This window comes from Lolium rigidum, chromosome 7, assembly GCF_022539505.1.
Source record: "Lolium rigidum isolate FL_2022 chromosome 7, APGP_CSIRO_Lrig_0.1, whole genome shotgun sequence".
Lineage (NCBI taxonomy): Eukaryota > Viridiplantae > Streptophyta > Magnoliopsida > Poales > Poaceae > Lolium > Lolium rigidum.
The window spans coordinates 322207849-322279937 of record NC_061514.1 but is presented as its reverse complement, the minus strand read 5'-3'; the positions used below and the strand labels follow the sequence as shown (position 1 = coordinate 322279937).

The 72089-nt window shown below is 43.3% G+C and overlaps 3 protein-coding genes across 3 annotated transcripts; 2 read left to right on the top strand and 1 right to left on the bottom strand.

Annotated features, from left to right (window-relative positions):
- Positions 1-48632: 48632 nt before the first annotated feature.
- Positions 48633-56407, bottom strand: LOC124675622 (tRNA (adenine(58)-N(1))-methyltransferase non-catalytic subunit trm6-like). Its single transcript, XM_047211688.1, has 13 exons — positions 56286-56407; positions 56067-56188; positions 55876-55984; positions 55705-55786; positions 55547-55617; positions 54502-54543; positions 54224-54348; positions 53716-53809; positions 53065-53318; positions 52883-52988; positions 52702-52807; positions 49732-49818; positions 48633-49605 (listed from the first exon to the last, which is right to left on the bottom strand). The coding sequence occupies exons 1-13, from the start codon at positions 56405-56407 to the stop codon at positions 49501-49503; spliced, it is 1425 nt and encodes a 474-aa protein (XP_047067644.1). The 3' UTR covers positions 48633-49500.
- Positions 56408-56606: 199 nt separating this feature from the next.
- Positions 56607-61836, top strand: LOC124676987 (G patch domain-containing protein 8-like). Its single transcript, XM_047212996.1, has 7 exons — positions 56607-56644; positions 56720-56921; positions 58259-58413; positions 58637-58780; positions 58932-59041; positions 59157-59301; positions 61565-61836. The coding sequence occupies exons 1-7, from the start codon at positions 56642-56644 to the stop codon at positions 61649-61651; spliced, it is 846 nt and encodes a 281-aa protein (XP_047068952.1). The 5' UTR covers positions 56607-56641; the 3' UTR covers positions 61652-61836.
- A 3788-nt stretch (positions 61837-65624) lies between these two features.
- On the top strand, positions 65625-66942 carry LOC124669233 (BTB/POZ and MATH domain-containing protein 2-like). The gene has a single exon (XM_047205892.1). The coding sequence runs from the start codon at positions 65625-65627 to the stop codon at positions 66771-66773; it is 1149 nt and encodes a 382-aa protein (XP_047061848.1). The 3' UTR covers positions 66774-66942.
- Positions 66943-72089: the final 5147 nt, after the last annotated feature.

Sequence of the window (72089 nt, the reverse complement as noted above, 5' to 3'; positions counted from 1 at the left end):
CCAATTGATGAGCCACAAAATGATCAAATTGATGATCCAATTGATGATCCAATTGATGATCCGATTGATGAGCCACAAAATGATCAAAACGATGATCCAATTGATGATCAAAACGATGTTCCAATTGATGATCCAATTGAGGAGAAAATTGAGGCTCCAAATGTTGGTGTCCAACCTTCTGTGGTTGTGAGTTCTACTTGGTATGTAAATCTTGCCAATACTAGTGTACATTTATCAATTGACACAATCTTACCACCCTTTGTTTTGTACAGCTCTGTTGTAGGTTCGAACAAAGTTGTGGCAGTGAGCTCTGAGGTAGTTAAGGTGCCGACAACCAAGAGGAGAAGAAAAGAAGCAATGAGCACAAGGATCACAAGGAGCAAAGTGGTGGCAAGAAGCGCAAGGACCAAGAAGAAGCCACAACGCTTTGTAGATGATTGAGTGGGAACCAACTAAAGTTCATGAATAATGTTGTATTTGTGTTTGAATGATGTTGGAATGATTAGAGCACATTTTTGAACTATGTTTGAATAATTTTGGAATGATGAGATTACATGTTTTGAGGAACTCATGTCAAAATGTGCTAAAAAAGAGCTCCAAAGGTAGGGTAAATGGCCTCATTTCTAAGCAAGTTTTTTTGATCTTGTCTAAATTGGCCAAATAAGTTCACTACACATCTATTCCATGTAAGAAGACTATGTGAGAAGGATTTCCATTTTTTTGATTTTTTTTGAATTTTTTATGCTCATTTCAAATTTAGTCAAACCTAACTTTGTCCATCATTTTAGCAAGTTTGAAACATGGAATTGAAAAACTAAGCATGGATCCTTGTTATTCACTCCAAAATGAAGCTTTGGTGAGGTTTTTGAAACTTTTCATGTTCCAAACCCTAAACCTCTTGTCTTCACCCTCGAACTTGTACCCCAGTGTTTGAGATATCACATTAGACACATGTTTTTTTTTGTTTAACAGCATTTAGACCATGTTTATCAACTAGAATTGGTAGCATATGACATAAGAAGACTATGTGAGAAAGATTTCCATTTTTTTGATTTTTTTTGAATTTTTTATGCTTATTTCAAATTTAGTCAAACCTCTTTGACCATCATTTTAGCAAGTTTGAACCATGGAATTGAAAAACTAAGCATGGATCCTTGTTATTCACTCCAAAATGAAGCTTTGGTGAGGTTTTTGAAACTTTTTATTTTCCAAACCCTAAACCTCTTGTCTTCACCCTCGAACTTGTACCCCAGTGTTTGAGATATCACATTAGACACATGGTTTTTTTGTTGAACAACATGTAGACCATGTTTATCAACTAGAATGGGTAGTATATGACATAAGAAGACTATGTGAGAAGGATTTCCATTTTTTTGATTTTTTTTGAGTTTTTTATGCTCATTTCAAATTTAGTCAAACCTAACTTTGACCATCATTTTAGCAAGTTTGAACCATGGAATTGAAAAACTAAGCATGGATCCTTGTTATTCACTCCAAAATGAAGCTTTGGTGAGGTTTTTGAAACTTTTCATGTTCCAAACCCTAAACCTCTTGTCTTCACCCTCGAACTTGTACCCCAGTGTTTGAGATATCACATTAGACACATGGTTTTTTTTGTTGAACAGCATGTAGACCATGTTTATCAACTAGAATTGGTAGTATATGACATAAGAAGACTATGTGAGAAGGATTTCCATTTTTTTGATTTTTTTGAATTTTTTATGCTCATTTCAAATTTAGTCAAACCTAACTTTGACCATCATTTTAGCAAGTTTGAACCATGGAATTGAAAAACTAAGCATGGATCCTTGTTATTCACTCCAAAATGAAGCTTTGGTGAGTTTTTTGAAACTTTTCATGTTCCAAACCCTAAACCTCTTGTCTTCACCCTCGAACTTGTACCCCAGTGTTTGAGATATCACATTAGACACATGGTTTTTTTGTTGAACAACATGTAGACCATGTTTATCAACTAGAATCGGTAGTATATGACATAACAAGTCTATGTGACAAGGTTTTCCATTTTTTTGATTTTTTTGAATTTTTTATGCTCATTTCAATTTTGGTCAAAGCCTAACTTTGACCAGCTAACCCTATTCTTCTAGAAGGAAACCGGACCGATCCGTGGGTTGCTCTGTTTTGCATTGTGGACCGTTCACTGCGGTAACGCCAGCCGTCCGATCTAGCCTTCTAGAAGGTTTCGGGGCCGATCCGTGGACACCCTCGTTCTTCAACATGATTGGTTCCTTTCTCCACGCGTACGGTGGGCTATAAGAACACACACTGAAATGTTCGTTGGTCTGTTGGGCCGTCCCGCGTGTCTGGGCCTGCGTTGCATGAGCCATGCATGCGCCATGCAGGCGCCACGCCAACGACCCTTTCCACGTACCTCACTCACCGACGCCTTTTAATGCATCGAGGCAGCGTCTCAGCCTTGCCATCGTCTCAGCTCTCGCAGCGTTGCAGCGGCATCAGTTTTGCCATCGTCTCAGGCCGTGCCATCGTCGATCGCGTCAATACGCTTAATTATTTTTGGAAGACGGCTAGCCACGCGTTAATTCATTAGGAACCCGAATTATGAGCCAACCTCTTTATAAGGGGCCTCTCTTCCTCTCCCACACACCAACCGAGCGAGCCTCTCTTCCTCTCCCTCTCCAAAGCACCACGCGTGCACTTAAGCGAGCCTCTCTGCCTCTCCGAAGATGCAGTACACGGGACCAACCTTCCGCCGTCCGCGCACCAGGCCGGAGCTACTCTATCCGGTGGAAGTCCTCGTCGAGACCACGCTCCGTGTGTGGGCAAAGTCGAGATGGAGGACCGAGGTCGAGCTCACTCGAGACTTCCTCGACGAGGGCTTCTCCCACCTCCCACCGGGCTCGCCCGTCATGTACTACGTCAACGAGTCTCGTGAAGGCGTCGCCCTCAAGCTGCTCACGGTCACCTTCGCCAACCGATTTGACGCGTACGCCCTCCTCGGTGAGGTCTTCCCGGTGCGGCTGCGAGTCAATCTTCTTCACCACCTACAACGTCTTCACCGATTGCGACGCCATCTTCTTCTCCGGGAAACCTATGCACTGCCTCCCGTACTACAAGTGAAGACGCTGGTGAAGCCGGTGGTGCGGCGCAGGTGGTGCGGCCAAGATGTGTTCTCGTCAAGCTCGTCATGTTTTTTTAGCTTTACGTTTTCATTTTCTATGTGGTTCCGTGTCGAGTCGTTTCAAGTCGTGTGTCACTCAATATTTATTTTGCGTCATGATCTTGCTACCAATATTTGCATCTCATATATCTTATTTTTCTATGATTTCGATGTAATGTATCAAGGGTGTACGAATCATGAAATCACAAACATGGATCCAAGTATGAACTTTGATGTAATATAAGTAGGATACCCATATAAGTATGAAACAAAAAATCACAAACACGCAATGCTTGAAATCAGATAAATGCACCCTTTTTCCCTCGCAAAAATAGAAAGATGCACCCTTTTTTGTTTGATTATTTTTTCAAACTAAACCACAAACACGTAATGCTTGAAAAAAAAAGACCCACCCTGTTTTTGGTTAAGCAGCGTGCATAAACACAAAGAACAAACATATGCGTCCTTACACCATAAACCAAGTCACGAACTAGAACTAACTATAGCTAGATTTCTTCCTTTTGCTTTTCAATATCTTTCCATCCACCCCACTGGTTACCAGAGCAATCCTTCACGCTACCAAACAAAGAGGTCTTGGGTTCGAGTCCTAGCCGCACCCTTTTTTGTTTGTTCATTTTTCACCGTTTTTTTAAACACCCTTCTCATCTGCCCAAAGCCAAACCTTTGCCACTAGCGAATTTTGATCAGATTTATTTATTTCAACCTTGCAAATTCAAGCTTACAAGTTCATACAATTTGAAGCTTACAAATTCATGACAAAGTCATGCCTTTCCATACAATGTCAACATTAAACCTAGTGCAATGACAATACCACCTACAAATGCACAAATGTAATTCCAAATTTTTGATTGATCTTCGAGCTCTCTAATCTTCTGTTTCATCCATCTTAGCTCAAAAGCTACCTCTCTGTCAATGCGTGCTCCGCCCTGCGTCTCTTCTGCACTAGCTATCGCGGCGACCCGTGTCGTCTGTGGAAAGATGGGCAACCATTCTTCATGCTCATCCAGCAGCTGATTCATCAGCGTCTGGAGCAAAACATCGACCCAAACGAAGAAGTATTTTATCTGGAAGCACACGAAAGAGATCAACCATATTGAGCACAAACTATGCACAAAATACTGAAATTTCCACTATTCTTACCCCTTTCTCGCTGCTGCACACGTAGAACGGACGATTGGTGTTCTTCGGTGTGCGCGAAATCCTCCGATCAACGGGCGGCCGACACCGCGGACAGAGGAGGATCGGCATCTCCATGCGCACCGGAAGCTCGAACCGAGAGGTGGCACGGGAGCTAGAAGAAGACATGGATAGAGGTGGCGCGGGATCTGAACAGTGAGGTGCTTCTGGCAGACGGCTGCGCCCTCCGCAGCTCCCGCCGTCGGCGGCGCTCCCCGTCGGGGATCTGAACCGTGAGGTGCTTCTGGCAGACGGCTGCGCCCTCCGCAGCTCGCGCCGTCGGCGGCGCTCCCCGTCAACAAGGCCCTCTCAGTCGCCCGCGCCGCACCTCTACGAGGGTCCGTCTCCAACCCCGTCGATTTCTGCTCACCGCTGCGAGCTCCGCCGCGCGTTCAGGGATTTTAAATGGGGTTGAGCTCCAACGGTTGCCTTGTGGGTCCCACGTCAAACGGCCAGCAACGGTCCTCTTTTCAAATGCGTCTCCGCCTGGTCCCACCTGAAACAGCCGAGTCAAGGACGTTGACCTAAATGAAACGGCAGACTCACGGAACGAGTCGTTGCACACAGACTAGTGGCAAAACCGAGCACCATTCTGCTCTAGTGGCAAAACTGAGTGTTGCGCGGGCTGTAGTGGCAAACCAATAATTAACCCTTCTGTAACCATGGATGGTGTATCGCTAACCATGATTCGTAATAGTAACATCATAGTCAAACTAAAAACCATTCGGTGGCTAAGAAGTCCTTTTCCGCGATAACAAGATATCCAAGAATGTCTCCGAGTAACCGGTTGGTTTGTAAGTTCTTTTCCAGCCTATTAACATATCCAAGCTTGTGTGTCTCAGTAACCGCCGGTCATGTATCTCTAACCATGCATGATTATTAATAGTACCATCGTGTTCATATCGAAAACCGTTCAATGACTAAGGGCATGTACAACGCCGATGCTTACAGCGGGCGCTAGGATGAAGAACCTGGCCGTTCTGCTCTATTCCTGGTCGATCCTGGGAAACAGTCTTACGTCGACGCTTGACGTTGCATCGGCGCTTCGTCTCTCTTTCCTGTAGAAAACGGTTTTGGTTGCATTGGAGGACCAGGCGCTTGGTTCCCTTTTATTTTCTATAAGTATTTTCTAAATTGACTTAAGCGCCTATCTAAACGTCCAGCGTTGTACATGCCCTAAGAAGTTCTTTTCCGATCTATTAAGTGGCAGACCCAGGAAATAAGGTTAGCCGGGGCGAAATTATTCTGTCTATTTTTAGGCACAAATGTTGTTCTAATCATCAAAATAAATGATCCACAAAATATTCGTCCAAGACTAGGGCACCGGGATAGACTTCGGGGTGTGTGACAAAGCGTCGACCACTTGCGGGATGATGGCAATTCAAGTACTGGTGAAGGATAGAAGAAGGGATCGAGCGGAGCCGTGCAGCTAACCGGAAGAAGAAAAAAAGGCCATGAGACAAGAGGCCATGATATCAATTAATCCACTAATAATTCAAGACTAATTCCGAGTCTGCGTGTTAGGCAAACTAAAAATGGATTACAAAGTAGTAGCACGACCTCCCCTTTTTTAAACGCTCGTTTAAATTCCAGCCTAAATCTAAACATAGGAAACAAAAAAATGGTTCTCACGTTTCTATGTTTTTTTTTTGAGAATCTCTCACTTTTCTAAGTGGGAGGCTTTTTCTAAGCACGTCAACGAGAGGATTGATGGGCCTTTTCACTTAAACCCAGCTAACATGTCCAGGCCAGTTCGACATCTCTTATTCTTCTTCTTCTTCTCCCATAGTCTTCTAGATGGAAAGCTTCGATGGATCCATCAATGGCCTTGCTCCGCGCGCGGCCGCTAAATGCAAGTAGCTAAGGGGTACCTACTCCGCCAGTGTAGACTCGGGGTGGCCGCCCTGTCTCGCCCCTACGGTAGGTCCGCCACTGATTAAGATATCCACACTTGTGTCCGTGAGTAACCGCTGGTGGTGTATCTGTACCATGATCATAAATAGCACCACCATATTCATATCAAAAATAGTTCAATGTCTAAGTTTTTTGAGAGTTAATAAGATTTTTAAGCATGCATCTCAGAGTAACCACCGGTGGTGCAACCCTAGCAATTATTGTAAATAGTACCATAAAATTGATATTGAAAAACCATTCAGTGCCTAAATAGTTCTTTAGAGAGTTAATAAGATATCGAAGCATGTGTCTAAGAGTAACCTCTAATGGAGTATCCCTAACCATGATTTTCAATTGTAACAACATATTCAAATTTGAAAACTATTTGGTCCCTAAGATGGTATTTTACGAGCTAATAAGATATGCAAGCATGTGGTTGTGAGTAACCATCGACGGTGTATCGCTAACCATGATTCTAAATAGTAACATCATAGTCAAATTGATAACCGTTTGATGCCTAAGAAGTTCTTTTCCAAGCTAGTAAGATATCTATGCATATGTTTGTAGTAACCGCCGGTCGTGTATCACTAACCATGATCGTAAAAAAGAACAATCATATTAAAACTAAAAACCGTTCGGTTCGTAAGAAGTTATTTTTCGAGCTATTAAGATATCGAAACTTGTGCCTGGGAGTAATAACCGTCTAACCAGGATTATAAATAGTACCATCATATTCATATTGAAAAACATTCGCAGCTTATGTTGTTCTTTTCCAAGATTATAAAATATCCAAGCATGTATCTCCAAGTAACCGTTAGTCGTGTATCGCTAATCATAGTCAAATGGAAACCCATTCGGTGCCTAAAAAGTTATTTTCCAAGCTATTAAGATATACAAGCTTGTGTCGGTAAATAATACCATCATATTCATTTTCAAAATCGTTCGGTGGCTAAGAATTTCTTTTGAGAGCTAATAAGATTTTCAAGGATGTGTCTCTAAGTAACCGCCGGTGGTGTACCGCTAATCACTATTATAAATAGTACCATCAAACGAGTTCAATCCATACAAATTTCTTTCGAGAGCTAGTAAGATATCCAAGCATGTGTCTAAGAGTAAAAAACAATGAATGCTCAATCTTGGTCCGATGATCAAAATGGTGAGACTTTTTTTAATAATATAATACCAAATCCTCACTAATTAAGGTGATAAATTCAATCCAGCACAATTGGTATGGAATGTCATTAGCCACTAAATACGAAACTACATAGTACAAGCAGGTAAAACTAGAAAATTTAATAGCAAATGCATGATACTACAAAATATTAACTATGATGGAACCATGATTCTACCTCGAGGCTCCGCGAGGCCCGCGGTAGTTTTCCTTTTGTCCAGTACATGGCCGATCTTACTAGTATCGACAGTGAGTAATCTACTATTGCACTCTGTGAGAGTTCGTCTATATTTCTATAGCATGTAGAAAACAACTATAAATTTATTGAATGTGGCATTAAATTTTATTTTAGGTGCCAGTTGATCCGTACCACTAGATTAATTTTGTGGAAAACAAGGAAAGAGGCCAACCGTGTTTCGGTTTGGGAACCCATCGGTTATGCTGGATCCGCCTTGGATGAGGCGAACACTTCCACAACCACCAAAGGGGCCGTTTGGTAGCCTGGGGTTTTTTTTTTTTTGAAACCTTGGTAGCCTGGGTTTGATTCACTACGCTAGTTACATGGAAGGCCCTGTGCGTTCCATAAGAGCTCTGGACTAGAAAAGTCTTGGTGTTTGGTAGCCCACGAAGTTATTTTGTGCACCATATTGGAAACACAGCCCTATATCTTTTAGCGATAGCCATTTTCTCGACTGCTTGTCAGAACCACATCAAAGATACATTGTAGTGGAATATCACAAAGCCTAGCATCGAGACCCATGAATATTTTGTGCCTATTTATGGACATGTCATGAATAGCGAAGACACCTTTCCGACCACATCACTTTAACTGCAGCATTTTGATAGGCTTTTATTAATCAAGCTGAAACAACAATACAGAATGATGCTTTTTTTTTGGCCAACTCAAGCAACTAATTATCAAGCAGATCTTACATCTACTTAGATATTATCAAACCACTGAATTTTCCTCCATAAATGCGGGGATGGTTGTGCAAGTAAGTAAGCATCGTGCAGTTTAATTTCCTGCTCGTCTCATTGGAAGAACACAGATGTTATACTCTTTTAATCCAACTGTGCTCTTCATTGCATTCGTTGGCATTCATCAGTGTAGCATCACCGATTTTAGGTTGTGTTACGTAAGAAGGCTCATTTTCGCTCTTTTTTGGATGATGTTTGTGGATCATCTATAGTTACAATTTCTTGATAATCATATTTGGACTATTGGTGACTTTGCTTCCTTGATGATAGTTTTCTTTCACATTTCACTCTTCCACTTTCTTGTGAGCTTTCCAACTACGCTTTGGCTCTTTCATGTCTCTTTTTGTAATTTGCATCTGCAGTCTTTCATCTGGGAGGAACATCTTTTGAATATTGACAGTGTTTAGTGCTCTTTCTGTGTTTTCATCCTAACTGAACCCTTTACTCCAACATTCTGTTGGAATGTTTTTTCTGTTTTTGTTAACAACATTTCGAGTCTTCCTGTATCGGCAATGTTCCCCGGATTTGGTGTTGAAGGCACATTTTTCTTGTAGGTTTCCTTCTCCACTAAAGGCTGGAGGTTGGACTATTCTCACATCAACATAATCGTGCAAATATTCGAAGGAGCATAATTTCTGGTTGGTTATCCCCGCCTGCACATTCCTGGAGGAGAGAAGTTAAAAGATAAAAAAAAGACAGCTCATGCTCAATCCAGTCAAAACAAAGAGTACAAGGGATAGCGAATTTATCTTCGAAAATAAGATAGAGAATTTGAATAGATAAAGAACAACTAGCAGGCTGACTTTAATTTATTACATGCAAATAAATTCATTCATAGTTGGTCACCAACGCCTATAAACACTCAGTGACTCTGTGGTCTTGATGTACTCGAGTGTCCGACAAACATCGCCTTTCATATTGGAAACTAGTGGCTTCTGGAAAGAATAGTTACAAACCCTGCAATCCAACGGTCTCAAATAACTGGTTGGCTTATGCTGCCCCCCCAAACAGTTTCTGGCCATTTCCTCCAAGATCCCCGAACAATAGGTCATACTCTCTATAGATGTAGTTTGGATGTGCGAGTCGTATTGATGGCCATGGTGACGGAAGATATTGTAGCCAATTTTTTAGGTATCACATGAAAAAAGCCCAATTAGCCAAGCACCAAGTCACGTAGACGAGCGATTCCCACAGCACGAGGACGCGATTCCCACGCAGCAGCCAGGCTCCCAGCGACCGACCGCCGCCGCCTCAACCGGCGACCAACCGCCGCCGCCCCGACCGACCGCCGCCGCGGCCCTGGCCCCGCCGCCGCACGCCGCAGGCCCGCCCTCGACTAGACTGCCTGCCTGGCCGGCCGGCGATCTCTGCCCTCACGGCCTCACCCAGCCCCGACCGCTGCAGTAACCGCCGGCCGCCGCGCCGCTCTTCCCGCCGGCCGCCTCTCTCCCCGCGGCCCTGCTCTTCCCGCCGAGTCGTGGACGACCAAGTGACCTGCTGCCGTGCAGTCGCGCGCTCTCCTCTCTGCCTCTGTTATATGTTATTTACTTATTCTCTCTGTTAGTCTGTTTGGTAAATTGCAAATGTATACATGACTCAGTGTGTACCGTGTAACAAAGAAAATTGCTAATATTTGAATGATTTAATTGTGTAGAAATGAAGAGGGATAGTAAAATTGCGCTACTTTTTTTGGAAACAAGCATCAAAAACAAGAAGATTGCATCAACACAGTTAGTCATACATGATGTAGAAATCGAAGATGGTGGGCTTGATTTCGATGACAAAGAGTATTTTCCGCAATGAGTCTAGTGGAAAACAAAGAGTATTTTCCATAATAAGTCTAGTGAAAAACAAGTTGAGAAACAGTATGGGTGATGAGCTCTTGAACCATTGCTTAGTGACATTTATCGAGCCATGGATATTCATTCATGTAAGTGATGATGTCATTGTTGAGACTTTCATTGCAATGCGAAACCGTAGATTGAAGAAATGATGTAATTTTCTAGTTATGATATATTCTATTATGTAAGACTCTTTTAATATTTTGAACTATTTAATCATCACATTTGATTTTGATATATGTATTGAACTTCAATGTCCACAACAAATTTGCCTTTGATATAGTTCATTACTTCAGTATGCAAAGGTTTTTCACATTTTGTGGGTGCGCAAAAAAAAATTTGAGGTGTGCTTGATGAACCCAGGACTGCTCCTTCCCCATGCTCTCAAGTACCCACACCTAAAACAGTCGAGAAATTTTCAGCTAGCTAGAATAATAAAACAGACCTTTTCTGATTACTTCTAGCTCCAGAGTTAGTTTCAATGTTTTCTTAAATCTTTAAAATTAAAAAAATCTTCTTTACAAGTTTTACAAATTGTAAAAAGAATCCGACTAACATGAAAAGTATATTAGTTTGAAATACTACTTGTTACTAGATACACAAAAATAAAAATAAGTTTATTAATCTAATTATACTAGTGGCGCCGTGACGTACCGGTCAAGTATCGACCGTCTATTTGTTATCTTGATTTACGACGTAGAATAAGTGGACTGCACGATTATGTTTCAATATTTGTAACTTGGTCTGTAACTTAATTAACCGTGTAGATAGGGGTGCATAAATCACGGCATTACTTGATCGGAAGGCCACAGCGCGTTGCTAAAATCGAATTTGTGGTTGCGGCAATGCCAGGGATACTAGCTAGATTGAAGATTACCTCGATGCTGGTGCATCCATAGATTTGGTCGGTAGTTGCAGCGCTCAGCCTACGATGCACCAGGGTCAACTGGCAGATGGGTCGTCTGGCAGACACGGACAATGGCTTCGTGGATCTCACCTGCTCGCTCCGGTGGTCAAAAGACATGATATTCTCCTTCGACCCCTCGGTGACCCAGTAGATCCCTCCAGGAGGCCTCCCCCAACGTGAACACATGGAGCGTCTCCTTGGTCTTGAAGAAGCACGGGACGTGCACGACCTTGTACTGCCCCGTCGCGTGGTGGTAGCCGAAGCTGTATGCTTGGTGCCAGCTCCGGCCACGGCGACGTGTGTTGTGGCGTCTGCAAGAAAGAATGGGTTTCCCAACACACGGTGTGACAGAAAGAATGGGTTTGCAAGAATAAAGTTGAACACTGGAGAAAAATGTTTGTGTTAAATATGACACACGGTGTTGGGAAAGTTAAAAAACACTTTGAAAAGTTAAATATGACACACGGTGTGACAGAAAGAATGGGTTTGCAAGAATAAAGTTGAACACTGGAGAAAAATGTTTGTGTTAGTTTGCACACGTTTTAGTTCTATTTCTGGCTAAACGTGTGATATGTTTTCGTGTTGCAGGCTGGCTGAGGCTAGGCGGTTGTCCTTTTCAGCGTTCAACCACACAACACACAAGAAAAGATCGTCAGTTTGCCATCGGGTATTAAAAGGACTGATCTGTACTAGTAAGAACACATTAGAAGGAGAATTTTGTGATTAAAAGGTGGAGAAGACGACGGAAGCACGAGTCTTTAAATGCAGTCGCAATCGTCTGCTTAACTCCCAATCCGACGGAGGGGAATATTTGAATGCATGTAGGAGTAGGTGCTAGAGGTAGACTAAGATTTGAGACCATATTTTACTACTCCAAATCAATGTCCTACGTCCGTGTACCTCTACACCAACATAAATTAGGAATTCATCTACTTTGACAAGAACAACAACTTGAGAGGACCTTACAAACTCTAGAATTCTCTATGAATATACCTAAACTTAATATCTCATTGACTTGAGTTCGTCCATGATTTGCTCAAGCATGATCTAGATGTCACCTTGGAAGTCGGATTTCCACCCATTTTTTCACTGTCAGCAAGACAGTGAGCAGGGTGGTCACCCCGAATGCGAGCACCGCAGTGCTCACCCGCCGGGCAACCATACTTGATGTCAGTGCAGTCTCGGCGGATGACGGGCTCGAGCAGCGTACTTCTTAACCATGTCAAGCTCAAATTCCTTCAGCGCCTTCATATACTCCTTATGACGGGCTGCATCTGCTGCATCCATCAGCTCCAAAGCCCTCAAAATTAGGTTCCGGAGAGCGTCTCTAGCCAAAATAAATATAATTATTTATACTTAACTTTACAATTGTTTATAACTCTTTTTATCAATCCATATCCATATATAATAGTATGTTGTAGTAAAATTTAGTATAAATAAGTATTATCATTTATACTCAAATTTTTACGTGATCAAACTCAATTTTCAATTCATGGTCTTAGTTAATATGTTGCTCTACTTTAAACCGAGTATGTTTTAAAAGTCAATTTTCATACATTGCGTGTAAGAGAGTTATGTAAATGATGTTTTCTCAAATGTCGGTACATAAAAACAAAATCATATGTATTTTTGGACTAGTTTTTGTCACTTACATGAATATATTGCATATAACCGTTTGTTTATCTCCCTCTCTTGGTAGAGATATCTAACTTGTACTTATGTATGATAAAAAATCTTTATACAAGTTTCTAGTTTATACTTAGGTATACTCAAATCAAAAAAAAAATCCAGTATATATTTCGTATTTAAAAGGATCTTGGTATTGAATCATTGCCATGGTGCTATCATTTTCTTGGGGAGAATGTGTCTTACATATAATACTCCCTCCATCTCATGAAAGTCATCTGAGATTTGTTAAAATTTGGATATATCTACATACTAAATAGTGTCTAGATACATCTAGATTTTAACAAATTTCTGTCAACTTTCATGTAACGGAGGGAGTAGTATGTATTGCGACTTGTGTCTACTAGGTAGTGAAATACCATCGCTTTATCTAATATAGCCCTTTGTATTAATGAAACTACTATGCTTAAGACTAGCCATAATAAAAGCATCATGCATATCATGTTAACAAAAATTTGATGTGGCACAAACAGTTAATGAGAAAAGAGTTGAGATTGGCATCGTAGGTGGATACCATATCATAGCAGGTAAAACTAGAAAATAATCCGTTACACGGTTTCGATCGGATCGCACAGAGACGTTGGCAAAACCACGAGAGAAGCGGCCGCTTTGTATCAGCATCGGATCCTTGGTATCGGGCTTTCCTCACGCGGTTTGTGGTGGCGGTGCATGGTACACCCCAACTGACGGCCAGACCGCTGTGGCTCGCTGGAGTACGGGCCATGTTCTCCATGCGGCCATGGTTCACGTGGACCCGCCCCAGGCGTGATCTATCAGGAGCACGGGGCGGAGCAGGTAGGAGTAGCCGCATTGGCGATTTTGACAAAAATAACCTTTTGACGAAACTATAGCACGAAATAACCCTTTTGTGTCTTGCTTATGGAAGCGGCGCCACACATTGAGGTACGTCGCACACCCACTTATGTATGTCACCCGAGCCACCCAACCCGACCCAGCCTCATTTCTTATTCTATGTTTCTTCCTTCTCCTATCCCCTACCAGACGCCCCACCTCTCTCCCCCACCCAAATCCCTCTCAAATCTTGGTGTATTTCTTCAGATCTACGCTAGCAAGGTTACCCTTCCGGCTTGGCCTGCACTGGCGGAGGTTAGGCAGACGGTTGCTTTTTTTGAGGCGTCAGCGTTCGGCCATACAACACACAGAAAAGACCTTCGGTGTGCCATGGGGGGCTTAAAAGGCACAATTGGTACTAGTAAGAACACACGGAGAAGTTTATGATTACAAAATGGAGAAGATAACGGAAGCACGAGTCTTTAAATGCAGTCGTATTTATCTGCTTAACTCCGGGTCCGATGGAGGAGAAATATTCGAATGCTATATACATGTATGTGCTAGAGGTAGACTAAGATTTGATACCATCTTGTCCTACTCCAAGTCTATGTTCTACGTCCATGAACCTTTACACCAACATAAATTAGGAATTCATCTACGTTGACAGGAATAACAACTTGAGGTACATCACAAACTCTAAAATTCTCTATGAATATACCTAAACTTAATAATCTCATTCTATATGAGGCTATGGAAAGTTATTTTCTAGATTAATACCCCGTAACTTAATTTGCCAAATTATCTAGACAAATAAATAGTAATGATACAATGAGCAAGCTCAGATAAACACCTAATGCATTAAGGACTATGAATTTATTTGTTTTTCAGTAGTACAATATGTATTGATGAAATATGTTGTGAAATGTCTTGCAATAAAAGAATCTTATACATTGCAAATAAATTTTCAATACAAAACATTTATGTGATAAACCAATTGTTAGGTCAGAATAGATATTTATGTGATAACAATGATATAGTAGAACTACATGAAAATATGTATCTTAATACACAAGATAATGAATGTATGTCAATAGGAAAATCATATTATTGCAATATTAGTCATGTCCAAATAAAAAAGTTCAATATAAATTGACATAATGAAATACAAGTGGTCATTCAATAGAAATATGACCGAAAAAACAGAGACCTGCTAAGAAAGAAGAATGACAAAATGTGGAGACCAAGACTCCAGGGTGGAGGAGGCCGCCTCACCAGGGCCATTCAAGATTCAGGGCCGATGCACCCATGACAATTCAAATAAAATTCCACCCGAGGTTCTATCTGGCAGGTTACAAGAGTAAACCAGAACAGCTGCATCATAAGTTCTCAGAAATTCAGAGCAAACATACCACTAACGATAATTCAAAAATTTCACAAGAATAGACATAAGATCACACAAACATTGATTCTTGTCCACCCATAGAAGCACATCCATGCATTAATCAAGTTACCAGGGATACAAATAAACAGCATACACCAAAGTCACACTCCAAAAACCAACGACTCATTGGATTTAAGTTGGTCCACGCTTCTTCACGACAACTTTCCAAAAGACACGCCTTCTTAGAGCGCTGAATTACTTCTTCGGGGCAGCCTTCTCCACGTCAATGTTCTTTAGCTCAGTGCGGACCGCCTCACGGAGGTCTGCCAGCAGATCTAACTTGAGTTCGTCCATGATTTGCTCAAGCATTATCTGGATGTCACCCTGGAAGTCGGATTTCCACCCATTTTTCACTGTCAGCAAGACAGTGAGCAGGGTGGTCACCCCGAATGCGAGCACCGCAGTGCTCACCCGCCGGGCAACCATGCTTAATGTCAGTGCAGTTTCGGCGGATGACAAGCTCCCAGCAGAGTATTTGTTAACCATGTCAAGCTCAAATTCCTTCAGCGCCTTCGTATACTCCTTATGACGGGCTACATCTGCTGCATCCATCATCTCCAAAGCCCTCTGCACCTCCAGAGTCAGGCCCTCCTTGGCCTCCGTGGCCATTCCCCTCCTGGAGAGCATGGAGCCTGCAGACGCCAGATGTTAGGGGCGGAGACAAGGTTGCAAGTGGTAGCGAGGGGAAGCGACGCTACAGAGAAGATGGCGTGGCGGCCGAGGATGGCGGCGGTGGGGCGGGAGGTGCATGAATTGGTGGCTATCCGGATGGTGGAGGTGAGGGGGGTGGTAGTGTCGGCGGAGCCGATGTGTGCTTTGGAGGACATATAGTTGCAGAGGATGGCATCGCGGGGAATGGATACCGAGCAGAGGGCGAGGATTGAGGTTGGGTTGTCGGTAAGGAGGAGCTGGGGGCCGACAACGGATGGGGAGACGGGGCAAAAAATGGAGGCGGCGGTGCGACGGTCGGTGTCAAGGAGGAGGGAGTTGGCGTAGCGGCGGTTGGCGTCGAGGAGGAGGGAGTTGGCGGTGGGGCGGTCGGCGGCGAGGAGAAGGAAGTTGGCAGAGCGGCGTTCGGCAGCGAGGATGAGGGAGTTGGCGGCGCGGAGGAGGGAGTTGGCCTCCTCGCGGTCGGCGGCGAGGAGGGAGTTGACGCCGCGGCGGTGGGGGGCAAGGAGGAGGGAGTTGGCGGCGAGGAGGGAGTTGGTGGTGTGATACGTCAATTTTGCATCACTATTTTATATCATAATTTACTGTTATTCATTGATATATTTCATATTTAGAGATGATACTTATGTTATTTCACCTATTTTGCATGTTTCATGATTATTGGAGAATTACTCACTGATGTCTACGCACGCTTCTATTCCTGTAGACAGTGTTGGGCCTCCAAGAGCAGAGGTTTGTAGAACAGCAGCAAGTTTCCCTTAAGTGAATCATCCAAGGTTTATCGAACTCAGGGAGGTAGAGGTCAAAGATATTCCTCTCAAGCAACCCAGCAATTAAGATACAAAAAGTCTCTTGTGTCCCCAACACACCCAATACACTTGTCAGATGTATAGGTGCACTAGTTCGGCGAAGAGATAGTGAAATACAAGTAATATGGATGATTATAAGTAGTAATTGCAATCTGAAATAAAAATGGCAGCAAGCAAACATGTAGCAGAACTTGTTGGAAACGGTGTTTCAATGCTTAGAAACAAGGCCTAGGGATCATACTTTCACTAGTGGACACTCTCAACAATGATCACATAAATAAATAACTTCTCTTCACTTGTGCTACTCTGAATTACTCTCCTATTGGAATCACTAATCATCACGTAGTGGCTACAAAAGCTCCACTCAAAGTTCATCAAGTACTTGACAAACACCACTCATAGGGATATCCTCATCAAATCATAATCCAAGATAATACCGTTGCAATTTAGACCGAGTACTAACATAGCATACACACTGTCAACAATAGCTATGAAAGGGGAATAGATCACATCAATACTATCATAGTAATAGTTAACTTCATAATCCACAAGAGATTACAATCATAACCTACGCCAAGTACTACATGATGCACACACTGTCAACTTTACATCATGGAGGAGGAATAGACTACTTTAATAACATCACTAGAGTAGCACATAGATTAATAGTGATACAAAGCTCATGATCACATAAAGATCACACCATGGGAGAGAGAGATGAACCATATAGCTACCGGTAGAGCCCTTAGCCTCGGGGGAGAACTACTCCCTCCTCATCATGGGAGGCAGCAACGGCGATAAAGATGGCGGTGGTGTCGATGGAGATGACTCCGGGGGCAATTCCCCGTCCCGGCGGCGTGTCGGAACAGAGACTTCTGTCCCCCGAAACTCGTCTTCGCGATGGCGGCAGCTACGGAACTCTTCGTGAAATATGACTGGATATTTTAGGGTTTTCGAGACGGAGAGAATATATAGGCGGAAGGGCGGCCTCGGAGGGGTCCCGAGGGGCCCACACCATAGGGGGGGCGCCCCCCCTTGGTCGCGCCGCCATGTGGGGTGGGGCCCCCTCCTCCCCTCTGGCCCCTCTCCGGCTCCCTGTGTCCGTCTCGGCAAAATAAGAGGTTTGGCTTTTGTTTCGTCGAATTCCGAGAATATTTCCTGTGTAGAATTTCTGAAACCAAAAACAACTGAAAACAGGAACTGGCACTTCGGCATCTTGTTAATAGGTTAGTTCTAGAAAATGCATAAAAATGATATAAAGTGTGAACAAAACATGTTGGTATTGTCATAAAACTAGCATGGAACATAAGAAATTATAGATACGTTGGAGACGTATCAAGCATCCCCAAGCTTAGTTCCTACTCGCCCTCGAGTAGGTAAACAATAAAAACAATAATTTCTGAAGTGACATGCTACCAACACAATCTTGATCAATACTATTGTAAAGCATATGAGATGAATGAAGTGATTCAAAGCAATGGTTTGCTAACAAAAAGATAATGACTAAACAACTGAATCATATAGCAAAAACTTTTCATGAATAGTACTTTCAAGACAAGCATCAAAAGACTTGCATAAGAGCTAACTCATAAAGCAATAGATTCAAAGTAATAGGTTTCGAAGCAACACAAAGGAAGATTAACTTTCAGCAATTGCTTTCAACTTGTAACATGTATATCTCATGGATAATTGTCAACACAAAGTAATATAATAAGTGCAATAAGTAAACATGTAAGAATCAGTGCACACAGTTGACACAAGTGTTTGCTTCTAAGATAGAAAGAAGTAGTAAACTGACTCAACATAAAGTAAAAGAAAGGCCCTTCGCGAGAGGAAGCAGGGATTACTCATGTGCTAGAGCTTTTTATTTTGAAAACATGGAAACAATTGTGTCAACGGTAGTAATAATTCATATGGGTTATGCATAAAACTTCCTATAAGTTGCAAGCCTCATGCATCGAATACTAATAGTGCCCGCACCTTGTCCTAATTAGCTCGGATTTCCATGGATTATCATCGCAATACATATGTTTCAACCAAGTGTCACAAAGGGGTACCTCTATGCCACCTGTACAAAGGTCCAAGGAGATAAATCGCATTTGATTTCTCGATTTTGATAGATCTCAACTTGAGGACATCCATACCGGGACAACATAGAAAACAGATAATGGACTCCTCTTTTTAATGCTTTAAGCATTCAACAACAAATAATATTCTCATAAGAGATTTTGAGGATTAATGTCCAAGCTGAAACTTCCACCATGATACATGGCTTTGGTTGGCGGCCCAATGTTCTTCTCTAACAACATGCATACTCAAACCATTCAACTCATGGCAAATCTCCCTTACTTCAGACAAGACGAACATGCATAGCAACTCACATGATATTCAACAAAGGTATAGGTTGATGGCGTCCCCAGAAATATGGTTACCGCTCAACAAGCAACTTATAAGAACTAAGATACATAGCAACATATTCATTACCACAATAGTTTTTAGGCCACTTTCCCATGAGCTATGTATTGCAAAGACAAGGAATGAAATTTTAAAAGTAGCACGCAAGCAATTTACTTTGGAATGGCAGAAAAATACCACATATAGGTTGTTATGGTGGACACAAATGGTATAGGTTTTGGCTCAAGGTTTTTGGATGCACGAGAAGCATTCCCTCTCAGTACAAGGCTTTGGCTAGCAAGGTTGTTTGAAGCAAACACAAGTATGAACCGGTACAACAAAAACTTACACAAAGAACATATTGCAAGCATTATAAGACTCTACACTGTCTTCCTTGTTGTTCAAACACTTTTACCAGAAAATATCTAGACCTTAGAGAGACCAATCATGCAAACCAAATTTCAACAAGCTCTATGGTAGTTCTCCACTAATAGATTTAAACTACATGATGCAAGAGCTTAAACATGATCTATTTAAGAGCTCAAAACAATTGCCAAGTATCAAGTTATTCAAGGCAATATACCAATTACCTCATGAAGCATTTTCTGTTTTCAACCAAATAACAACAAGTATAAGTGCTACGGCTTTCAGCTTTCGCCATGAATACTAAAATAAGATGAAGAACACAAGTGTTCAAATGAAAAAGCAGAGCGTGTCTCTCTCCCACACATGGATTGCTAGGATCCAATTTATTCAGAGAATGAAAATAACAAAACGAAAATAAAAGCACATAGACGCTCCAAGTAAAGCACATAAGATGTGACGGAATTAAAATATAGTTTCAGTAGAGGTGACCTGATAAGTTTGTTGATGAAGAAGGGGATGCCTTGGGCATCCCCAAGCTTAGACGCTTGAGTCTTCTTGAAATATGCAGGGATGAACCACGGGGGCATCCCCAAGCTTAGAATTTTCACTCTTCTTGATCATACCATATCATCCTCCTCTCTTGATTGAAAACTTCCTCCACACCAAACTCAAAGCAATCTCATTAGAGGGTCAGTGCATAATCAAAAATTCACATGTTCAGCATGAACACAATCATTACCAACACTTCTGGACATTACTCAAGGCTACTGAAATTTAATGGAGCAAAGAAATCCAATCAAACACAGTAAAAGAGGCAATGCGAAATAAAAGGCAGAATCTGTCAAAACAGAACAGTCCGTAAAGACGAATTTTTTTGAGGCACTTAACTTGCTCAGATGGAAAAACTCAAAAGTAATGAAAGTTGCGTACATATCTGAGGATCATGCATGAATTTTCGCTGATTTTTTTGATTCTTCTACAGAGAGAAAAACGCGAATTCGTGACAGCTAACAAATCTGTTTCTGCGTAGAAATCCAAATCTAGTATCACCCTTTCTATTAGAGACTTTACTTGGCACAACAATGCGTGAAAATAAAGATAAGGAGAGGTTGCTATAGTAGTAACAACTTCCAAGACACAACAAAACAGTAGCAAAATAAAAACATGGGTTATCTCCGAAGAAGTGCTTTCTTTATAGCCATTAAGATGGGCTCAGTAATTTTAATGATGCTCACATAAAGATGAGAGTTGAAAAGAGAGCATCAAGAAGCAAATTCAAAACACATTTAAGCCTAACCCGCTTCCTATGCATAGGAATCTTGTACACAAATAAATTCATGAAGAACAAAGTGACAAGCATAGGAAGGCAACACAAGCGCAACTTCAAGATTCTCAACATAAAGAGGGGAAACTTAATATTATTGAGATGCATATAACCATATTTCCCTCTCTCATAATAACTTTCAGAAGCATCATTGATGAAATCCACAATATAACCATCACTTAAAACATTCTTATCGTGGTTCATATGCATAAAAGTATCATTATTTTTGGCATAAGAAAAGCTCTTCTCATTAATAGTAATTGGAGCAGGATCATTATCAAGAATTTGAACATGGTAAACAAGTTGCATACTAAGGGAATGGTTTTTGGCAATCCCATCATAACTATGACAAGTTTCATAAGGATAATTATAACCTGTGCCATAGCCATCTCTATAACGATTATCTAAACCAGAAGATATAATATCTTCATTTTCACTAAAAGTAAAGGTCTCAATTATAGGATCTTCAAGCACAACATCCACAAGTTTAGAGCGTTCAATATCATCATTTGAGGGAACATGGATAGTGCTAACATCATTACTTTCATAATCGGTACCAAAGAGATTTCCAGTATAAAAAATAGTGTGCTTTTCCAAATCATGGTCACTAATATAGGTAAAGGGCATAGGAAGATCATTGTACTCAGATTCATTATCATAATAATCATTAGGAGCAACATACTTACAGTTACCTATCGTTATCTCATATACGCGGGGGTATGCCTCTTTCTTTTTATTCCCCCTCTTCTTCTTCTTCTTCTTCTTCTTCTTCTTCTTCTTCTTCTTCCTCTTCTTCTTCTTTTCCTCTTTGGGAAGGAGAGGTTTGAAAGGAAGCTTCTCCACATAACCTGGTTTATTATTAGAAACAATAGAAGAAACTTGGGAGGATACCTCTCTTTCATTAATAAGAACAAAACACATATTAGTCCTGTCATATTTTGGTAAAGTCCCATCCTTTATAACACTTTGTATGTAGGTGTTGGCATGGCAATTATTAACACAATAGAGATAACATCCATGCAACACACTATGCATATCAAGATCACTCATATCTAACAAAGAAATTTTTCTTGATAACTCTTCACACCCCAAGAATAAAGTAAGTTCATCATGCTGATTATCAATGATCATGTTATCACAATATAGACTTGAAGTACTCATTAAATTCGAAATACGATCATCATGACCAGAACATTGAAAATTAAAATGACCCACTCTATGGCAAAGTTCACAAATGAAAGGATAGAGGGTACAAACTTTTTCACCAAGATCATCTAGAGCCCTAGACCACTTTCTAGTTTTTTCAATCTTGTGATGGATACAATATTCATCTTCGATTTGATTACCACAAGGTCTATGTATTCAACAAAAATTAACATGCTTATAAGAAATAGTATTTTCAGATGTTTGGGCATGTTCATTGCAATCATTAACAACAATTTCATTTTCCATGCAAGTGTCTTTAAAAGGTTCATGATACTTATTAAAATTCTTCCTAGGCAATTCAAAATGAGAGGCAAAAGCTTTATAAAAATTTGCAACAACTTGAGAGTCAAGACCATAAGTAGCACTCATATTTCGAAATTTATCAGTATCCATTAAAGTTTCAATGCATTCATAATCATAATTTATACCTGACTCTCTACCTTTGTCATTCTCCCATCCTTCAGTATTCTCATAGATCCGATCAAGAAGGTCCCATTTAAACTCTTCTTTGTTGCGTGTGAATGATCTAGAACAAGCAGTATCCAGCAAGGTTTTATCTTGAAAAGAAAGTCTTGCATAGAAATTATCAATGATGATATTACCAGGAAGCTCATGAATGGGGCATTTGAGCATTAAAGACTTCAATCTCCCCCATGCTTGGGAAATACTCTCTCCATCATGAGGCCAGAAATTATATATGCGGTTTCGGTCTTTGTGAATTTCACTTGGAGGATAGAATTTAGAATAAAATAGAGGCACAATATCCTTCCAATCAAGAGAATGCCCATCCTTTAGCAGTTTATACCAATGCGCCGCTTTACCAGACAGCGACATAGAGAATAATTTCTTCCTAACTTCATCCATAGAAATACCTGCACACTTGAATAACCCGCATAATTCATGTAAAAACAGTAAATGATCTCCAAGATGGACAGTTCCATCCCCTTCATAGCGGTTATCCATGACATGTTCAATAATTTTCATAGGTATCTTGAAAGGAATACTTTCAGTAGGTGGATTTAAAATATCACAAGCATCATTAGAGTTATCGCATATGGGAGATAAAGTATTATCAGAGCAAATTTTCTCCCCTAAAGCTGGGAAGCTATAAAGGTCATAAAAACTAGCTTCCCCAAGCTTAGACTTTTCCATAGCATTAGCAGTAATAGTGTTCAAAGCATTCATACTAATAACATTGCCATTAGCATGCATATAAAGTTCCATAGGTTTTTTAATTTTCTCTTCAAACACCTCATGCCCTAACTCAAGATAAATATTATAAAGATCTCTAATATTTTTGTTGTTTTCCATTAAGCCTAACTAGTGAAAAATAAAAACAAGAAACAAAAAGATGCAATTGCAGAATATAAAGGAGATAGCTTCGAGCACTCACACACCAGCAACAGTGCTAGGAAATAGCTTAGTAGTCGGAGGATGTGAATACCTTTTACCTTACCTCCCGAGCAACGGCGCCAGAAAATAGCTTGATGTCTACGCACGCTTCTATTCCTGTAGACAGTGTTGGGCCTCCAAGAGCAGAGGTTTGTAAAACAGCAGCAAGTTTCCCTTAAGTGAATCACCCAAGGTTTATCGAACTCGGGGAGGTAGAGGTCAAAGATATTCCTCTCAAGCAACCCTGCAATTAAGATACAAGAAGTCTCTTGTGTCCCCAACACACCCAATACACTTGTCAGATGTATAGGTGCACTAGTTCGGCGAAGAGATAGTGAAATACAAGTAATATGGATGATTATAAGTAGTAATTGCAATCTGAAATAAAAATGGCAGCAAGCAAACATGTAGCAGAACTTGTTGGAAACGGTGTTTCAATGCTTAGAAACAAGGCCTAGGGATCATACTTTCACTAGTGGACATTCTCAACAATGATCACATAAATAAATAACTTCTCTTCACTTGTGCTACTCTGAATTACTCTCCTATTGGAATCACTAATCATCACGTAGTGGCTACAAAAGCTCCACTCAAAGTTCATCAAGTACTTGGCAAACACCACTCATAGGGATATCCTCATCAAATCATAATCGAAGATAATACCGTTGCAATTTAGACCGAGTACTAACATAGCATACACACTGTCAACAATAGCTATGAAAGGGGGAATAGATCACATCAATACTATCATAGTAATAGTTAACTTCATAATCCACAAGAGATTACAATCATAACCTACGCCAAGTACTACATGATGCGCACACCTGTCAACTTTACATCATGGAGGAGGAATAGACTACTTTAATAACATCACTAGAGTAGCACATAGATTAATAGTGATACAAAGCTCATGATCACATAAAGATCACACCATGGGAGAGAGAGATGAACCACATAGCTACCGGTAGAGCCCTTAGCCTCGGGGGAGAACTACTCCCTCCTCATCATGGGAGGCAGCAACGGCGATGAAGATGGTGGTGGTGTCGATGGAGATGACTCCGGGGGCAATTCCCCGTCCCGGTGGCGTGCCGGAACAGAGACTTCTGTCCCCCGAAACTCGTCATCGCGATGGCGGCGGCTACGGAACTCTTCGTGGAATATGACTGGATATTTTAGGGTTTTCGAGACGGAGAGAATATATAGGCGGAAGGGCGGCCTCGGAGGGGTCCCGAGGGGCCCACACCATAGGGGGGCGCGCCCCCCCTTGGCCGCGTCGCCATGTGGGGTGGGGCCCCCTAGGCCCCCCTCTGGCCCCTCTCCGGCTCCCTGTGTCCGTCTCGGCAAAATAAGAGGTTTGGCTTTTGTTTCGTCGAATTCCGAGAATATTTCCTGTGTAGAATTTCTGAAACCAAAAACAGCAGAAAACAGGAACTGGCACTTCGGCATCTTGTTAATAGGTTAGTTCCAGAAAATGCATAAAAATGATATAAAGTGTGAACAAAACATGTTGGTATTGACATAAAACTAGCATGGAACATAAGAAGTTATAGATACGTTGGAGACGTATCACTCACCGGAGTCAGAATTCTGCTGGAAAAAGCACCGTCAGGATACAATATTTCTGAAGATCAACAATTGAAGGAAAATATACCAAAGCTCCTATTTTTCCAGATGACGGAGCCAGCCAAAAGGGGAGGCCGAGGAGGGCCGCCATGGGCCTCCCCATAGGCTGGCACGACCACCAAGGCCGGCGCGCCGCCACGTGGGGAGGGGGCCCACGATGCCCTCGGCCATCGCCCTTTTGCGTACTTCATCTCCCGAAAACCCTAAGGTGGGGGGAGACATCGAGGATAGTCACCGCCGCCTCCTCGAGGCGGGAAAACACCAGAGAGAAAAGAGCTCTCCGGCAGGCAGAAATCTGCCGGGGAAATTCCCTCCCGGAGGGGGAAATCGTCGCCATCGTCACCGTCATCGAGCTGGACTTCATTGGGATCATCATCATCATCTCCACCACCGACACCGTCATCTCCACCGCTGCACCTCGTTTCCTCTGTAACATCTAGGGTTGAATCTTGAGTATTTCATAGGGGAAACTTTCCCGGTGTCGATTACTCCTTGTTATTGATGCTATTGAGTGAAACCGTTGAATCAAGGTTTATGTTCAGATTGTTATCCATCATCATATCACCTCTGATCATGTTCCATATGATGTCTTGTGATTAGTTCGTTTAGTTCTTGAGGACATGGGTGAAGTCTAAATGTTAGTAGTGAACTATGTTGAGTTATATTTAATGGTTTGATATTTAAGTTGTGGTGTTATTCTTCTAGTGGTGTCATGTGAACGTCGACTGCATGATACTTCACCTTTATGGGCCTAGGGGAATGCATCTTGTATTCGTTTGCTAATTGTGGGGTTGCCGGAGTGACAGCAATCTGAACCCCCGTTGGTATATCAATGCATGAGGGATAGCAGGATCTCAGAGTTTAAGGCTGTGGTTAGATTTATCTTAATTACTTCCTTGTATTTGCGGATGCTTGCAAGGGGTTTAATCACAAGTATGTATTAGTCCTAGGAAGGGCGGTGCATTATCATAGGTTCACCCACACAACAGTTATCAAAACAATGAAGATTAATCAACTATATGAAGCGAAAGCACTAGACTAAATTCCCGTGTGTCCTCAAGAATGTTTGGTCATCATAAGTAAACAAACCGGGTTGTCCTTTCTGCTAAAAAGGATTGGGCCACTCGCTGCAATTATTACTCTCGCATTTTACTTACTTGTATTTTATTTATCTGCTATATCAAAACCTCCTGAAAACTTGTCTGTGAGCATTTACAATGAATCCTTCATCGAAACTGCTTGTCAACACCTTCTTCTCCTCGTTGGGTTCGACACTCTTATTTATCAAAAGTACTTCGATACACCCCCTATACTTGTGGGTCATCAAGACTATTTTCTGGCGCCGTTGCCAGGGAGTGAAGCGCTATTGGTAAGTGGAATTGGTAAGGAAAACTTTTACTTGTACGTGCTGTTTTTATTTCCGCCTCTTGCTATAATTCATTATGGAGAGATCTTCTCTTGAATTCCTATTTGGAAAATCTACTACTACTGCAAAGGTAGTGGATGAGGCGCCAGGTGAGAAAGTGATTCCATATAAAATACCTATGAAAATTATTGAACGTGTTGTGGATAACCGCTATGAAGGGGATGGAACTGTCCATCCCGGAGATCATTTACTTGTTTTTACATGAATTATGCGGGTTATTCAAGTGTGCAGGTATTTCTATGGATGAAGTTAGGAAGAAACTATTCTCTATGTCGTTGTCTGGTAAAGCAGCACATTGGTATAAACTGCTGAAGAATGGGCATTCTCTTGATTGGAAGGATATTATACCTCTATTTTATTCTAAAGTCTATCCTCCAAGTGAAATTCACAAAGACCGAAACCACATATATAATTTCTGGCCTCATGATGGAGAGAGTATTGCCCAAGCATGGGGGAGATTGAAGTCTTTAATACTCAAATGTCCCATTTATGAGCTTCCTGGTAATATCATCATTGATAATTTCTATGCAAGACTTTCTTTTCAAGATAAAACCTTCTTCGGATACTACTTGTTCCGGATCATTCACGCGCAACAAAGAAGAGTTTAAATGGGACCTTCTTGATCGGATTCGGGAGAATACGAAGGATGGGAGAATGACAAAGGTAGAGAGTCGGGTATAAATTATGATTATGAATGCATTGAAACTTTTATGGATACTGATAAATTTCGAAATATGAGTGCTACTTATGGTCTTGACTCTCAAGTTGTTGCAAATTTTTATAAAGCTTTTGCCTCTCATTTTGAATTGCCTAGGAAGAATTTTAATAAGTATCATGAACCTTACAAAGATAAAACCGATTCACCTATAGGTAAATGTATTGAAGTTAAAACTGTTGATCACATTCTTCCTGAAGCTTATATCGAAAAATTCCTTTTCCTGCTAAAATGAAGGAGTATTCTGTTATAACTAGTGTGGTTAACAAAAGTGCAAAGAAACCTATAGAACCTGAGGAGCAAATAAATGTTGAACCTGCTGTTCCAATAGTTAAAGACCTTGTGACTGAAAATGTAGAAGATGGTCACATCATTTTCTATGAAGATGCTTCTAATATTGTTTCACATCCTAGTAAGTCTAGGAACCAGCGTTCCTATGCTCTCTGTTAAAATTGGTGATCATTGTTATTATGGTTTATGTGATATTGGTGTCAGTTCTAGTGCCATTCCTTATGAGCTTTACGTGGAAATCATGCATGAAATTGGTTCCTGTGAACTTGAAGATATTGATGTGGTTATTCGGCTAGCTAATAGAGAAACTATCTCTCCTATTGGTATTGTTCGAGATGTGGAAGTTCTATGTGGTAAGATTAAATATCCTCCTGACTTTTTGGTACTTGGTTACTGCTGCTAGTAAGACTTGTCCTATCATTTTTGGTAGACCTTTTCTAAATACTTGTGGAGCTATTATAGATTGCAAGAAAGAGAAAATTGTGACTAAATTTGCTGGTGAATCTTATGAGTTTAATTTCTCTAAATTTGCCAAAGTTCCTTATGAAGCTGAATTGCCTAATGATGACTTTAGAGTTGAACAGCTTGCATCTATTGCTCTTGCTCCTACTAATCCTTTGCAGCAACATTTGGAGGATCACGAGAGTGAAGTCTTTAGGGAAGAAAGGAATGAGCTTGATGAAATCTTCCTTCGTCAACCCATTCTTAAGCATGACTTACCGGTCGAAGATCTAGGTACAACACCACCACCAAAGGAAGATCCTGTTTTTGATTTGAAACCGTTACCTGATAATCTTAAGTATGCTTATATTGATGATAAGAAAACATATCCTGTTATTATTAGTGCTAAGCTTTCAGATTTTGAGGAAGAAAGATTATTGGAAATATTGAAGAAACACCGAGGAGCTATTGGCTACACTCTTGATGACTTGAAGGGGATTTCTCCCTCTATTTGCCAACATGCCATCAACATGGAAGATGATGCAAAGCCTGTTGTTGAACATCAGCGTCGGCTAATTCCTAAGATGAAGGATGTGGTAAGGAATGAGGTATTGAAACTTCTTGAAGCTGGTATTATATATCCTATTGCTGATAGTAGATGGGTTAGTCCTGTGCATTGTGTTCCTAAGAAAGCAGGAATAACTGTTGTACCTAATGATAATGATGAGCTCATCCCTCAAAGATTAGTTGTAGGGTATAGAATGTGCATTGATTTTCGAAAGGTTAATAAAGTTACTAAGAAATATCATTACCCTTTACCATTTATTGATAGAATGCTAGAAAGGTTATCTAAAAATACTCATTTCTGCTTTCTTGATGGTTATTCTAGGTTTTCACAAATTGCTGTTAGAGCTAAAGATCAAGAGAAAACCACTTTCACTTGTCCCTATGGAACTTATGCTTATAGGCGTATGCCTTTTGGTTTATGTAATGCTCCTGCTACTTTTCAAAGATGCATGTCCGCTATTTTTCATGGCTTTTGTGAAAAGATTGTAGAGGTATTCATGGATAATTTTTCCATCTATGGGAATTATTTTGATAATTGTTTGCGAAACCTTGATAAAGTTTTGCAGAGATGTGAAGAAACTAACCTTGTTCTTAATTGGGAGAAATGCCACTTTATGGTTAATGAAGGAATTGTATTGGGACATAAAATTTACGAGAAAGGTATCGAAGTTGATAGAGCTAAAGTTGAAGCAATTGAGAAGATGCCCTATCCTAGGGATGTTAAAGGTATTCGTAGTATTCTTGGTCATGCTGGTTTTTATAGGAGATTTATTAAAGATTTCTCTAAAATTTCAAAGCCTCTTACTAATCTTCTTCAAAAAGATGTACCTTTTGTTTTTTATGATGATTGTAAGGAAGCTTTTCAAACTCTAAAAAAGCCTTAACAATCTGCTCCTGTAGTTGAACCTCCCGATTGGAATTTACCTTTTGAAATTATGTGTGATGCTAGTGATTTTGCTTGTAGGTGCTTGTTCTTGGACAGCGAGTAGATAAAAAATTGAATGTTATTCATTATGCTAGTAAGACTCTTGATGTTGCTCAAAGAAATTATGCTACAACTGAAAAAGAGTTATTAGCTGTAGTTTTTGCTTGTGACAAGTTTAGACCTTATATTGTTGATTCAAAAGTCACGGTTCATACTGATCATGCTGCAATTAGGTACCTTATGGAAAAGAAAGATGCTAAGCCAAGGCTTATTAGATGGGTGCTTCTTTTGCAAGAATTTGATTTACATATTGTAGATAGGAAAGGTGTTGATAATCATGTTGTTGATAATTTGTCTAGATTGGAAAATATTGCTTATGATCCTGTTCCTGTTAATGATAGTTTTCCAAATGAACAATTGGCTGCAATAAAGGTGAGCTCGCGAGATAGTCCTTGGTATGCTGATTATGCTAACTTTATTATTTCCAAGTACTTGCCTCCAACCTTTTCAGCTCAGCAAAGGAGGAAATTCTTTTATGATTTGAGGCATTATTTTTGGGATGACCCACACTTATATAAAGAAAGAGTGGATGGTATTATGCGAAGATGTGTCCCCGAATATGAACAACAAGAGATATTGAGTAAGTGTCATGGTAGTGTTTATGGAGGACATCACGTCGGAGATAGAACCGCACAAAAGGTTCTACAGTTAGGTTTTTATTGGCCGACTCTCTTTAAAGATGCAAGAAAGTTTATTTTATCTTGTGATGAATGTCAAAGAGTTGGTAATATCTCTAGACGCAATGAAATGCCTATGAATTATACTCTTGTTATTGAACCATTTGATTGTTGGGGATTTGACTTCATGGGTCCTTTCCCTTCTTCAGAAGGTAACACTCATATACTTGTTGTTGTTGATTATGTTACTAAATGGGTAGAAGCCATACCCACAAAAAGTGCTGACGGTGAGTGATACGTCTCCGACGTATCGATAATTTCTTATGTTCCATGCCACATTATTGATGTTATCTACATGTTTTATGCACACTTTATGTCATATTCGTGCATTTTCTGGAACTAACCTATTAACAAGATGCCGAAGTGCCGGTTCCTGTTTTACTGCTGTTTTTGGTTTCGAAATCCTAGTAACGAAATATTCTCGAGAATCGGACGAAATCAACGCCCAAGTTCCTATTTTCACCGGAAGCATCCAGAACACCGGGAAGGACCGGAGGGGGCACGGGCCCTCGGACCATAGGCCGGCGCGGCCCGGGCCCCGGCCGCGCCGCCCTATGGTGTCGTCGCCCCTTCGACCCTCCTGCGCCGCCTCTTCGCCTATTTAAAGCCCCTGGATCGAAAACCACGATACGTTCGATGAAAACCACGGAAACCTTCCAGAGCCGCCGCCATCGCGAGGCCAAGATCTGGGGGACAGGAGTCTCTGTTCCGGCACGCTGCCGGAGCGGGGAAGTGCCCCCGGAAGGCTTCTCCATCGATACCGCTGCCATCTCTACCACCATCATCTACACGCCAGCAAGCTATTTTCTGGCACCGTTGCTACTGCTCATATACATTCATACCACATGTATTTCACTATCTCTTCGCCGAACTAGTGCACCTATTAGGTGTGTTGGGGACACAAGAGATTTCTTGCTTTGTGGTTGCAAGGTTGCATGAGAGGGATATCTTTGACCTCTTCCTCCCTGAGTTTGATAAACCTTGGGTGATCCACTTAAGGGAAAACTTGCTGCTGTTCTACAAACCTCTGCTCTTGGAGGCCCAACACCTGTCTACAGGAAAAGGAGGGGAAAGTAGACATCAAGCTATTTTACGGCGCCGTTGCCGGGGAGGAAAGGTAAAAGGTACTCACACTCCGGACCTCGGCTACCAAGCTATTTTCCGCCATTGTAAGTACTCGAAGCTATTTCCTTTAGATCCTGCAATTGCAACTTTTTGTTTCTTGTTTACACTAGTTTGGCATAACGGACAAGAATGAGCTTCTATTTCTATTTCCTGATTTAAAACATGGATTGTTTGATGCGAAAATTAAAAAACCTATGGAATCTTATTTGCATGTTGGTAGTAATATTAGTATGAACGCTTCGAACACCATTGTTGATAATGATATAGAAAGTTCTAAGCTTGGGGAAGCTGGTTTTCATGATCTTTTTAGTCCCCCAAGCATTGAGGAGAAAATTTTCTTTGATGATACTTTGCCTCCCATATATGATGATTATAATGATAGTGGTCTTTTAGTGCCGCCTACTATGGAGAGTAATTTTTATGATGATAATACTATGCCTCCTACACTTGATGAGAATAATAATGATAGCTACTTTGTTGAATTTGCTCCCACTACAACTAATAAAATTGATTATGCTTATGTGGAGAGTAATAATTTTATGTATGAGACTCATGATAAGAATGCTTTATGTGATAGTTATATTGTTGAGTTTGCTCATGACACTACTGAAAGTTATTATGAGAGAGGAAAATATGGTTGTAGAAATTTTCATGTTACTAAAATACCTCTCTATGTGCTGAAATTTTTGAAGCTATACTTGTTTTATCTTCCTATGCTTGTTACTTTGCTCTTCATGAACTTGTTTATTTACAAGATTCCCATGCATAGGAAGCATGTTAGACTTAAATGCGTTTCGAATTTGCCTCTGGATGCTCTCTTTTGCTTCAAATATTATTTCTTGCGAGTGCATCATTAAAACTGCTGAGCCCATCTTAATGGCTATAAAGAAAGAACTTCTTGGGAGATAACCCATGTGTTATTTTGCTACAGTACTTTGTTTTATATTTGTGTCTTGGAAATTGTTTACTACTGTAGCAACCTCTCCTTATCTTAGTTTTGTGTTTTGTTGTGCCAAGTGAAGCCTCTAATCGAAGGTTGATAATAGATTTGGATTTCTGCGCAGAAATAGATTTCTATCTGTCACGAATCTGGGCTGTTTTCTCTGTAGAAAAATCAGAAAAATATGCCAATTTACGTGCGTGTTCCTCAGATATGCACGCAACTTTCATTAGTTTTGAGTTTTCTGATCTGAGCAACGGAAGTATTTATTAGAAATTCGTCTTTACGGACTGTTCTGTTTTGATAGATTCTGCCTTTTATTTCGCATTGCCTCTTTTGCTATGTGGGATGGATTTCTTTGTTCCATTAAACTCCAGTAGCTTTGGGCAATGTCCAGAAGTATTAAGAATGATTGTGTCACCTCTGAACATGTGAGTTTTTGATTATGTACTAACCCCTCTAATGAAGTTTATGAGAAGTTTGGTGTGAAGGAAGTTTTCAAGGGTCAAGAGAGGAGGATGATATACTATGATCAAGAAGAGTGAAAGCTCTAAGCTTGGGGATGCCCCGGTGGTTCACCCCTGCATATTCTAAGAAGACTCAAGCGTCTAAGCTTGGGGATGCCTTGGGCATCCCCTTCTTCATCGACAACATTATCAGGTTCCTTCTCTTGAAACTATATTTTTATTCGGTCACATCTTATGTGCTTTTCTTGGAGCGTCAGTATGTTTCTTGTTTTTGTTTTTGTTGAATAAATGCTTGTGTGGGAGAGAGACATGCTCCGCTGTTGCATATGAACACATGTGTTCTTAGCTTTTAGTATTCATGGCGAAGTTTCTTCTTCGTTAAATTGTTATATGGTTGGAATTGGAAAATGATACATGTAGTAATTGCTATTAATGTCTTGGGTAATGTGATACTTGGAAATTGTTGTGCTCATGTTTAAGCTCTTGCATCATATGCTTTGCACCCATTAATGAAGAAATACATAGAGCATGCTAAAATTTGGTTTGCATATTTGGTTTCTCTAAGGTCTAGATAATTTCTAGTATTGAGTTTGAACAACAAGGAAGACGGTGTAGAGTCTTATAATGTTTACAATATGTCTTTTATGTGAGTTTTGCTGCACCGGTTCATCCTTGTGTTTGTTTCAAACAACCTTGCTAGCCTAAACCTTGTATCGAGAGGGAATACTTCTCATGCATCCAAATCCTTGAGCCAAACAACACTATGCCATTTGTGTCCACCATACCTACCTACTACATGGTATTTCTCCGCCATTCCAAAGTAAATTGCTTGAGTGCTACCTTTAAACAATTCAAAATTTATTACCTCTGATTTGTGTCAATGTTTTATAGCTCATGAGGAAGTATGTGGTGTTTATCTTTCAATCTTGTTGGGCAACTTTCACCAATGGACTAGTGGCTTCATCCGCTTATCCAATAATTTTGCAAAAAGAGCTGGCAATGGGATTCCCGAGTCCCAAATTAATTAACAAAAATAGACACTCCTCCATGGTATGTGATTGTTGGACGGCACCCGAAGGATTCGGTTAGCCATGGCTTGTGTAAGCAAAGGTTGGGAGGAGTGTCATCATAATAAAACTAAAATAAAAAGGCACTCCTTCATGGTATGAGATTGTTGGCAGGCACCCGAGGATTCGGTTAGCCATGGTTTGTGAAAGAAAGGTTGGAAGGAGTGCCACCCAAAATAAAATAAAATGGGAGCCGCTCTTTGAAGGTTTGTCTGGCAAGGGGGTTAGAGTACCCGCTACCATTCGTTGACAACAACATACACCTCTCAAAACTTTATTTTTATGCTCTCTTTATGTTTTCAAAATAGAAGCTCTAGCACAAATATAGCAATCGATGCTTTTCCTCTATGGAGGACCATTCTTTTACTTTCAATGTTGAGTCAGTTCACCTATTTCTCTCCACCTCAAGAAGCAAACACTTGTGTGAACTGTGCATTGATTCCTACATACTTGCATATTGCATTTGTTATATTACTCTATGTTGACAACTATCCATGAGATATACATGTTACAAGTTGAAAGCAACCGCTGAAACTTAATCTTCCTTTGTGTTGCTTCAATACCTCTACTATGAATTATTGCTTTATGAGTTAACTCTTATGCAAGACTTATTGATGCTTGTCTTGAAGTGCTATTCATGAAAAGTCTTTGTTTTATGATTCACTTGTTTACTCATGTCATATACATTGTTTTGATCGCTGCATTCACTACATATGCTTTACAAATAGTATGATCAAGGTTATGATGGCATGTCACTCCAGAAATTATCTTTGTTATCGTTTTACCTGCTTGGGACGAGCAGAACTAAGCTTGGGGATGCTGATACGTCTCCGACGTATCGATAATTTCTTATGTTCCATGCCACATTATTGATGTTATCTACATGTTTTATGCACACTTTATGTCATATTCGTGCATTTTCTGGAACTAACCTATTAACAAGATGCCGAAGTGTCAGTTCCTGTTTTCCGCTGTTTTTGGTTTCGAAATCCTAGTAACGAAATATTCTCGGAATCGGACGAAATCAACGCCCAAGTTCCTATTTTCACCGGAAGCATCCGGAACACCCGGGAAGGACCGAGAGGGGGCACTCGGGCCCCCAAACCATAGGCCGGCGCGGCCCAGGCCCTGGCCGCGCCGCCCTATGGTGTCGTCACCCCTTCGACCCTCCTGCGCCGCCTCTTCGCCTATTTAAAGCCCCTGGATCGAAAACCCTGATACGTTTGACGAAAACCACATAAACCTTCCAGAGCCGCCGCCATCGCGAGGCCAAGATCTGGGGGACAGGAGTCTCTGTTCTGGCACGCTGCCGGAGCGGGGAAGTGCCCCCGGAAGGCTTCTCCATCGACACCGCTGCCATCTCTACCACCATCATCTACACGCCAGCAAGCTATTTTCTGGCACCGTTGCTACTGCTCATATACATTCATACCACCTGTATTTCACTATCTCTTCGCCGAACTAGTGCACCTATTAGGTGTGTTGGGGACACAAGAGATTTCTTGCTTTGTGGTTGCAGGGTTGCATGAGAGGGATATCTTTGACCTCTTCCTCCCTGAGTTCGATAAACCTTGGGTGATCCACTTAAGGGAAAACTTGCTGCTGTTCTACAAACCTCTGCTCTTGGAGGCCCAACACTGTCTACAGGAAAAGGAGGGGGAAGTAGACATCAGTGAGACCTCTTTAAAAATGCTTTTAGACGTTATTTTTCCTAGGTTTGGAGTACCTAGATATCTTATGACTGATGGAGGTTCTCATTTTATTCATGGTGGTTTTAGAAAAACTCTTGCTAAATATGGTATTAATCATAGAATTGCTTCAGCTTATCATCCTCAAACTAGTGGGCAAGTAGAATTATCAAATAGAGAAATTAAATCTATCTTGCAAAAGACTCGTTAATAAATCTAGGAAAAATTGGGCTAGTAAGTTGAAGGAAGCGTTGTGGGCTTATAGAACTGCTTATAAAAATCCTATGGGTATGTCTCCTTATAAAATGGTTTATGGAAAAGCTTGTCATTTACCTTTAGAACTAGAGCACAAAGCTTATTGGGCTGTAAGAGAACTTAATAAAGATTCTAAACTTGCCGGTAAGAAAAGGTTGCTACAATTGAGTTCTTTAGATGAGTGGAGAAGTGAAGCTTACGAAAATGCTAGACTTTTTAAGGACAAAGTTAAGAAATGGCATGATAGAAGAATTATTAAAAGAGAATTTAATGTTGGAGATAAAGTCCTATTGTATCGGTCTCGTCTCAGATTTTTTGCAGGAAAATTACTTTCAAAATGGGAAGGACCATATGTCATTGTGGAGGTGTATCGTTCATGGGCAATAAAAATTGCTTCGTTGAAAGATGATGCCACACAAGTGGTGAATGGACAAAGACTCAAACATTATATTTCTGGAGATTCTTATAATGAAGATGTTGATGTTATTCGAGTGGTGACTTCGGAAACCTTCATCAAAGATCAAATTGATAGTTCTGCAGAGTTCGACTTCGAATAGGTAACAGTTTTGGTAGTAAAAAGTCCGCGTTTAACTTTTCGAACAATATTTTTGCTATTTTTAGAAAATATGAAAAATTACGAGATCATATCGGAGTGGAGGAGGCGCACGAGGGCACGTCCCCACGTGGGGGCGCGGGCCCCACCCTTGCCGCGCCGCCCTATGGGGACGGCTCCTCGGAATCCCTCTTCCACTCGTGTTCGACCTGGTACTTTCCTTTTGTCGTGAAAATACTTGCTATATAATCCCCCGGACCCTCCGAGATCTGTATATCGTCTTCTCGTCGTTTTTTGTTTCGATCTGTTTCTGTTCAGATGTCGTCGCAGGGTTCATCCTCAGAAGATTATGCAATGCGTCGCAAACGTGAGCTCCTCCAGGATCTAGATCAAGGAACTTTCGTTGGATGGGCGGAAGAGGAAAGGGTCGTGACAAGACGGAAAGAGATGGATGAGAGTGTCAAGGAGGAAGTGAAGAAGATGTCATCAAATAAAAGAGAGCGGCAAGCTGTGGGGAGTAAGCCAATCTTGGTGGGATCGGTTAATGCTCGACGTTCTTTTTCTCATAACTTGCAGGGACCTTTACCACCTGCTCCTAGCCTCAACTCTTTCCCTGCTGTGGAGGAAGCTCTTCGGGTTACCGATGAGTTTTGTGATCAATACCGTGTTCTGAGAAGGGAAGTGGAGATTCTTCAGGAGGAGAACAACCGACTTCGCAGAATGCTAGAGCAGTTCCTCACTCCCATCAGGGTCGTTCCACCATCACCACCGGAGGAGTAATTCATCATTGGTATTGGCATCCCCTTGGCTTGTTTCAAGCTTGGGGGGAGTGCCGCGGTATCACATCATCACTATCTTTTACCTTTTTACTATCAAGTAGTGTCATATCATGAGTAGGGAAGTTATCATATAAGATGCTTCGCAGTGTGGAAGTATCTCTATTTTAGTTGGTTATCTATGTATCCCTTGGTGTGAGTTATCGTTATGGCATATTAATGAGAAGTTTTATCATTTAGTTTTTTGCACACCTTATTTTAGTTTGCAATTTTTGTTATATGATTGATCTTGTTGTTAGTATTGATATCACTTTGGGAGCATCAAGTAAATCTATTTGGTTTTGGCAAACTTAGCATTGGTCAACAGCAACAATACTTTGAGGCTTAAGTAGAAAGGAGGGAAGTACATGTAGATATATTATTTCATTATCTTTCTTTCTTGTTAGCTAATGAGCTTAGTATTCTGAAGTTAAAATTGTTTGTGCTTACAAGGAAGATGCATGATTGTTTCTATCACATGTATATTTGTTTGTTTCCCTCAAATCTCATGCTTGCTAACCAACCTTGCTAGCCAAAGACCTGTACTGAGAGGGAATGCTTCTCGTGCATCCAAAACCTTAAACCAAACCCATGCCATTTGTGTCCACCATAACTACCTACTATGTGGTATTTTGCGCCACTCCAAGTAAATATTTCATGTGCTGCCTTTAAACAATTCAAACTCTATTACTTCTTATTTGTGTCAATGTTTTATATAGCTCATGAGGAAGTATGTGGTGTTTTATCTTTCAATCTTGTTGGGCAGACTTTCACCAATGGACTAGTGGCATATACATCCGCTTATCCAATAATTTTGCAAAAAGAGCTGGCAACGGGGGTTCCCAGCCCCAATTAATAATTGTCATTAATAATTCTCTTCACATGTTTTGCCCTGATTTATCAGTAAGCAACTTAATTTTGCAATAGACACTCCTCCATGGTATGTGAAATGTTGGAAGGCACCCGAGGATTCGGTTAGCCATGGCTTGTGAAAGCAAAGGTTGGGAGGAGTGTCATCCATAAATAAAACTAAAGTACATGTGTAAACAAAAGAGAAGAGGGATGATCTACCTTGCTGGTAGAGATAACGTCCTTCATGGGAGCCGCTCTTTGAAAGTCTGTTTGACAAGGGGGTTAGAGTGCCCATTACCATTCGTTGACAACAACAAACACCTCTCAAAACTTTATTTTTATGCTCTCTATATGATTTCAAAACTTAAAAAGCTCTAGCACATGATTTAATCCCTGCTTCCTCTGCGAAGGGCCTATCTTTTACTTTTATGTTGAGTCAGTAAACCTATTTCCCTCTATCTCAAGCAAGCAATTGAGTTGTTGTGATCCAACCATTTATATTGTGATCTATTTAATCATGTCTTTTATTCTTCCTTGTTTAGTACAGATTTTATCTGAATGAATATGACTTTGAAGGTTATCAATGATTATGAGGAGATTGTTATGATTGAGCATGTAAGTTCTGCCATATAAGCTCTAATATAAAGGCTCTACTCGAAAGATAAGTACAATATGTTAATAGTTCTTTGACCAAGAATAAAGTTTGCCATCACCAATTATGATTTTCTATGCACCTTTATTTGTGATTTCTCTTTACTTATTTCAAGTTGAGTTATATGAGGGAGTTGTTTACAAGAATGTCTTGTGTGAACTAATAAATGTGATGCTTCTTGTCCGTATTTTATTTATCGACTCTTCACTCCATAAACATGTGGTCTTGTTTACTGAGTTCAGTTTCGCTTGGGGACAGGCGAGGTCTAAGCTTGGGGGGAGTTGATACGTCCATTTTGCATCACTATTTTATAACATAATTTACTGTTATTCATTGATATATTTCATATTTAGAGATGATACTTATGTTATTTCACCTATTTTGCATGTTTCATGATTATTGGAGAATTTTTTTTTTGACACCTGTACCGTAGGGGAATCCCCTACGGTGTAATTTTTTTATATATATAAAAAGAGGCCAGATACAATGCTGTACAAAGGGCAAGAGGATTACCCAAAAAGAGAAGAGAAGAAAAAAAAGGGGGATTACATCAAGGTGGTTGGAAAGAACCTAAGAAAGACATGAAAAATCAAGTGAAGATATCTAGTAGCCACCCAAGAAGAGGTTGAACTGCTGGTTGTTTCACTCTATAATGGTGTAACCAAAGGTCATTTTGGAACCCTACTTACTCACCGGAGTCAGAATTCTGCTGGAAAAAGCACCGTCAGGATACAATATTCTGAAGATCAACAATTGACGGAAAATATACCAAAGCTCCTATTTGTCAAGATGACGGAGCCAGCCAAAAGGGGAGGCCGAGGAGGGCTGCCATGGGCCCTCCCCATAGGATGGCGCGGCCACCAAGGCCAGTGCGCCGCCACGTGGGGAGGGGGGCCACGACCCCCTCGGCCATCGCCCTTTCGCGTACTTCATCTCCTGAAAACCCTAAGGTGGGGGGAGACATCGAGGATAGTCACCTCCGCCTCCTCGAGGCGGAAAAACACCCGAGAGAAAAGAGCTCTCCGGCAGGCAGAAATCTGCCGGGGAAATTCCCTCCCGGAGGGGGAAATCGTCGCCATCGTCACCGTCATCGAGCTGGACTTCATTGGGATCATCATCATCATCATCTCCACCACCGACACCGTCATCTCCACCGCTGCACCTCGTTTCCGCTGTAACATCTAGGGTTGAATCTTGAGTATTTCATAGGGGAAACTTTCCCGGTGTCGATTACTCCTTGTTATTGATGCTATTGAGTGAAACCGTTGAATCAAGGTTTATGTTCAGATTGTTATCCATCATCATATCACCTCTGATCATGTTCCATATGATGTCTTGTGAGTAGTTCGTTTAGTTCTTGAGGACATGGGTGAAGTCTAAATGTTAGTAGTGAACTATGTTGAGTAATATTTAATGGTTTGATATTTAAGTTGTGGTGTTATTCTTCTAGTGGTGTCATGTGAACGTCGACTACATGATACTTCACCTTTATGGACCTAGGGGAATGCATCTTGTATTCGTTTGCTAATTGTGGGGTTGCCGGAGTGACAACAACCTGAACCCCCGTTGGTATATCGATGCATGAGGGATAGCATGATCTCAGAGTTTAAGGCTGTGGTTAGATTTATCTTAATTACTTTCTTGTATTTGCGGATGCTTGCAAGGTGTTTAATAACAAGTATGTATTAGTCCTAGGAAGGGCTGTGCATTAGCATAGGTTCACCCACACAACACTTACCAAAACAATGAAGATTAATCAACTATATGAAGCGAAAGCACTAGACTAAATTCCCGTGTGTCCTCAAGAACGTTTGGTCATCATAAGTAAACAAACCGGCTTGTCCTTTGTGCTAAAAAGGATTGGGCCACTCGCTGCAATTATTACTCTCGCATTTTACTTACTTGTATTTTATTTATCTCGCTATATCAAAACCTCCTGAAAACTTGTCTGTGAGCATTTACAGTGAATCCTTCATCGAAACTGTTTGTCAACACCTTCTGCTCCTCGTTGGGTTCGACACTCTTATTTATCGAAAGTACTACGATACACCCCCTATACCTGTGGGTCATCATGGTGCGCTGGTCGGCGGCGAGGAGTGAGGCGGCGAAGCGGCGGTCAGCGGCGGTGCGACAGGCGGCAGCCATTTGGATGTTCCGAGACGAAACCTATCCTACGATTCTACACACCCTAACCCTAGCTCGAGGGGGACGCTATTTCGGGATGCATATATACCGTACGCGCTCGGCCGATCACAACCGTACGCTTGGAACTAGGATCCTGGGCCATCCAGGGCCAGGCTGAGCTGGGCTGGACTGGCTGGCTGGGCTGAGTTGGGCCATCGGAAGGCTGCCATACTAGCTCCACAGAATTGTCCTCAAATAAAACACACTGCATCTTCTTTTGTTTTTCTTGTGAGGAAAATAGGGTCATGAAGGAGTCGGAGCTTCCCGCCGAGGTTGTGCGACCACCGAAACGGTCGGGACCTCCTTTGCGATAGGAGCGACAACGGCAGCGAGCTCAGCCTCGTCTCCGATGGTGGTGGCGACGGTAGCTTCGTCGGCCATCCTCTAGGTTTGGGGGGACTAGAGTGGAATGGGTGTGGTTTGGAAGACAGCTATTTGGATGTTACTGGAGGGATGCATATATACCGTACGGGCTCGGGCGATCACAATCGATCCTAGGCCATCCAGGGCCGAGCTGGCTGCCCTTATTAGGGCTGGCTGGGCCATCCACAGAATTTTTCTCAAGTAAAATACACTGCTTCTTCTTTTATTTTTCTTGCGATGAAAAGATAATTTTATTAAATGGGGGTAGAATTACAATCAAGGGTTACCACTTCAGCAAGATCCGGAGAGGTTTGCCTAAGCCAAACTTACGGTTCTTGCACGCAATCCACCTATATGCGTTACATCGGGGCGGCCCTAGCTGGCGCTCGCGCGCCAGTATTAAATCGAGCGATCGGTTTCGGACAACCCAATTTGGGAATAAAACCGCGTTTCCCTTTCGTGGTAATTGTGGACCACACAGGTTACGTGCCTTAATTGATTTTCCTTCTTCCGCAATTCCCTTTCCGCTCGTGACACAAGTTGGGTTATCGTACGTTATTTTGCTTGCTGCACGTGGGCAATTCCCTTTACATGTTCACGTAGTAATATATTAACTATTCCCTTATTCTCTTTTTGGGCTAGTGAAATTTTAGGGTTAAAAAAAGGGAGGGGAGCAGCATAATCCACTTGCAAATGAAATGAACTACGACTTGCAACATGACAATTCCCTTCTTCCGCAATTCCCTTCTTGGTAACATGATAATGTAGGTGTTGGTTAAGCTTCCATATACATGTTGATAAAGACTGAATGGGAGTGTTGGTAACATATGGACTAAGGTGTTGATGAAGAGTTCATGGGAGGGTTGATAAGTAGGTGCCCGTTCCCTTGTTACCTTAAAAAACAAAAAGGACGAAATTTCATATAGAAAAATAATGGAAATGTGTAGGTAACACATGCACTTATGTGTTGATGAATAGTGAATATGAGGGTTGATAATTATTGTTTCCCTTGTTCCTTTAAAAATAAAAAGAACCACCTTTGTCTACACACAAAAAGAGAAATAAAAAAAGGAGGTAACAAAAGAATATATGGGTTGATAAAACATTGTGTCATTTGTTGATGAAAGAGTGAATGGGAGGGTTGATAAGTAGGTTCCCTTGTTCCCTTAAAAAAACAAAAAGAGTAGATGGGTTGGTAAAAACATTGAGTCACCTATTGATGAAGAGTGCATGGGAGGGTTGATAAGTAGGTTCCCTTGTTCCCTTAAAAAACAAAAAGGACCACCTTTGTGTACAGAAAAAGAAAGAAAGAAGATGGTAACAAGAGAGTAGATGGGTTGATAAAACATTGAATCACCTATTGATGAAAGAGTGCATGGGAGGGTTGATAAGTAGGTTCCCTTGTTCCCTTAAAAAACAAAAAGGACCACCTTTGTCTACAGAAAAAGAGAAATAAAAAGAAGGAGGTAACAAAAGAGTAGATGGGTTGGTAAAAACATTGAGTCACCTATTGATGAAGAGTGAATGGGAGGGTTGATAGGTAAGGTTCCCTTGTTCCCTTAAAAAACAAAAAGGACCACCTTTGTCTACAGAAAAAGAAAGAAAGAAGATGGTAACAAGAGAGTAGATGGGTTGATAAAACATTGAGTCACCTGTTGATGAAGAGTGCATGGGAGGGTTGATAAGTAGGTTCCCTTGTTCCCTTAAAAACAAAAAGGACCACCTTTGTCTACAGAAAAAAGAAAGAAAAGAAGATGGTAACAAGAGAGTAGATGGGTTGATAAAACATTGAGTCACCTGTTGATGAAAGAGTGCATGGGAGGGTTGATAAGTAGGTTCCCTTGTTCCTTAAAAAACAAAAAGGACCACCTTTGTGTAGAGAAAAAGAAAAAAAGGAGGTAACAAAAGAGTACATGGGTTGGTAAAACATTGAGTCATCTATTGATGAAGAGTGCATGGGAGGTTGATAAGTAGGTTCCCTTGTTCCCTTAAAAAACAAAAGGACCACCTTTGTCTACAGAAAAAGAAAGAAAAGAAGATGGTAACAAGAGAGTAGATGGGTTGATAAAACATTGAGTCACCTGTTGATGAAGAGTGCATGAGATGGTTGATAAGTAGGTTCCCTTGTTCCCTTAAGAAACAAAAAGGACCACTTTTGTCTACAGAAAAAGAAAGAAAGAAGATGGTAACAAGAGAGTAGATGGGTTGATAAAACATTGAGTCACCTGTTGATGAAGAGTGCATGGGAGGGTTGATAAGTAGGTTCCCTTGTTCCCTTAAAAAACAAAAAAGGACCACCTTTGTCTACAAAAAAAGAGAAATAAAAAGAAGGAGGTAACAAAAGAGTAGATGGGTTGGTAAAACATTGAGCCACCTATTGATGAAGAGTGCATGGGAGGGTTGATAAGTAGGTTCCCTTGTTCCCTTAAAAAACAAAAAGGACCACCTTTGTCTACAGAAAAAGAAAGAAAGAAGATGGTAACAAGAGAGTAGATGGGTTGATAAAACATTAAGTCACCTGTTGATGAAGAGTGCATGGGAGGGTTGATAAGTAGGTTCCCTTGTTTCCTTAAAAACAAAAAGGACCACCTTTGTCTACAGAAAAAGAAAGAAAAGAAGATGGTAACAAGAGAGTAGATGGGTTGATAAAACATTGAGTCACCTGTTGATGAAGAGTGCATGGGATGGTTGATAAGTAGGTTCCCTTGTTCCCTTAAAAAACAAAAAGGACCACCTTTGTGTACAGAAAAAGAAAAAAAGGAGGTAACAAAAGAGTAAATGGGTTGGTAAAACATTGAGCCACCTATTGATGAAGAGTGCATGGGAGGGTTGATAAGTAGGTTCCCTTATTCCCTTAAAAAACCAAAAAGGACCACCTTTGTCTATAGAAAAAGAAAGAAAGAAGATGGTAACAAGAGAGTAGATGGGTTGGTAAAACATTGAGTCACCTGTTGATGAAGAGTGCATGGGAGGGTTGATAAGTAGGTTCCCTTGTTCCCTTAGAAAACAAAAAGGACCACCTTTGTCTACACAAAAAGAGAAATAAAAAGAAGGAGGTAACAAAAGATGACATGGGTTGGTAAAACATTGAGTCAACTCTTAATGAAGAGTGCATGGGAGGGTTGATTACTAGGTTCCCCCTATTCACGTAAGAAACAAAAAAGAAACCAAAAAGTTCATATATAAGAAAAAATAGATGCAGCTAAAAATAATGGAAATGGGTCGGTAACACGTGGACTCCTGTGTTGATGAATACTGAATGTATGGGTAGATAATTATTGTTTCCCTTGGTCCCTTAAAAAACAAAAAAGACCACCTTTTGTCTACAACAAAATAAAAGAGAAAATAAAAGAAGGAGGTAACAAAAAAATAGATGGGTTGGTAAAACATTAAGTCAATTGTTGATAAAAAGTACATGTGAGGGTTGGTACATATTTGTTGATCATGTTTTCATGATGAAGAGTAACATCTCAGATACATACATAAAAACACAGTATGAACACGGGTATTATTTCGTTTAAGATTTGTTCAGTTTAAAAAACTCTTAGTGAAATCAAAATAACAGTGCCTTGGTTGATATATCAAGCCCAACCAAGAATCACCACTGTAAAAAGGAAGAAATCAGCATCAAAACAAAAAACATATGCAGGAGTACAAAAAATGAGTTCATCATTCCCTAAACACAGGAAAAAAAAGAGGTGGGTAACTTCAGAATGTATCTATTGGTTAAACGTTGAGATACTTGTTGATGAAAAGTGAATAAGTGGGTTGATAAAACAAACCCCATAACAGGGATTTGTGAACCCCTAGAAAACAAGTCCCATGATCTCTGCTTTCTCCTGCTACAATTACCATAGAAATTGTGGACAAAAAGCAGTGCAACAGGCCAAAAATCATAACTACAATGAACATTGAAATAGTGAAAACGCAATTTACAGCCGATCCCATAACAGAGATTTGTGAAAACGAGGTACGAAGCAGGAACCTAGGCGAAGAACAAAATACACCCAAAAAACAAACCCTCGCCGGAACAATCCCTCGCCGGACAAAAACAAAAATCCCATCAGAAAAATAATCCAAGGTGGAACAATCCCTCGCCGCACAAAACAATACCGGCCGGCGAGACCCAGATAACAGAGGTTTGTGAACCGAGAGACGGATCAGGAACCTAGGCGGAGAACAAAATCCACCCAAAAAGACAAACCCTCGCCGGAACAATCCATCGCCAGACAAACAAAAAACCCATCAGAAAATAAATCCACGGTGGAAAACAATCCCTCGCCGGACAAACAAACCGGCCGGCGAGACCCAGATCTCCCCACTAGATCCAGTTGGAATACTAACCTTACAGCGCCGAAATCGACTGGACCTTGCTAGTGAACTGAGGGCAGGAGAAATCTAGGTCGCGCACTAGCCACGAGGAATCGGAGCGTCGACTCCGCCGTCGCTGTCGCCCTCTCCGTCAGGGCTGAATGGGACGAGAACAGGGGAGAGAGGATAACGGGCGGAAGGAAGGGAACACCAAATCGATTCGAAATAATTCGAAAACGACGGGCCGAAAAGGGAAAGTCGATCGGTTACCAAAAATAGAAATAAGCGTGACACACGTGACGCGGCGAAAAGGGAATTGCCTTCGCGCTGCCGCGCGAGCGCTCCGCGCCGACAAGAATCGCTCGCTCGAGCGATCGATTGCCAAGGAGGGGATTCGGTTACATCGTGACTAACACTATTCGTTGTTCGGTCTATTTTCGCACACTTGCACTCTCTATCCCTAAACATATCTCTAAACCTTAACACTTGAAAGGCGTACACAGATATATTCGGTGCAGTTCCCTTTATTAGCTCCAGCGCTAAAACATAGTCGGTTTCGACAATAACCGGCAGGCTCGTCCAAAGTAGAGCGAGCTTCATGCCTTCCTCCTTCGCCGATAGTTGTGCCTCAGTAGCATCCTAGCACGCATAAAGTTGCCTACAAGAACTTCACTTGTGTTAGAGTATATATACGGTTTACGTAATCTAGAATAGAGATAGATCTCGTGTCTTGTCTTGCACTCCAAGATGATCCATGTACGTCTATATATACTCGCTCATGAGGCTCAATAATACATCCAACATATTCTGCATATCTCTCTATCGTTCAACATGGTATCAGAGGATCTTGACCTAGCCGCCGCCGCACATCCGCACCGTGCCGCCCCTGGGGAGATTGATCTACTCCGGGGCCGCGCAAACCGTATGAGGGCTCGTCCGCCGATCCGTTGATCCGCTGCCCTCTAGTCTTTTTTTTCCAATTCGTAGATTGATTTTCTTTTTGCTCCGCCGGTCGCTCGATCGCCGTTTTTCTTTTTTGGTTTACAGATCATAGATCGGATTGAGTCGCCCATCGCCGTCGTCCACTTGCACCTCTACTCCGACAACGGCATCGACCTGCACCGGCCATCAACCGCACGACACAGCCTCACGCGCCGCACACGGGGCGCCCCCTACGTGCATCATAGTTGCCGGTTCGTCTTCGCCGTCAGCGACCAGGACATCACCGACAACGTTGCCAACGACTTCGATCTGCAGCGCGTAGTCCATGCCATGGCACGTGTAGCGCCGCCGTCGGTCTGATCAACCGACCTGCACACGTCTACGCCAAGCACGTCCCCGAGCACGCGCCTACCACCGATCAAGCACCGGGTTGCCGTTGTGTCGCCTCTTCGGGCCGCAGCGCCGCCGCCTTTGGTCCACGCTACCGGCCTCCGACGCGTCTTCCGAGGCGTGTACGTCTCTGGTGGTCTCCTGCCGCTGCACCGACTCGCGCCCTACAGCTACGCCGCCCCCTCGGGTCGTGGTGTCGCCGCATGCAGTCATCTTCGCCGCCCCCCGCGCACCAACGTCCGAGGCCACCACAGCGCTGCCCCTTCGGCGCGGGTCGCCTCCGTCCACGCATGGTCTTCGTCACGCCGCCGGGTTCTTCCTCGCGTACTTCGAGTACCGCCGCCGCACCTCCACAAGTAACCTGCATGACCACCTCTGATCGTCGCAGGCCTCGCCGACCACCTCTACAGTCTAGGCATCCAGCATGGCCACTCCTGGCCGCCGCTGCTTTTGTCGCCTTCTACGTCTCCGTCCACCACGACCTCGTCGCCAGCGTCATCGTCTCATCCCCGACTACTTCGTCTACTCCAACAACCGCGGACTGCATCGGCACCTCTCCCTCTTCGCCGCTCTGCGTCTCGCCACCGCTCTGGATACCTCCTCTGCTGGTCCCCCTGACACTGGCGCATGGTCCATGATGGTCCCTGCCTCACACGCCCGGTATTGGCAACACCGGTACGTGCCTTCATCCCCGACGCATCCCCGGGCCTGGCAAGCTCGGACCGGCGCCTCGTCCTCATCGGCTTCGACAATGTCTTCATCGGCATCGACTCTTCTATGACTGCCTCGACCGCATCGCCGACTTCGTCTTGCGTACTCGGTTCTGGCAAAACCGGAGTATGCCTTCGTCCCCGACGTGCGCCTAGTTCTAGCAAAACTAGGGGAGAACCTCGTCCTCGATGGCTCAGACTGCATCGACTTCGGCATCGACCATCTCCACGATTGCCTCGACGCGTCTCCGTCACTCTCCTCGTGCACTACGCGCTTGCGGCTTCATGTGCGGCTACCTCGACATCGGCACCCGACCACGACATCGACCATGGCGCCCCCCTCGCACGGCTACCCCGACCAAAGTTCCAGGACCCACACGCTCTCGGCTACCTCGACATCGGCACAAAGGGCTATCACCTCGCATGAGCACATCAGCTTCTTCTACAGTCCAAGCATCCGCGACGCGACACCGTCCACGACGCTCCCGCTACGACTGCGGGGGAGTGTCAGGGTCCACTTCGGTTTATCTCCAGTCTGACCGTCCACGTCGTTCATGTTGTTCACGACGCTCCCGCGCGGGGGAGTGTTAGAGTATATATACGGTTTAGGTAATCTAGGATAGCGATAGATCTCGTGTCTTGTCTTGCACTCCAAGATGATCCCTGTACGCCTATATATACTCACCCATGAGGCTCAATAATACATCCAACATATTCCGCATATCTCTCTCCCTCTCTATCTTTCTACAACTTGTGTGATACCTGACCACCATTCCTGCCCCAGTCGTACCGTGTGAGGACTAGGATCCATAAACATTTAACTTAACCACACCCTGCATAGGTGGCATCCACTTCTTACAGATTTTCTGGCAGCCATGAGATGCCGGCTTATCTCGCTTGAACCCCGCCTCATGGGAGACGACCATCTTCCCTTTCTCCGGATCCTTCTTAGGGTGTTGCTTGATGAGTACTAGTGACTCCAGGTAGCTTATCAGGAATCGCCTAGACCCTTCGACCGCTAGTACATGTTATTTGTGAGTAATCTCGTTATGCACATACCAGATACGCCATAGACTTTGTGTACGCTATAGCAAGGCCGATTTTAAACAATCTTGTTGCACTAAATTTGGATTTTTAGCTATCTTTTGCTTTTATTTAAGTTATATCTATCTGTTTTATATATGGTTTGCCTGTTAGGTGTCCACTGGCCTTACCATGTGAAGAGTTAAAATCCGTCATCCGGACAACTTCAAGCTCAACCTGGACAAGACCCTAACCAAATCGTAGTCATCGCTTGTAGTCTTCTGTGCCTCAACTAATGACATCAGAGTTTCACACACTTTTTTGTGTGTGAAAAGTGTGAAAAGTACATTGATATATTCATAATCCTCAGAGCAGTACAAGGAATTTCAGAAGTAATAAAATTCACAAACATGTTCTTGGACCGCTTGTCCGCTTAGCTCTAAAGGCGCACCGCCATCATCACCCCTCCTCACATTGACACCGGGAAAATCTTGTCGTAGTAGCCCCAACCCATAATGACATAACACAGCTTCACACACATAACCTCCCAATCTCCCGTAAAGATAGCTGGCACTTTTTTCCGACAACACTGCATAGAGAACAACATTATATCTGCTCATAATGCCAGTGTAATTCTGTAAAGCTTCAGCGCAATCTGATTCCAAAATAATGAGACGATCAGACAATTGCAGCGCAAACAGAACGCCAGGCTGCAGTGTACTCCCACAGCATTGCGGTGATCAGCACACAAACAAAATGATTTCACCCGTGCTTGCACAACACCGTCCCAGATTCCCAGTACCAGTCATTCCATTCGACAGCATGAACAAAGACCAATCCACATTTAGCTTGACCCATCCAATGTCAGACGGATCCCATGGTTTCTGAACATGCTACAAGGTACACATCGAAACCCACATGCCAAGAGCAGACCATACTGACACAACAATAGCGACATCTCCCTACAACTGCGCAGATCAAATACCAAAAGGCAAACAAACAAACTTTGGTCCGTTACAGATTACAGCATAAAACAATACAACTGAAACATTTCCTTATGTATCCACCAAGCAGCAATTGCTCAAGTGGCCCTTCTCGCACTTTAGTTTTTCTCCGCTATCAGATCAATTAGATTCACCATGCCAGTGGACTTCTCTGGTCCACCATATCATGTCGATAGGGCGCTCATTTTCCCTATTGGACAGGAGCGCACCTTTATTGATTGGCACCCGCCGCTTACTCCCCATTGCATGGGTCAGGGCTATGTATCCGGATGCCACTCAAAATATACCCACCGAATGCATTCATCTGCATGTGTGGGTGGGTGCGTGATGGAAGGACCTGCATCAAGACAATGGATGTAAAAGGAAATTACAGGTTATTCATTCCAATGCTGTTGATGTTTTACTTGCAAAAAGCCAGTCAAAACTCAAAAGTTAGAATTATTCCGGTTACTGATGTACTGACCTGATATTCTCGAAGCCAGGGTTCAATAATCTGTAACCCAATAGCCATTTTCGACACTTGCAAGCTGTGCATGCATGTTGCGAGAGGCTGCATGCAGATACCAGAAGATAAGTAACAGGAAAATTAACCACATTTTACAGAGGAGCAAACAGAAATAAGGATGAAACAAGTACGATGTCAAATTACCACATAAGCTAATATATTCAGGAGCAACATTTAATAACTGGCAACTTTTGGTGGAACAGAGGAGTATTGAGGATGTAATTAAAAGTTAATGTTTCTCCCTGTTTGAAAGCTCAGAAGACCAGGAATTTGGATTAGCCTTCAATTTCCTAGGTATCGCCTGGCTAATTATGTTCGCACTGAAGATCATTCTGGGAGGAGTGTCACACAGGGTTCTGCCCTGGGCATGTCATTGGTAGAGTGCGTTCGTGTGGGCCAGGGTGGCCAGCTGGGTGAGTTTTTATATGGCTGAGAGCTCAACTAAGAGTTGGCATACGAGGTAAACTGTGAACATGGCAGCAAAAGGTTGTACCACAGAGGTTTGGGGCAGCGCCCCACCACCCCCACCCTTCTGTCCCCCATGCTCGATTCTACGGTTCGCCATGGTTTTCTTTTAGAAGTGGAGCGAGAAGGTGCGCAGTGCCATGGTGTGTATGCTTGTGGAGTTTGGTAGTCTGGGCATTAGAGATCTGCAGAACACTAGCTGGTCTCTCTTGATAATATGGCCTTCCAGTTGAGTCGAGCCATCCAAGACTAAGAGCATCTCCAGTCGCGTCCCCCAAACCGTCCCCTAAAGGGATTTGGGGCGCGCCGGACAAAAAATTGTTCCCAGCCGCGCGCCCCAAAGGCCCTTTTTGTCCGGCGCGGCCCAATACGGTGTCCGGCGCCCCGAGCCCATCCCCTCTAGACAGGGGACGCTCCGGGCAAGCCAAACACAACGAAATGAGAGGCGAGTAGGCGCGGGCCCGACGCGTCAGCGGCTCGGACGCTCAACCGCTGCCTACGTAGCGACGGTGCAGTTGCCGGGAAGGGGAACCGTCGCATTGGCAACCGCGTCGACCCGACGCGCGAACCGCTGGCGCGAACTCCGCGGAAGAGCAACCGCCGCTCTCTTTGACTTCTGCGCCGCCGTTTATCCGTGCTCAATAAGACCCGTACATAGGCGCGTTTGGATCTACAACCGGCCGCCATTCATCCAAACCTCTTACGATGAGCGACCTCTTTCAACTTCCATCAGACATCGACAGTGACGGCAAGTCTCCAGGATGGCGCCATTGGTGAGACAGAGTCGCGACGCCCAGCAACGGCGATGATTCCCCGCCGCTGCTGGACAGCGCGGAGGAATGGGAGGCCGTGGAGGAGGAGGCAGAGGAGGAAGGGTCTGCGGAGGCGACGGCGGCGGCCCGGGTGAAGGCGGAGGCGGACGCGAAAGCGAAGGCCAAGGCCAAGGCTAAGGCGAAGGCGAAGGCGCAGCCGGCGAGCACCGTCGACGATGAGGAGGACAAAAGTTCCTCCGACGCGTCAACCGACACCGCCTCTTCGGAAGAGGTGACGAGCAGGAAGCGCCACCATGAGGACGACGGGGCGGGGCCATCAAAAAATTTATATGTAATTTGAAAATTTATATGTAATTTGATTAAGTTTTTTCGAAGTTTTTATATGTAATTTGTTTATGTTGCACCGATTTGAATATTAGTACAGCAATATTAGTACAAAGTTTTCTTCTATCAATTAAAATAAAAATACAGTGTTTTAAAGTTTTGGGGGGGGGGGCGGGCGTTTGAGGGACGCGGTTGGGGAGCGACATCCCCCAAACGCGGCACGAACGAAACACGTCCCCCAAACGCTTGATCCGGCAGCGTTTGGAGGACGGTTTGGGGGGTGCGACTGGAGATGCTCTAAGGCGCAGATCATCGGTGTCATCTGGGCGATGCTCCATGACTACTCAAAGGTACTAATCATTGGTGGCAGGCCACCAATTTCTGGTTGACCAGATGGATTGAGGGGCACTCAATGCCAGAGTTGATGCCAACAGTTCTGGCAGTGGTTGGGACATGCACGGCAGTCTTGCTGTCCGCGCAGTGGTGGAGCAGGGTCACTGGAACCACCGCAGCACTACCCTGAATATCCAAGGTATCTTGGAGATTCTCAACTTGGCAGATATCATCAATCAAATCCAATTGACTGAGGGAACCGAGGACAAGTTCGTGTGGCGCTGGACTTATCCTTGGAAGTAGATGGCACGATCAGCATACGAGAAGTTTTTGCTAGAACGGTAAAGCCAACGCTCTGGGGACAGAACCTGGACTGTGGCGCTTTTGAAATGAAAAAAATATTTTCTTTGCTGGCCTTGGTAAATCGTTGCTCGATGGCACATAGGTTGGCGCCTGAGGTCTGCAGCACCTGCTGGATTGCCCTCTCTGTGACCAGCATGTGTCTTGACCCGTCAGATTTGGTTTCAGGTCCTGCCCGAGTAGCGAGTATGATGCACAGCCAATCATCTCCCAGGACTACTCTGGTGGCTGGACACTGGCGCTAAGCAAAATGGGAGCCAAGGCCAAAGCGTTTCACTCACTCATCACCCTCATGCTGGCATATTTGGCAACATCGCAACTCCTGTGTGTTTGATGCGATGCACCAAAACTGCCAGAATCTGTGTGTTCAATGTGATGCACCAAAACTGCCAGAATCTCTGAAATGACATCGTAACTCCTGGTCCAAGGTTTTGAAGAGGCTGCAGCAGCACTCAAAACTTCTAGCTTATGCTTTGTTTGTTTGTTTCAGCTTTGTAGGTTAGTTCTGTTTTGGTTGTTTAGGCTAGCTCTGTGTTTTCTTTGGCTCCATTCGTAGTTTTTGTAAATTTTGGTGCCTTCTTACCATTTCTCTTCTGATACAAAATTACAAAATTTTGGGTGTTAAATGAAAGGAAGAACTGGCATGCTTCTGTCAGTGTAAAGAATGATTTACCTGAAGATGTTGGTGGTAGATAGCAAAAGGAGCCGAATAGGACAACAGTGGAAGCAAATCAGCAACCAAACTTTCTACTTCATGCCCAGGAGCAGCAACAATCAAACTGCATAACATAAAACCCCATGCGTTAATGGAATAACTAGTTGACTACTGAAGTTGTCTTCTATATCTTATGTACCTGCTAAACCCATGTTCTTTCCAATATTTCATCCTCTCTGGTGATGGTGCTTTTCCTGCTCTAAGTGATTTGGGAGCTATTGAAGTGCCATTACTTCCTTTGCAATCTACAGATCAACATAGCATGAAGAGGATATTGTATTTTTAAAAAAGTTCTTAGTATTAGCTTGATCAATTGCTTACCTAACAAGGAATTGTCACCTCGATTAAGATGCTCATCCATTGCAGGCTCAGCGACTTCTATATCAATTGGCTGTGCTGCCGTTGACTGCGCGTTCTCATCAGACAGTGCTGTATCAACTGGTTGTGCTAGAGTACTCTCATCTGGTACTGCACCAGGTTCGACCACCTCACCTTGAATACTATCAAGGATAGCAGAAGGGGCATCGCCAGAATTTTGCAAGGAGCAGATGTCGCCAAGTCGTGCCTGGAAAATCCTGAATAGCATGTTTATGATAATTATAAATTCAACTCTTGAGCATAACGTGAAATATAATAGTGAAATGCCAGATATTTTGCACTTCAGTTGTGATGTCAACCACTTCATTCTGAATTCTATTTGTATAGTGATAAAAGCAAATTGAACCATGCTAGAATTTCAATTGAGAGAATACAAAAAAGATAAGAGCTACCTGCATAATTCCTGAAATTCTAAATAATGTATTCTCCCAATGAGTGATAGAATTTGTGCAGAAACTACACACTTGGCAAAATATCTTATTTTACAGCTTACATGGTAAAATGCAGTCTTTCACATTATGCTTGTATTCTAAAGGTTCTCTAAAAATTACCTCCTTAAATGTGAAACAATATAGTGCTAAAAAAGGGATTTACCTGCTGGTCATGTCGCCGCTCAAATTATACATTCTTATAATGTCTATGGAGCTGGACGCTGATCCAAGATATGTGCTACATACATATCCTGTACCTATAATAGATAACAGAGAAAATCATTAATAATTGTAACTAACATATGCATTAAATTGTGATGCAAAATACACACGAAAATCAGCTCTAACTTTAACATTAACAAGTATTAATGAACACCTCAATTTGGCGGAGTCAGGTCCCCATAGCTTTCATATTTAGTGGATGTGCTAACTTGTGATAGTATTTACATGCAACAACATTTCTATTGCACATGCCAAGTAAAAAACTGAGAAATATAACCTTCAAGCAGCGTAAGTTGTTAACAGCTAGGTTGAAATAGTGTATTTTGAAAAAGATAAATGGGGCACAATCTGTATACAACAAAATTCCATTCAACTGGATAGCTTAATTTAATACTACTTTTTGGAGTACAAAATATCGACCAGTAACACAAAAGAAAAGCTGAACATACCTCCTAAGCGTTCGGCTACAGCTCCAGCAACTAAACCTCCAACCATGTCAACCACAAGCACATCTGAATATGCACCAACATTGGCCATCGACAACATAAGAGAGAGTGTATCAACTCGCATAAACCTGGGGAACAAAGAAAAGACAGCATAAAGTAAAGTGCTAAGCTATATATACACTTGGCATTGTATATATGCAACCAAATCCAGAAATTAAATATAATAGTGAGAAGGAAAAGATTATTTGGCACTAGCTAGTAATGAAAGGAAAATAGTTTACCCTATCCGAGCAGGGTACTTCTTGAAATATGTCTCACAAATGCTGCAGTATAAAAGGAGCAAAAATATTAGATACTTTTACACACCTTCTAGATATTACATGCTATTTATAATGAACTCCATAGAAAAGGGCAATAGTAGTTTTTCCAAGCGTCACACACTTCACAAATACATGCTACAAAAGAATTTATTTAAAATTATGCCAGCTTTCTGAATAAGTTAAATCCAGTTCATGTGGTAAGCTTTCAAACCAAATGCTGGAGAAGTGATATGTTCTATTCAGAGAAAAATTCCAACCTCCAACCCCACACGACCAACCTAACAATTTAATTTGCAATGCAACCTTTTATGCTGCCACAATTTATTTCATGTCAACCAACCTATACCGTTACTTCTTAAATAAATAGGGGGCCTTAGGTTAAAAAATATTTCACTTTATTCTCCTTGTTTTCCCTCTCTGCCCACTTTATATCTTGATTCATCATGTTTCATGTCATCTTCAGGTTTAAAAAGACATACAAATGGTTGTATTGATGAATGATGATAGCATATATAATCCTTCTGTTGGTGCCTCTATTGAAGATACATAAAGTAGGCAAGTATTAAAAGACGTAGAATTTGCAAGTTGTAGCACACTATCCAGTAAAATCCAGTAGAAGTTGGTGTGACCTAAGGTAAGTTGGGCTATGGAAGTTTAGGCACAACAGACTAGATTGCCAGCATAGAGAGATGGTGGCAGTGTGTGGAAATAGAAAGCAACAGCCTTCATCAATTGTTGAAGCCAAGTTATAAATAAAGCTTTGATTGTTTTCCTACTGGTCCTAAACATTCGTACTCTATGGGAGTTTTCAAACTTCAGTTCATAAGATACCGGTTCACTACAAAGGACCAATCAGAAGATATATCTTTGTACAAGTACATAGAGTTGCATATGCGGTAGCCATACTCATACAGTACCACAAAATTTGATGGTATACGCTTTCAAACAACATGTCTCTTTATGTTGCTACTGCTACTGCTACTGCAAATGAAGTGGCATGCGATACCTTCGGGTGGAGGGGCGCCGCAGAAGCACTTTAGGTGCGTATTTCTTCTGTTTCTTCAGTTTGTATTTCTCCTGCAGTCAAAAGGATTGAATTTAAATCAGCCCTCAGTGTCCTTCAAAACAGTGCGGAACCGACTAGACAATTTAAGTTATACTAACTTGTGAGAACACCGTCTTGTTCCCAAATGTGGAGCTGTTTGCTATCAAGGCTTCCACGATGGTGTCGCCGCTCGCACCCTCCCTATTTGAATCACGTAACATCACATCTTATTAAAACAGAGAGCACCACCTACGGAAAAAAGAGCAATCGAAAGACTGTCGAGTCGTCACCTCTTCATCGCCTCGATGTCCTCGCTCGACAACGTCTGCGCCGTGTTGTTATCGACCAGGGACCTATTGTCCCTGGTCTCAACCGGAGCTTGGCCATTAGCACCATCATCTATACCAATGCGAGCCATTGTTACTAAACATATCTTGGTGAGTAAAGGCATGAATTGGAAAGAAAGAAGAAGCATCCTTGCCTTGAGACGGCGCCTCGGCGGCGCAGGGGACGAGGCCGGCGGGCCCGACGCGGAAGAGGGAGCCGAAGGGGCGGCCCACGAGCGGCTGCAGCGAGCAGCTCTTGTCCCCTATCTTCACCGTCCTGCGCCAGCACACACAAACAAAAAGATGTTAGCCCGACGGCGCCAGCTAGGGTTTTGGAGCAAAAAGATAAGGAGGGGGAGGGAGAGGGTACGGACGCGCCGGGGGTGAGGCGGAAGAAGGCGAGGCGGTCGCCGTCGTTGATGTCGAGGAGGACGCTGCAGCCCTCCCACGCCTCCCGCGGTATCACCGGCGTCGGCGGCGTCGCCGGCGGCGCCATTGGAGCTTGGGAGGGAGAGACGGACAGAGGCAGACGGGGTTTAAGGTGCGGGCCGGTTGCCTAAAGCAATTCGAGTCTGGGCCGGTTTCGGATACAACGATGGGCCGTAACGGGCCTCGGCCCATCAGCGGTGCCAGTAAGCCGAGCCCATCGTCGAGAACCCAAACCAAATCTCCGATTCGTCGCCGTCGGCTCCGGCTCCGGCGAAACCCTAGTGCCCCTCGCTCCGCAGCCATGGTGAGTAGACTACGACCTTCCTAGATGATTGGTGCTCCGGATCCACCTGACGCGCGCGCGGTGCTTTGTGCTCAGGAGAAGCGCGGCAGGAGGGAAGCGGAGGAGGACGATGACGAGGAGTTCCGGCTGCCGAGGAGCCACCGGCCGGTGGAGAACCTGGACACGGAGGGGCTGGAGCAGGCGTCCGTCGACACGCAGCTCAGCTCCTCCAACGTCGGCTTCAAGCTCATGCAGAAGATGGGGTGGAAGGGCAAGGGGCTCGGCAAGAACGAGCAAGGTTCGCTGCTCCAACCCTCTCTTCTACACCACACACACTACTCGAGCATCACTATGCTTCGGCTTAGTTGATTTATTATTGGTTCCTTACTTGTCTTAGCAACTGGCTCAATTGGTCGGTCCGCATCATGGAAGAACCCCTGGTTCTGTGCTGGCTAATCATCCTTGCTTCAAACTGTGTCCTAGTCATCGTTGTCCAACTCGTCTGTTCTGCTAGACCACACTCCTCGAGAGCGTCATCATGCTTTGGTTCGGTTATAATTTGTCGGTTCCTTGTCTTGGCAATTGGCATAGTTGTTACAAACTTGTTCCAGCGATGCAAAGGAACATCTGGTTTCCTGCTCGTCGATCACCATTGTTTCAAGCTGTGTTGTCGTCGTATTCAAACTCACCATTTAATTACTAGTTGGAATGGCATAGTAATTAGTAGAAACAGTCCGTGTTCATGTTGTCTCAGCTACAGGACCCAATAGCATAAGTTCAGTTCTGCTGGTTCTGTTTGTTTATTCAGAGCACCATGTTAGTTTCTTGTGGGTTTCATGAATTTTAATCTTGTGCCCTATCTGCTTGCTACACTTCTCGAGCATCAGCGTGCTTGCTTTAGTTCACTTGTCGCTTCCTTGTCCTACCAATTGGCCCAGTTGTTACAACTGTGCTTCTGTGCTGCTCAATCGTTCTAATTTCAAACTACATCGACATCATTCTCAAACTCATCGTCGGTTAGTCATAGTGATGACATAATTAGCAGAAACAGTAGCTCAAGACATAACAGAGGTTGTTGTTATTGTCGCAGCTGCAGGAATTATATATCATAATAATGGCGATTGTGCTGGTTTTGTTAGCTCGCTGACTACCATTTAGGCAAGTTAAGCGCGAATAGTTTTGTGTTTGGACAAATGGGTTATCATTCGCCAATGCAATAGTGTCCATACTGCTGCCATACAAGTCAGTTTCCCTGTTTGAGAGCTGCCTGGACTAAGTTTGGAGTGCTGTGGACAAATAAAAGCAACCTGTAATGCCAGAAGCTCCCGTCACAATTTAGTCTCTGACTCTTTTAATGCTCTGAGGGATATAAATATGCCACCGCCACTCCAGCACACAACTGTTCTACTCTATAAAAATCCAAGAGGATTAATCTGCAGTAGCTTGCTTGTCAACATAAGTGACCAGAGCATATCTGGTACTTTATATGACTGAAACATGGAGGATTTTCTGTCTTCTGTTCACATCTCAGATGATACTTTATTCTTTCTCCATGACCTTCCATAGAAGGTTTGCAATCTAGCATTGTGTTCTAGTTCCTGCGCCTCAAGGATACATTTCCTTGTTCTGATGCAGGTATACTCGAGCCCATAAAAGCTGGTATCCGGGATGCAAAATTAGGAGTGGGGAAGCAAGAGCAGGATGACTTCTTCACATCGGAGGACAATGTTCAGAGAAAGAGATTAAACATTGAACTTGAGGAGACTGAAGAGCATGTTAAGAAACGCGAGGTGCGCAATCATACACTGAGTGCTGATTTCTGTATTTTATGTTGAGATTCTTCTGGCTTGGTGCTTCAGCTGTGAAAATTGATCGGCACTACATACCACCTAAGCTGGTGTGCCATTTGGATATGGAGTTCCTAGCATCAACCCTCATAAATTTTGAGCTTCTTGTGCACTTTTTATTTGGTGGTTTCTTTTTTCCTGCTTGGTGCAAATCATGACAATCCAGGTCACAGCAGAACGTGAGCAGAAAATCCGCAGTGAGGTTAAGGAGATACAGAAGACCTTCTTTTGCAGCCTCTGTAATAAGCAGTACAAGCTGGCATATGAATTTGAGAGTCATCTTAGCTCATATGACCATAATCATCGGAAGGTAATGCATTGTATACAATAGGTCATTGAATCTATCTTTAACTGATCTTTAAGTTGTGAATAATTTGATTTTTATGCTGCATGTGCATCTTTGTCTCTCATCCTTATGTATCACTTTCCATCTAACACTTTCTATCATTCTGGTTGTGCAGAGATTTAAGGAAATGAAAGAAATGCAGAACAGCAGCAACAGCAACCGTGATGACAGGCAGAAACGTGAGCAACAGCGAGAAGAGAAGGAAATGGCCAAATTTGCCCAGCTGTAACTACTCCATACTTAATCTTTATAAAAAAAACATGATGATGGTGCTAGTTTTTCTTAGGAATGCATTGAATGTTTATCAAAATTGGTAATATTTTCCTTGATTAAACTCCAGGGCAGATGCTCATAGAAAGCAGCAGCAACTGAAGCAAGAACAGCCAGAGATCTCGGGAGAGAAAGCCACGTCAAAGCCTGCCGCTGGCAATCAGGATCAGCGTCAAACGTTGAAGTTTGGCTTCTCCAAAATGGCCCCTTCGAAGGTGAGCTTTATTTCAACTGATATGGCGCTTTATGGAAGTAAATATAATTGTGCTTGCATTCTGATAACTCTAAGCTGAGCTTGAACATGTGCTCCTGCTTCAGAAACAACATTTTTCACAATGCGAAAAATCCCGAAAATATACCACATGCACATGTCACAAATAGTATGAGGACTCTTGAAAATTGCATGCAAATATATACAGTTTTTTCTGTACAAAAAAGAAATAAGAAATCCATTGCTCAAATAGTCACCCTTTTAGCCTCTTGTCCCTGTCTTCTTTTTGCAGACACACCAATGTACTCGTTTTGAACATAATGTTTGTTTTGGAATATTTTGGCAACTACAAATACGCGTAGGTTTTTTTCTCGATCTAAAGAGAGCAGATGGTCTAATGAATAAAAAAATGTTTCTGCTTGCATTCAGGCATTTGTGATTTGAACTTCACTGAATTTTTTGTACTCTTACTTACTGCACTAGTAGGAAAACCCTTATAGGCGATGCTTAGTTCTGTGGCGCACCGTTTAAAATGCGCCACAGAAAGTTATTTTGTGCCGCACCAGACACGGTGCGTCACAGAAATAGCTTAATTTTGTGGCGCACCAGGGATCCATGCGCCACAGAAATTTGGTGGGGCCAACCCCAATCATTGGTTTCACTATTTACGTGGCGCACGAGATCACGTGCGCCACGTAAATAAGACATTCCGTGGCGCACTCGGCCCAGTGCGCCACCGAATTAAGACTTTACGTAGGCGCATTGTTCCCGGTGCGCCACCGAACTAAGACTTTCCGTGGCGCACGTCGGATGGTGCGCCACGAAAGCCTTATTTACGTGGCGCACATGAGTTCCATGCAACTCCACCCCCGTGGATCGCCTTTTTAACCTCTGTAAAAAAAAAAATAGATAAAAATTTCAAAAAATAAATCCCTTCAAGATGCCTATGTATTATGTCATCTTTTACCACTGAGAATTAACAAACAATAATTTCGACTTTTTTGCAAAATTGCGTGGAAAAATCATCAAAGCTGGATTTCACGGTTGCATACGAACTCGAAAAAAAAACGCATAATATATCAAAATGTTCCCACGAAAAATCTACATCCGAATTCACCGGGGCTTGCCCGGTTGGACAATTTTTAGAATCCCAAAATTCGAAAAGAGTAAAAAGTTACGGCCAGTTAAAGATTTTTTGCTGCAAAATACAAAAAAAAAAAAGAAAAAAAAATTCTGTGGCGCACCAAGTGCCCATGCGCCACAGAAATAACGTTCGAAATTTGAAATGTCTGGCGCCCACTTCTCCTTCTCTCCTCCATTTCTCCACTTCTCCCCTTCTCCCATTCTCCACTTCTCCCCTTCTCCTCCTCTCCTCTTCTCTTCCTCTCCTCTACTTCTCCACTTCTCCCCTTCTCCTCCTCTCCTCTTCTCTTCCTCTCCTCCACTTCTCCACTTCTCCTCTCTCCTCTCCTACTCCGGCGACCAACTCCGACGACCAACAACTCCGGCGAACTACTCCGACGAACTACTCCGGCGACCTACTACGGCGACCACGACCAACACCTCCTCCGGCGACCACCTCCTCCACCACCACCACCACCACCACCACCACCACCTCCTCCTCCTCCTCCTCCTCCTCTACCACCACCACCACCACCACCACCACCACCACCACCTCCTCCTCCTCCTCCTCTACCACCACCACCACCACCACCACCACCACCACCTCCACCTCCACCTCCTATTCCACCACCACCACCTCCTCCGGCCGGCCTCATCCTCCACCCACCCACCCACCCCACCCACCTCCGGCGACCTTGCAGAAAAATTTTAAAAAAAAATCGGCGGCCCCAGATCTAGATCTAGATCTAGATCTGGCCGCCACTTTTTTTGAAATTTTAAAAAAAATTCTGTGGCGCACCGGCGGTGGTGCGCCACGAAATAAGACTTCTGTTTCGTGGCGCACCACCGTCCGGTGCGCCACGTAATAAGCTTTCTGTGGCGCATTGGCTGGTGCGCCACAGAATCCTTATTTTTGTGGCGAGAATTCTGTGGCGCACCACCCATGCGCCACAGAATGTGTTTTTGGTGCGCCACTGATGAGGCTTTTCCTACTAGTGCTGTTCACATGTTGTCTTCAGTTAAAGTCACTGTATATGTATCATGCTAGCGCCAAATGGCCAATTATTTTCAGTGCATTGTTTAATTGTCAATTCTGTAGACCACACTATCTCTTAAAGTGAGCCCTCCTTTCTATAAATTTATAGGCTCCTGTTGGCAACGTCAGCAAGAAACAGAAGATCGCCACGAAAGTTCCTTCAGTCTTCGGAAATGACAGCGACGATGAAGCATAATCTTTATTTGCCCTCCCATGATGACACACACACAAGGGGAAATGTATGCTTTGTAGATTCCTGTAAGCTATCCCTGAGAACATTCAGTGTATGTAATGTCTTGCCCATGCCGCTGGTTTGACCAGACATGGATAGCGGCATCTTCGACAATCCCATCAACCGACAGAAACTTCAGACGTGTATCAGCATACATTGTAAGAGCGACTCTGTTTGTACTTTTCACTTGGTACATTCAGTCCTGGCAATTAGATAACGCCACTGGGGCATCCTTGTATCGTCATTGTTGGACTTGTGTGTAACACAACATGGTATTCAGAGTTGGCAGTGCACCTGTTACTGTTGAGCATATGATGAAATTCTGGTTAAGAAAAGCGCAGCTGGATTTTTCAAGCGACTGTGTTATCTCAAGTTTTGCTAGCAGAACAGATGGCCAGGTGCGTGATGAAAGCGAAAAATGGCTTGTTGATGGAGCAGCTGGCCGGACAGATATTAGTTCCGTCTGTACATTTAACAAGACAGACATGTTAGAGCATCTCCACCCCCCAAATAGGCATCGGCAGGGACGCTGGCATAGCCGTATGGGGAGCGCTAGCACAACATCCTCTATTTGGGGATGCTGTTCCCACACCGACACCCCTATACGGCAGTTGGTTAGCATCTTTTGAGTAGAAATTTGGTGCCGGCGCTCCTATCGAAACCCTTCGCATAGGGATCCTTTCGGAAGTGCTGGCGCTTTGATGGAGCTCCATAACATGACGATGTTTTCTGGGAAGCGTTGGCGCGGGTGCTGGAGCTCTATTGGAAACGCGGGTCGAGATGATCTTACGCTCTCGTGCCTGCAACCCATATCTGACATTACCTGCAGCCAAACCAGTGGTAGCAAAATCACAAAAAGACATTTTCTCACGTAGACAGTACTTGTGAGAACTGAGAAGCAAAGTCCGAAGAAAGAAGTGCAAGAAATATATATCGGGACTAACCATTCATCTTACCAGCTACACAATGCCAGGAGAAGGTCGGCCTCACACATGGAAGGCACTTTAACTGAAATAAGGCGTGGAAAACGTCGTAACTGAAAGAAAGAAAAAAATGCGACATTTACTCAGGTCTTATGCTGGCTATACAGATTCAAGTCGAGGCAATGGAGTATCTTGTGCTATAGTGGGAGTAACATAGCTAGTAACAGCACACATCTCAAGGCATTTTGGTGACATGGCATGCTAATAAATGAAGAAAGAGAGTGAGGTGGTAACTAGCTATGTTACCATAACATCACACACCCCAAGGTAAAAATGAGTCTACAACATAATAAATGATACAATGCATGACATCACATATAAGTTACTACCCACTATGAAGGTAGTAACCTAGACTAGTAACATCGTATATGTTACTAGTCTAAATTACTCCCCACTATGACCGGCCTTATAGTGGGAGTAACATAGCTAGTAACATCACACATCTCAAGACATTTTGGTGACATGGCATGATAATAAATGAAGAAAAAGAGTGAGGTGGTAACTATAGCTATGTTACCATAACATCACACTTTTCAAGACAAGATGAATCTACAATCTAATAAATATAACATGCATGACATCACATATAAGTAACTATCCACTATGGAGGTACTAACATAAGGTACTCCCTCCGTCCCAGTTCGCAAGGCAAAGTTTTCAAATATCTTGACCCAAGGTGAATTCTCATTGGCTCTAAATTTGCACGTTAAAACATGCAAAAGCTTTGCCTTTCATATGCATGGAGTACTAGTGTGCGGTGGTTTCACATGCATGGAGTACTAGTGCGTGGTGGGAGATGAAAAGAGGAGTGTTTGCATGCAAAAATGAATTAGTTTGCTCCCACATTAAATGCAAAATGTGCCTAGGAGGTAAGGGATTTTGGGACAAATATTTTTTAGGAATTTGCCTTGCGAACTGGGACAGATGGAGTAGTAACATTCATCATGTTACTACTCTATGTTATTCCCCACTATGACTAGTCTTATAACCTGCTGAATCAGTGTTATTGTAATTGCTCTAATGGGAAGTTGAATCATGTGCTAATCAATGCGGTATGCGGAAGGGATGGGAAATGGAACCCGAACCGGCTGCTAACAGGGCTCGTGCAAATTAACGTGGCTGCACCAAATCGTACAGTAGAATTCTTTGTAGCCCGAGATTGCTATTTAGATATACTTAGAAGATTGTATTTTTATATTACATAAACACATCAACTTTAAGAAATCTAGTACCAAAACTAAATTAATAAAGCGCCATGTCCTCAAAAACAGAAACGTAGACAACGATTGTTTCACATGAACTGGTCTTGGAGAATTTTTTTTTTCCATGGGTGGTGCGGCATCAGCCAAAGAATGCTGGCGACGGGCGGCGAGCCTCCCCATTGTCCCCAACCACGGCTCAAGGCTGGATGTGGCTAGGATGCAGGCCACGGGCGAAAATAGTACGTAGTCTCAAAATTCGTAATTCTATGCTCCAAAAAATTTGAAAAATGATTTTGCGGATAGAGGACGCACATACGTACGTGCGTGCTAGTTTTCATAGTCAAATTTAAAAATTATGTAATCTGGTCTTCGGATCCAGACTCGAATGTTCAGAGAATGTGCAGATATGTACATGGTCGCCGCCTCGCCGGCACTTACTCGTAGACGCCTCCTTCGGTCTGGTGTGGTCCTTCCGTTCACTCGTCGACACTAAGGCATGCCTGGGCAAACGGCACGTTGCCTTGTACCGTCCAGGAGTTGAAGTCGGCCTATGGAGTACCCTATGTTGGTCATGGCACGGCCTTGAAGCAAGGCGAGTTTTATAGTTGTTTTGTAAATTGTGGGGCGTATGTTTGTATCGTGTTGCCTGTTTGCTCGTTGCTTATCTCTCCTATGATATCCTTGAAACAAAAGTTTAATCTTATTTAAGGAGGGTAAATCGTCAAAGATGAAACTAAATGAGGGGCAAAAAGAAAATTCAAGTTCCCCGCTTACAGAAAAGTCCCCGTTGCTCGCCTCTCCCAGCGACCCGCCGCCGCCGCCTCTCAGTCTCAGGTCGCGCCGCCCGCCCCCGCTGCCTCCTCCAGCCTGACTCCCCTGCAAAGAGCTCGGCTGCCGCCTGCAAGACTGCTAGCTGTTGCCCCTCTGCACCGACTCCTTCGCCGCCACCTCCAGCCCGTGCACCTCCTCCGGCCGGAAGAGTTTCTCCACCGTGAGAGCCTCCTGCAGCCCGAGCACAGCCTACATCCACCGTGCTGGCCGCTCTCTCCCCCGGTGAGCTGCCGACATTTTCTTTTCCTATGTATCCCATTGGAACAGAGGTAGTACCACTGGAGTTACATTGTCTGCCTGCCTGCCTGCCTGTACAAGCGGGAGATTGAAGATCCCCTCCTCGTTCTTGTGCCCAACCAACCAATTGAAATCACCATCTGATGAAAGATTGGTTCTCTGTACTACAATATTTTGGTCTGCTGGAAAGTTCCTTTGCGTTGCAGACGATCCATGTCCACTCAAGTAAACGTTTAAAGGGGCCCCTGCGCGTTCACTACCCCAGTTTGGTAGATTAGGTTAGCATTGCTAGCAGTAGGGCAGCTGATCGTTAACAGCGTCATGAACTGGGGCAATCTTTTTTGTTTGCTGAAACAAATGCAACTCTGCAACCTCTTTTTAAGCACAGTTTCTGTATCTTTTTTGCTCAGGTGATGCAGCGGTTTCGCCGGGCAGTATCGCAGACTGCTGCAGTCTAGTTACTGTTTGTGACCAGCGAGCCGCACTCTGTTTCCTGGGAGAAGCGGCGCGCGCCCGGCGACACCTTAAACGAGTGGATCTTTGTCTCTGTCCGGACACCGGTTCGAGCGTGCGTTTGCAGGCAGGAGCCGATCAGGTTCGCCACCTTATTAGCTCATTCATCTCGGCTCCGAAACTTTGGATGTGAACGGTGACTGTATTTTGGATCCGATTGCAGGTTTGGTCATGCCGTCGTTCACTGGTGTATCCGTTATCACCGATGGAAATCTCTCCACCACCTTGGCCGTGAATGCCGGCACTGACAGCGGGTACCACCTACTTGTGGTCAACGACTACTCACGAACCGTACAAGAGAAACCCAACGGCAAGAGCATCATGTCTGGGCCTTTCGTGGTAGGAGGCCATAAATGGTGCATCTATTACTGTCCTAACGGTGAGGAGTCGGGTTCTTCCGACTTCATTTCTCTCGTCCTAAGCCGTGACGACGACGATATGGAAGAGGCTGTGGAGGCCAAGTTCGATTTTAGCTTTGTTGACCAGGTTGAGTATCAAAATCCAATATACATCCGTGCAATTGAAACATTCAGCTTCTCCAGCGAATCTAGTTTTTGGGGCTCCTTCAAATTTATGAGAAGAGATGCCCTTGAACGATCGGCTTACCTGAAGGATGATTGTTTCACCATCCGGTGTGACATCATGGTTTGCAATGATCTCAACACTTCCAAGGATGCTGATGGCGCCCTGTCTGACATACATAATCATTTTAACAATCTCCTTCAAAATAAGATGGGTGCTGATGTGACATTTGAGGTCAGCGGTGAGACCTTCGCTGCACACCGATGTGTGCTTGCAGCTCGATCAAAAGTCTTCATGGCACAACTTTTTGGCCCCATGACGGAGGGCACTACGTCTACTGTTATACGGATCAAAGATATGGAAGCAAGAGTGTTTGCGGCTTTGCTTAGCTTCATATACACAGATTCATTTCCTGACAAATACAACATAGAGAATGAAGAAAGACAAGAAGTGGAGGAACAGGTAAACGATGTAATGTGGCTGCAATGGCTGCAAGAGTTGTTTGTAGCAGCAGACAGATATGATATTCAGCAGCTCAAGTTCTTATGTGAAAAGCATTTGTCCGAGCACATAAGTGTGAACTCGGTGGCATCCACTCTTTCTTTGGCTGAGCAGCACCACTGCTGCAGATTGAAGGAGGTGTGCTTGAATTTTATCCAAGTCCAATCTCGCCCATGTTTGGAGAAAATAATGGCGACTGATGGCTGGGAGTATACCACGACCTATCCCTCTCTTCTGAAGGAGCTCATTGCCAAGCTTGCGTCCAATCAGAAGAAGAACAATAAGAGGAAGCGATAGAGGATATAATGAGGCTGTAAGACCTGAAGTAACACTGTTATGCATATATGGGATGAGATCCTAGGTAGATGCTAGTCTGCATGTCTTTTATTTTTTCATCATGTCGTTTGCCTATCTGCTGAACTAGAAAGATCCAACATATTGGCAAATATGAAATTCGATGGTAATGTCAGGTGTAAGCATATATGTGCGGACGACACAATTATCATACTTCCAGCAAATAGAGCACAACTCAGTAATCTCCAATCCATTCTTCAGGCTTATGCCCAGTGCACAGGTTTAAAAATAAACTTTCACAAGTCTCAGATGATTCCATTAAATATCAGTGATGCTCAAGCTCATGATCTGGCTCAGGTTCTTGGATGCCAAGTTGGCTCTATGCCATTCACTTATCTAGGCTTACCCGTTGGTACAACTAGACCCACAGTAGCTGAGCTAATGCCTCTTGTAGACAGAGTTGAAAGAAGGTTGACTAGTACAGCAATTTGGCTCACTTACGGTGGCAGAGTAACCTTTATTAACTCCGCACTTTCTCCGCTCATTATTTATGCCTTATGTGTCCTTAAAATCCCCTTGCAAATTATTGAGTTCATTGATAGAGCTAGGAGACACTGCCTTTGGAGGAAAACCGAAGATAGAGATGAGAAGACATACTCTTTGGCGGCATGGGATTTGGTATGTCAACCAAAAAATAAAGGAGGTCTGGGCATAATGGATTTAAAGGTTCAAAATCAAGGATTGCTTCTAAAATTCCTTCACAAATTTTTTAATAAGCAGGATGTGCCGTGGGTAATGCTGATTTGGGAAAAATACTATTCAGAGGGTGCTCCTCAGGCCAGGAGACCGTGCGGCTCATTTTGGTGGAGAGATGTCAGCAGTTTATTTGACATATACAGAGGAATCACAAAATGTACAGTCAACCTTGGTGATACTGTATTATTGTGGAAGGATTGTTGGATGGATGGTGCTATTCCTAAGGACGTATTTCCTCATCTATATTCCTTTGTATTGAATGAGGACTGCTCAGTGCTGCAATACACGGAAAGGGAACAAAATTCTAATCACTTCTTCATTCCTATGTCTGAAGAGGCTGGTTCTGAACTTATTGAACTACAAAATGCTATTGCTCGGACTAATAGAGATATTTCGTCAGCTGACCAGTGGTCATATGTCTGGGGGCAGTCTACGTACCAGGTGAAGAAGTTCTATGATTTCTTCTTCAGAGAGGTAATACCAAACCCATGCTTGCCGCTCATATGGAAAACCAAGTGTGTTATGAAGCAAAAGGTATTTGCATGGCTGCTGGTGAGGGACAGACTCAACACGAGGGATATGTTATGTAGAAGACAATGCCCTATCTCAGATGATAAATGTGTGGTTTGCCATCAGGTGCGAGAAACCAGGGATCACCTTTTCTTTGATTGTCGTTTCAGCACAAAATGTTGGTCTATTTTGGGGATTCATTGGGATCGATCCCTTGAACTGAGCGACAGAATTGAAAGGGCTGCAAGCACTTGGAGGGGGTCATTCTTTCTTGAGTATGTTATAATTGGTGCGTGGAATATATGGAAGCAAAGAAACAGAAAGCATTTTGATAGTGTTACCCCCTCGGCTCAGTCCTGGCTAATTAATTTTTCTGTAGACTCTGATTTGCTTTGCTCTAGGGTGAAACCGGAGCAGAAAACAATTATAACCTCCTTTGTAGCTTCTTTAAGAGTTTGAGGTAGTGTGTGGGTGCTGAGTAGGAACCATGGCCTAGTCCTGGTCTCCTTGTAAAAAAGATATGTAAATATTCTATTTTATTAATATATGAGCAGTAGGAGCGGAAATTCAATTCGGCTCTCGGGTGCGTATGCTCCCTCTACCAACAAAACATATTTCGAAGTGTGGAAAAATTTTGACAAAAAATTCTACATGTACATCTCCATAATATATGTGTATGCGTCAAGTTTCACGAAAAAATAATATTTTTTGTGGCCTATGTAAAAAAGAGAAAACTTATCCTGTGAAAAGCATTGTTTTCAGCACTGAATTTTGTCTTTTTTACACACGTCACATGATAAGTTCATTTTTTATGAAACGACTTTGTGAGCGCGTAGCACGTGAAGATGTACGTGCGGATTTTTTGTTTCAATTTTTTTGAACTTTAAAATATATGTAAGATGTATTTTAAAATATAGGGAGCATATGCTCCCATGTTTCAAAACACCACTCCTCCTGCTGTAAATTCCTCAAAAAAAAAAAAAAAAAAAAAGCATATATGTGCAAGTTCCCTAGCTAGTCATTTCTCTTTGTATTGTGTCGTACATTGTTCCTTTGTGCCTTCCCCTGTCATGTAAAACCTTTTCTGGTGGTTATCAAGTAGAACTATGAAGATGTTTTATGGAAGGCAGGTTGTGAAACTTTTCTAGATGCAGCTGTCTGTTTGAGCTGGAAGTTGTTTTTGGCATGAAGCCAAGGATTAAGGAATTATAACTAACCTACAGGATTTCTGGTATGCACAATTTCGAGGATAAGATATCTAATAATGCAACTAGACCAAGGAGAGTATTGCTAGCTTGCATCTTATTTATGCTTGTTTTTGCACAGCTCGATTGTGTTTCTGCTGAATCTAGTGATCTATCAGTTTCTACTGGTGTCTTCTAATTTTGCTGTTACATTCTCCGTTTTGAAATTACTCGTAACATTCTCTCAATGTTCCGTTTTTGAAATCCAGCTGAAGAAAAAAATTCAAATTACTTTCCTGTAACTAGTTCTGTTTTGAAATTTCGTGTACCATTCTCTCAAAGTTCACATTTTATTTGTTCTACTCCAGATATTGTTTTTCTGCAGGGTTGGGCGCAAATTGTCTAGGCTGCATCTATGGAGAGTACATACATATGTTCTGAATACACAACATGTTTATGTGAATCGTATAAAAAGCTTGTGGTCTTCTTCTGCCACTGTAAGTTCCTTCCAGTTCAAGGATCCTAGAGTAGCACATGCTGTTTCGTTTTAGTATAATGTAAGTCAACCTGGAAGTATGGAATTTTTTTTAGTATGATGTGGTTTATTCTGGTATTGTATTTTCAAGCACACAGGATTCATCTATATAGTTATACACAGCAAGTGCACAGCTGCTATTTTTCAGGAAATACGACAAGTTGCAGTGTGCAGGCTAGAGCACCAAAGTTGTTACTGTTCCTTTTGTCTTGCATTCTCATGGATAATTATTTGGTTTACAATCTGATTGATTTTTTCTTGGTTGGTGAATTGTATGGCAATACTATATAGTATGTTCCATCTAGTAGTAGTCTAGCTGAAACTATGATGAGTGCAACCAGGGTTGCTGAGACAATATTTCTTCTCAACAAAACAACTTAACCTTTTTTGAGTTGTTGACTGGCCCTCGGGTGAAACTACCCCAGCTGCAGCAATGCCAGAGTCATAGCCCAGATTTCTCTGTCCATCACTTCCGTCTCCAACGGCGGCGATTGGCAATGTCGAATCCCAAGCCGTGGAACCTGAACTACCGTGTCCTCCGCAGCGGTGACTGCCGCCTCGCCTACTCCCTCCAGCTCGCGACTAGCACCGGCTTCCGATTACGGTGGTTATCCACCCGCCCCATGGGCCGCCTCGAGCTCCTCCTCACCCTCAATGTCACTTAGAGCAGGTCTAACAGACCCCGTAAAAGGGGCAAACCCGTATAATAACTGCCAGAATACGGGTTTGAGCTCTACCCGGCCGTCTAGCAGACCCCGTAAAAACGGCCCCCGGTTCGATTTTTGCTGTTTTCGATTACGGGGCGGGTCTTCGCCCCTTACTTGTACGGGGTGGGAGAGCAAATACAGGGCCAACCCCCCACTCGTGGCGGGCTGAAATTTCAGAAAATCTAACCGTTTCGTGATTTGCCTCGCCGGAATCCGGCTAAATTCCGGCGAACTGCAGCCGGGGCGGGGCTGGGCGAGCACCGCCGGGGCCGGCGCGAGCACGGCCGGGAGCGGGGCGGGGCTGGCCGGAGCAGGGCGGGGCGAGGGCGTCCGGGGGCGGCGCGCCATGGCCGGGGCGGGGCGAGGGCGGCGCGGTCGGGAACGGGGCGAGGCGAGGGCGGCCGTGGCCGGGGCGGGGCGGGGCGAGGGCGGCCGGGGCGGGGCGGCCATGGCCGGAGCGGGGCGGGGCGGGGCGGGGCGAGGGCGGCCATGGCCGGAGCGGAGCGGGGCGAGGCGGGGCGAGGGCGGCCAGGGCCGGAGCGGGGCGGGGCGGGGCGAGGGCGGCCGGGGGCGGCGCGGCCGGGGCCGGAGCGGGGCGAGGAGAGGGCGGCCGGGGGCAGGGCGGCCATGGCCGGGGCGGGGGAGCACGGTGGCAGACCAGGAGTTGGCTAGAGGAAGAAGATGAGGGGAGTTTTTTTTTCGATTCGGCATATTTTGGGAATATTCCATTTTACAGGGTGAGTTTACAGGTTCTGCTAGATTGCACGCGTTTTTGGCCGGTGAAAAACGAATACAGGGCCCTCTACTCGCGTTTTAAGGGGCGAAAAAATACGGGGCCTGTTAGACATGCTCTTACTCCGCTGTCGGACACGTTCCATCTGACCTTTGGCTGCGGGTTGCTCATCTTCTCCCTGTTTGCCATGACATCCTCCCAGACCAGGCTAGATTCTACCTACTACACCTAGGCTATATTCTCTCTGTAAAGTGTATTCCAATTCAGTTCTGGTAGAATCAGCGTATCTATCAGGTCTAGGGCGGAGATTGTAGGGGAAGGAAGGGGCGGTGTGCGTGCGGAGGCGAGGGCGCCGGCGGCAGGGCGCCGTCGCGCGGCTTGGGGAGAGGCGACGGCGCAAGGCTGGGCGGCGGCGAGTCGGCAACAAAATATGTTTATTGCTTGATTGATCTTGTCGATTACAACTCGTATTTATAAGAGAAATCTGCGAAACCCTAATCTGCTAATTGGGCTAAGCCCCTAACTAAGCCTGGCCGGCCGGGCCAGTGGGCCCCCTCCGGCGGTAGACCAGCCCGGTCATAACATCTTTCCCCGCCTGCGCAAACAGTTCGTCCTCGAGCTGGTAGTCTGGATAATGCTGCTGGAACGCCTCACGTGGTTCCCAAGTCGCCTCCTCCGCTGGAAGGCCCTCCCACTACACCAACAAGTGCCAAATATCACGACGTCGCTGGGCGCGCATCACCTTGGCCGGGCTGGGAAGCAGACGACCCTCTGCCGTCGGCGGAAGTGGTGGAGTGTCGACCGGCGGGTCGCCGCGGTAGGGCTTCAGCAGCCCTATGTGGAAGACGTCGTGAATGCGGGCCCCATCAGGCAACTGAAGGCGGTACGCCAAGG

Coding starts and splice junctions, on each gene's coding strand:
- LOC124675622 (XM_047211688.1), bottom strand. CDS start 56,407: ATGGCGCCGCCGGCGACGCCGCCGACGCCGGTGATACCGCGGGAGGCG. Junction 55,985..56,066: donor CGCCGAGGCGCCGTCTCAAG/GCAAGGATGCTT, acceptor GCATTGGTATAG/ATGATGGTGCTAATGGCCAA. Junction 54,544..55,546: donor CGGCGCCCCTCCACCCGAAG/GTATCGCATGCC, acceptor TTTATACTGCAG/CATTTGTGAGACATATTTCA.
- LOC124676987 (XM_047212996.1), top strand. Junction 56,922..58,258: donor GCTCGGCAAGAACGAGCAAG/GTTCGCTGCTCC, acceptor GTTCTGATGCAG/GTATACTCGAGCCCATAAAA. Junction 59,302..61,564: donor CCAAAATGGCCCCTTCGAAG/GTGAGCTTTATT, acceptor ATAAATTTATAG/GCTCCTGTTGGCAACGTCAG.
- LOC124669233 (XM_047205892.1), top strand. CDS start 65,625: ATGCCGTCGTTCACTGGTGTATCCGTTATCACCGATGGAAATCTCTCC.